At 42.9% G+C, this 72,089-nt stretch overlaps 1 protein-coding gene across 4 annotated transcripts; it reads left to right on the top strand.

Annotated features, from left to right (window-relative positions):
- The first annotated feature begins 27,377 nt into the window (after positions 1 to 27,377).
- Positions 27,378 to 63,740, top strand: itfg2 (integrin alpha FG-GAP repeat containing 2). Of its 4 annotated transcripts, none has more exons than XM_060914299.1 (12): positions 27,378 to 27,576; positions 31,192 to 31,287; positions 31,508 to 31,549; positions 33,078 to 33,258; positions 38,203 to 38,342; positions 38,736 to 38,884; positions 46,591 to 46,679; positions 48,808 to 48,861; positions 52,257 to 52,348; positions 53,879 to 53,996; positions 54,322 to 54,495; positions 63,590 to 63,740. In XM_060914299.1, exons 1-12 carry the CDS (start codon positions 27,481 to 27,483, stop codon positions 63,652 to 63,654), a joined length of 1,296 nt encoding a protein of 431 aa, XP_060770282.1. In that variant the 5' UTR covers positions 27,378 to 27,480; the 3' UTR covers positions 63,655 to 63,740. The 4 variants fall into 4 exon arrangements, with proteins under 4 accessions (XP_060770282.1, XP_060770281.1, XP_060770283.1 ...); XM_060914298.1 differs by having other exon boundaries at positions 46,591 to 46,685; XM_060914300.1 differs by lacking the exon at positions 54,322 to 54,495 and having other exon boundaries at positions 46,591 to 46,685.
- Positions 63,741 to 72,089: the final 8,349 nt, after the last annotated feature.

Below are 72,089 nucleotides of genomic sequence, written 5' to 3'. Positions count from 1 at the left end.
TTTAAGCATCATAACATCAGGGTTCAGTATAAATGCATTTACTTCAATAAATGCTACTAGTGACATACACTGAATGTTGGAATATCGCTAGTTTCAAATGATGAACAGTGTCTGTTTGAGGAGCAGGCTGGCAGCTTAAATATGACCTAAAACAGTGTTTCTTAAACCGTTCACAGCCTGGAACCACTTTAAGGTGTAAAATAAACTCCACAGACCCCTTTAAACATGTTTATTACAGCCACAGAGCTTTGCTGAAACTCTCAGCCATCAGGAGTATTTGTGAACGTCTGCAAGAAGGATTGCATAGTACCACTAAATTACTGGATCACTAAGCATCCGAAGATGTTAAACATACAGAGTTTAATTACAGGTTCATTTACAGAAGTGAATAAATGCTTTGCTATAGTGTCTACTGGCACCACTGCTGCTTTTCTAACATATTTTAAGCTAGTCACAATATACAGCATAAAAGTGTCTTATAAGTGCTAGTATTTAGGCATTTATATACATGTTTGTTTTATTCCAGGGACATACTTCAGAATTAATTATAATTGTTATTACATTATTTACCATTTAGGCACCTACAGTATGTCCTGAGGAAATATACACTCACCGGCCACTTAGGAACTCATTCTTGATTCTAAGATTCCTGTTCTTGGCTGGCAGGAGTGGAACCCAATGTGGTCTTCTGCTGTTGCATGTTGAGATGCTTTTCTGCTCACCACGGTTGTAAAGAGTGGCTATGAGTTATTATGTCCTTCCTGGCAGCTCAAACCAATCTGGTCATTTTCCTCTGACCTCTCTTATCAACAAAGACATTTCCACCCACAGAAATGTCACTCACTCAATGTTTTTTGTTTTTTGCACCATTCTGTGTAAACTCTAGAGGCTGTTGTGTGTGAAAACCCCAGGAGATCAGCAGTTTCTGAAATACTCAAACCAACACCCATGCCACAGTGAAAGTCACACTTTGAGATCACAATTTTTCCCATTCTAATGTTTGAAGTGAAAATTAACTGAAGCTCTTGATTTATATCTGCATGAATTTATGCATTGTGCTGCTGTCAAGGGATTGGCTGATTAGATAACGACGTAAAACAGCAGGTGGGTGGGTGTACTTAATAAAGTGGCCGGTGAGCGTATCCATCCATCATCTGTAGCCACTTATCCTGTCCTACAGGGTCGCAGGCAAGCTGGAGCCTATCCCAGCTGACTACGGGCGAAAGGCGGGGTACACCCTGGACAAGTCACCAGGTCATCACAGGGCTGACACATAGACACAGACAACCATTCACACTCACATTCACACCTACGCTCAATTTAGAGTCACCAGTTAACCTAACCTGCATGTCTTTGGACTGTGGGGGAAACCGGAGCACCCGGAGGAAACCCACGCGGACACGGGGAGAACATGCAAACTCCGCACAGAAAGGCCCTCGCCAGCCACGGGGCTCGAACCCAGACCTTCTTGCTGTGAGGCGACAGTGCTAACCACTACACCACCGTGCCGTCCTGGTGAGTGTATTTATTTCTAAAAATAATGAAGACAAAAAAATTAATATTCTTTTACTGAGAGCCAAATGTATTAGATAACAGTGATGAGGAAATGTGTGTGTGTGTGTGTACATGCACATCACATATGCTGAACAAGGTGCATCCCCATTGTTGTTCATACAGCTCGTACAAATACACCACCTTATGAAAGGAATAACGTAATACTGTCGACCTGAAAAGTGCGACTTGTAACCCGGTTGCGTGGGAGGACATGTAACAGAGTGAGTCATTGCAGAAAAACACACTACCTTGAGAAACTGTCTCATGTTACAAACTGCATTTGTCAACAATTTGTGAAAAAGCACAGCAGTGGTAATAGAAAGGCAGCAGAGTCGGCTGGAAATATAATAGCTGAATGAACACTGACATTGAAGAAGAGGAAATCTACGTGTGTGTGTTCTTGCTTTAGGATGAGAGTGAGTATGTGGGGGATAGAGAGAGAGAGAGAGAGAGAGAGAGAGAGAGAGAGAGAGAGACCAATGATATAACAATGAATGATGCTTCTCATTAGCTGCATGGGTTCAGCTTCATTACAGAATAATTAATCTATTTCTATGGGTGATGGGTGCTGAAGGATCATTTGCATAGAGTACTATTTCTCTCTCTCTCTCTCTCTCTCTTTCTCATACAGACACACACACATATGCACTAGGAGTAAATATCACGATTATAATTAACCCCTTTCGTGTTGACTTCTCGCTGATGCACTGCTCTCCTTCAATCTCTCTGTGTCCTTTTCCTCAGTATTACGGGCGGCATGGTGGTGTAGTGGTTAGCACAGTCGCCTCACAGTGAGAAGGTTGCAGGTTCGAACCCAGTGGCCGGCGAGAGCCTGTCTGTGTGGAGTTTGCATGTTCTCCCCGTGTATGCATGGGTTTGCTCCAGTTTCCCCCACAGTCCAAAGACATGCAGTTAGGTTAACGTGGGGTGACCTTGGGCTGAAGTGTCCTTGAGCAAAGTACCTAACCCCTGACTGCTCCCCGGGTGCTCTAGTGTGGCTGCCCACTGCTCTGGGTGTGTGTGTGTTCACTGCTTCAGATGGGTTAAATGCAGAGGATGAATTTCACTGTGCTTGAAGTGTGCATGTGATGAATAAAGGTTTCTTCTTCTACACACTGTCACAAATAAGGGTACAGTAGGGGCCTATTTCTGTCCCGCAAGCTGCAATCTACACTAATGTACCCTTCAGGGCTCATTATTGGACCTCAAGGTAACTATGTGTACCTTTTTAGGTACAGTGTGGTGTATCCCCCTTGGTGTTTGTCCTGTTTTGTCGCATTACAAGCTGGAATTAAAATGGATTTTTGGGGGTTAGCACCATTTGATTTACACAACATGCAACTTTAAAGGTGAAAATTGTTGTTTTATTGTGACACAAACAATAATCAAGATGAAAAAACAGAAATCTGGAGTGTGTATAGGTATTCACTCCCCCAAAGTCAATACAATTTAGAGCCATCTTTTGCTCCAATTACAGCTGCAAGTCTCTTGGGGTATGTCTCTATTAGCACATCTAGCCACTGGGATTTTTGCCCATTCCTCAAGACAAAACTGCTCCAACTCCTTCAAGTTAGATGAGTTGCGTTGGTGTACAGCAATCTTCAAGTTATGCCACAGATTCTCAAGTGGATTGAGGTCAGGACTTTGATTAGGCCATTCCAAGACATTTAAATGTTTCCCTTTAAACCACTCCAGTGTAGCTTTAGCAGTATGTTTAGGGTCATTGTCCTGCTGGAACGTGAACCTTCATCCCAGTCTCAAACCTCTGGCTGACTCAAACAGGTTTTCCTTCAGAATTGCCCTGTATTTAGTGCCATCCATCTTTCCTTTAGTCCTGACCAGCTTTCTTGTCCCTGCAGATGAAAAACATCCCCACAGCATGATGCTGCCACCACCATGCTTCACTGTAGGAATGGTGTTCTCAGGATGTTGGGTTTGCACCACACATGGCATTTCCCATGATGCACAAAAAGGTCAATTTTAGTCTCATTTGACAAGAGAATATTTTTCTATGTGTTTGGGGAGTCTGCCACATGCTGTTGGGCAAACTCCAAACGTGTTTTCTTAAGCAATGGCCTTTTTTTCTGGCCACTCTTCCATAAAGCCCGTCTCTGTGGAGTGTACGGCTTAAAGTGGTCCTACAGACAGATACTCCCATCTCCGCTGTGGATCTTTGCAACTCCTTCAGTGTTATCTTTGATGTCATTGTTGCATCTCTGATGAATGCCCTCCTTGCCCGGTCTGTGAGTTTTGGTGGACGGCCTTCTCTTATCAGGTTTGTAGTGGTGCCATATTCTTTCCATTTTGCTATAATGGATTTAATGGTGCTCCCTGGGATATTCAGAGTTTGGGATATTTTTTTATAACCCAACCCTGATCTATACTTCTCCACAACTTTGTCTCTGACCTGTTTGGAGGTTCCTTAGTTTTCATGTTGCTTGCTTAGTAGTGTTGCAAATTCAGGGTTTAGAGTCACCAGTTTAGAGTCACCAGTTAACCTAACCTGCATGTCTTTGGACTGTGGGGGAAACCGGAGCACCTGGAGGAAACCCACGCAGACACGGGGAGAACATGCAAACTCCACACAGAAAGGCCCTCACCGGCCACGGGGTTCAAACCCGGACCTTCTTGCTGTGAGGCGACAGTGCTAACCACTACACCACCGTGCCGCCAACATTTGTATTATATCACAAATTCTGTATACAGGTTCACTCTTGCACGTAGCATTTCCCTGATATTCTTTTGTTATTTAACACATAATTGCAGCAGACAACCAACCAAATAATCACCAGCTCAGTACAGTTTGTGAGATTCTGTCAATTCAAAGTATCTGAGTTCACCTTAAAAAATTATTTTTAATATAATGACAGCACTGAAAATGAATTACATTTGTACATGAATTACAAATGTACCAAATAAATTATGTACCCAAAGAAAAAAGGAAACGAGGACAAGCTCTCAGTATGTGTCTGTTTTCACTGGTTCTTGTGATGACTTCTTGCAGTCTGGCAACGTGAGCTTTTGTTATTCATATACAAGGGGAGATCTTGTTTGCATTGGTAATGGACAGGTTGACAGAACACACTAGACAAGCGGTCCCATGGACAATGATGTTTGCAGATGATATTATGATCTGTAGTGAGAACAGGAAGCACATGAAAGAAAACTTAGAGACATGGAGGCATGCACTCGAGAGAAGGGGAATGAAAGTCAGTAGGAGGAAGACGGGGTACCTGTGTGTGAATGAGGGTGAGGACAGTGGAATAGCACAGCTACAAGGAATCCTTGACTTGCAAGTGACGTCAAAGCAAAATAAAAACCCGGATGTCGGCCATGTTGGTGGATATACAAATGCAGGGTCAAGCGACATTCCATACAAAACATAGTCATGCGTGCACAACTCTCTTTGTTTTTCCACTGCTTTAAGCGTTTGTCAGGGTGCAGGCACTTATGGATGTATGTGCAGGGGAGAGCGGGGAAAACAAACTGGAAACAAAGCCAAAACGCGAGACTGGAATCAAGGTCGTGGGACAGGCACATGTCAATCGATCGGTAGACAGGGCAATGCGGACAGGGCTAGAGAATAATGAAAAAGATACGAGAGCAAGGGTTGAGAACACAATAAAGCTGGCAGTAGAATTAAGGCTTGGCATGCCAGGAATGAGCACTGAACAATACTTCGCATCAAATGAGAGTGGGAGAGGTGTTTATATAGCAGGGGCTGATGAACCAGGAAACAACTGACAGGTGTATTTAATAAACAGGTGATAGAGGGCGTTGTGGTTCATGGGTGTTGTAGTTCTGAGCATTATGTTTGTACAACCCCGATTCCAAAAAAGTTGGGACAAAGTACAAATTGTAAATAAAAATGGAATGCAATGATGTGGAAGTTTCAAAATTCCATATTTTATTCAGAATAGAACATAGATGACATATCAAATGTTTAAACTGAGAAAATGTATCATTTAAAGAGAAAAATTAAGTGATTTTAAATTTCATGACAACACCACATCTCAAAAAAGTTGGGACAAGGCCATGTTTCCCACTGTGAGACATCCCCTTTTCTCTTTACAACAGTCTGTAAACGTCTGGGGACTGAGGAGACAAGTTGCTCAAGTTTAGGGATAGGAATGTTAACCCATTCTTGTCTAATGTAGGATTCTAGTTGCTCAACTGTCTTAGGTCTTTTTTGTCGTATCTTCCGTTTTATGATGCGCCAAATGTTTTCTATGGGTGAAAGATCTGGACTGCAGGTTGGCCAGTTCAGTACCCAGACCCTTCTTCTACACAGCCATGATGCTGTAATTGATGCAGTATGTGGTTTGGCATTGTCATGTTGGAAAATGCAAGGTCTTCCCTGAAAGAGACGTCGTCTGGATGGGAGCATATGTTGCTCTAGAACAGGGGTGGGCAAACTTTTTAGCTCAGGGGCCACATTGACTTTTGAAATTTGCCAGGCGGGCCGGGCCAACACCAAATTCATACATATCGAACATAAACCGGAAAAGCTTTAGTGTTATTGTAAGGCCTTCACTGACAGAGACCCAAATGCAGATCAGATTGACATTTATTTTAGTTCTCAGTCAACAAAGGCAGAGCAGAAAAATGCTTGCAGTTCAATAGATTGGCACATAAAAAAATATATACACATAAAAACAAAACACCAGCACTACAGCAGCCACCCACGACAACCAAAATTACTAAGAGTTATACTTTTTATATTATGTCTGTAAACATGTGACTACCATCTTATTACAGCTCCAACATAGTTTTAAAAAGAAAAAGTGTTAATACTCACATTCACTCAGCAACCGCTGAGCTGTATTCGTCCATGCTTGCGCTGACTGGTTGTTAGCATAATTAGCATGCTTGGAGGAAAAGTGCCATTTGATGTTATATTCCTTTAAAACTGCAACGGTTTCTTTGCAAATAAGGCATACAGCCTTTGATCGGACTTCAGCAAAAAAAAATTTAGTTGTCCATTCTTTATTGAACACCCTGCACTCACTGTCCACTTTCCTTTTTTTAGGACCACTCATTCTAAAGTTTTATCCTGTGTTCTCGAGATCATCCGTGGCACGGGCGCCAGAATGCCTTCCATGGCACGCGCTGCACCACTCTGCAAATGTAATCTCGCGTGAATACGACTGACTGGAAAGACGGATCTCTAGAACACCTGTCTACGTGATAACACTGATGCTTATAGTTTATAGATCTGCTCAATCGTGTTTATATGATTGTCTTCCGCGGGCCGGATTAAAAACGCCAACGGGCCGGATGTGGCCCGTGGGCCGTAGTTTGCCCACCTCTGCTCTAGAACCCAGATATACCTTTCAGCATTGATGGTGTCTTTCCAGATGTGTAAGCTGCCCATGCCACACGCACTAATGCAACCCCATACCATCAGAGATGCAGGCTTCTGAACTGAGCGCTGATAACAACTTGGGTCGTCCTTCTCCTCTTTAGTCCGAATGACACGGCGTCCCTGATTTCCATAAAGAACTTCAAATTTTGATTTGTCTGACCACAGAACAGTTTTCCACTTTGCCACAGTCCATTTTAAATGAGCCTTGGCCCAGAGAAGACGTCTGCACTTCTGGATCATGTTTAGATACGGCTTCTTCTTTGAACTATAGAGTTTTAGCTGGCAACAGCGGATGGCACGGTGAATTGTGTTCACAGATAATGTTCTCTGGAAATATTCCTGAGCCCATTTTGTGATTTCCAATACAGAAGCATGCCTGTATGTGATGCAGTGCCGTCTAAGGGCCCGAAGATCACGGGCACCCAGTATGGTTTTCCGGCCTTGACCCTTACGCACAGAGATTCTTCCAGATTCTCTGAATCTTTTGATGATATTATGCACTGTAGATGATGATATGTTCAAACTCTTTGCAATTTTACACTGTTGAACTCCTTTCTGATATTGCTCCCCTATTTGACGGCGCAGAATTAGGGGGATTGGTGATCCTCTTCCCATCTTTACTTCTGAGAGCTGCTGCCACTCCAAGATGCTCTTTTATACCCAGTCATGTTAATGACCTATTGCCAATTGACCTAATGAGTTGCAATTTGGTCCTCCAGCTGTTCCTTTTTTGTACCTTTAACTTTTCCAGCCTCTTATTGGCCCTGTCCCAACTTTGAGATGCGTTGCTGTCATGAAATTTCAAATGAGCCAATATTTGGCATGAAATTTCAAAATGTCTCACTTTCAACATTTGATATGTTGTCTATGTTCTATTGTGAATATAATATCAGTTTTTGAGATTTGTAAATTATTGCATTCCGTTTTTATTTACAATTTGTACTTTGTCCCAACTTTTTTGGACTCGGGGTTGTAGTTGGGTTTGCACTGGCGCCCTCAACAGCATTACTGACAGCATTCTTTTAGCTATACCATATCTTTGTGCTGTATATGATTGTGATCACAACAGTACTCGTGACCGTGGCACGTTCCAATTTTTTTAGAACTGGTTCCGTGATTCGGAAAGAAGGCAAGGAAACTCTGAGGCTTAGTACGGAGAGGAGACGAGCATGACTGAACAACATCGTCAGGGCTGATCTAATAGAGGTTAAAACCAAAACAGCTCGTGTTCACAGTAATCATTTTATCTCAGGTGAGATTCAAAAGCTTTCTTGATAATATCATAGAAGAATTTTATTTCGTGTTGCTAGAATTTTGCTATAAAATGAACGTTCTTTTGTTGTGGTTCATTCGGTCGTTGTTATAATTTGAACACGTGCATTACCATTTCGCTTCTAGGAACACCAGAAAAATTATATGATAGAAACAATCCAGACTGGACACCCACTCAGAACATGGGCTATGTTTCGTCCAAGGTCAGACTTGATTCTTCGGTAGCCAAACCAGATAGAACGTGATATCTGGGTATTCGATGGTCGGTAGAAGCGTCTTATCTTCAGAAAAGTCTGACTTTTTAAAATAATATGGGTCAAAATCACACACATCTAGCTTCTCTTTGTATCAAATCTTCGCTTGAGCATTCAAATCGTGGTAATACTGAGAAAATTCAGCATTGTTTACAGAGATTAGATTAGATTAGATTAGATTAGATAAAACTTTATTGATCCCTTTGGGCGGACACGCTTTCAGCGGCTGCCGTCCTAGTTGCTTTTTGTATCTACCATCATGGCGGACGCTCATGACGTAGCACATTTTGATCACGTGGTTGCAAGTCATCTATAGAGGTGGTCAAAGCAGATGCGTTCAAATATCTGGGGTCAACTGTACAAAGTAATGGTGAGTGTGGAAGAGAAGTGAAGAAGATAGTGCAAGCAGGTTGGAATGGATGGAGGAGAGAGTCAGGAGTGACTTATGACAGAAGGTTGCCAGCAAGAGTGAAAGGGAAAGTGTACAAGACAGTAGTAAAAGAGTGATGTTATATGGTTTGGAAACAGTGGCACTGACAAAAAGACTGCAGGCTGAACTGAAATGGAGGTAGCAGAGCTGAAGATGTTGAGATTTTCATTGGGAGTGATAAAGTTGGAGAGTATTAGAAAGGAGAATACTAGAGGGATAGCACATGTAGGATGGCTTGGAGACAAAGTAAGAGAGGCGAGATTGAGATGGTTTGGACACGTACTGAAGAGAGATCCAGGGTATATTGGGAAAAGAATGCTGGAGATGGAGTTGCCAGGTAGAAGGAAAAGAGGAAGAGCAAAGATGAGATTTATGGATGCGGTGAAGGAGGACATGAGGATGATTGGTGTGACAGAAAAAGATACGGCCCCAGTCACACTATTGGTCCCACTCCAAAAAATCTTATGTCTAAGCTCCTATTAGATCATGTGAGATATTTCTCACCAAAAGCACATGCCCTAATAGTGTTCATATAGGACTAGCTTGGGTAGCATTTTTTTCTGATCTATTTCCAGGTGACGACAGTCACCCAAAGCCTCCCAGTTGGCCAGATGCCATGTTGCATGCAGATATAGGACCTGATAGGAACTGTTCATAATTTTTGCCTGTTTGGCATAGCCTCAAAATTTCTTGTTGGTTGGACTACTAATAGTCCATCCATTATCCATAACTGCTTATCCTGTGCAGGGTCATGGGCAAGCTGGAGCCTATCCCAGCTGACTATGGGTGAGAGGTGGGGTACACCCTGGACAAGTTGCCAGATCATCACAGAGCTGACACAGAGACAAACAACCATTCACACTTACGGTCAATTTAGAGCCACCAATTAGCCTAACCTGCATATCTTTGGACTGTGGGGGAAACCAGAGCACCCAGAGGAAACCTACACAGACATGGGGAGAACATGCAAACTCCACACAGAAAAGCCCCCGTTGGCCACTGGGCTCAAACCCAGAACCTTCCTGCTGTGAGGCAACAGTGCTAACCACTACACCACCGTGCCACTGACTACTAACAGTTGACAGTTTAAATGTGTTGTAAGATTCAAGCTGCATGTTGAATGTCAGTCTCACCAGATGCAATGCAAACCCATGGTTCCGTATGTCACATTTTCCATAAACACCTTTAAGTTATTTCTAGTAGGCTGCTGTGTCCAAACAGGTAAGAACTGGAGTCATTCAAAATGCTGTCTGAGAAGGCGGAGTCTAACATATAGGTCTAAAACACAGACTTCTGAAACACTGACAAGATGTTTAAGATGTGTCGTTTGGCCAAAGTTCATACAACTATTTTCCGTAAACACAAAGAAAGTGTGCTTACCTTGCTTGGATCATTGACAAGCCTAGGTAAAGTGAATTTGAGAAACATTGAGTTTACACCCTGCGATGATCTGGCAACTTGTCCAGGGTGTACCCCGCCTTTCGCCCGTAGTCAGCTGGGATAGGCTCCAGCTTGCCTGCAACCCTGTAGAACAGGATAAAGCGGCTAGAGATAATGAGATGAGATGAGATGAGATGAGATGAGATGAGATGAGATGAGATGAGATGAGATGAGATGAGATGAGATGAGATGGACGGATGGACAGATGGATGAGTTTACACCACCTTCTTATTTGAAGCAGAAGAGCCTTTTTGTCACTTCATTCAGATGCCTGGATAATGTGTACTAGGTCCCATTAAGCTCTCACTCCCTGTGATTTGTTAACTTTAGGGTATCAGGAAATCAAAAAGTATAGTACTGGGTACATACAAGGATGTTTCAGTTTTATCCCTTGTGTAACATAATTGGGACCAATACCATGACCAGGGCCATACGGAGGACAGGAGGAGATGGAGGGACATTATCCGCTGTGGCAACCCCTAACAGGAGCAGCTGAAAGAAGAAGAAGAAGAAGAAGAAGAAGAAGAAGAAGAAGAAGAAGAAGGAGAGTACATGTGGAGGGTTATGGTTATGGTTCTTTGCTTTTTTGTTTTTTGAAAGATGTGATCTCCACTCCCAGGAAACCGCAACTGCTATTGCCTTTAGACCCTTAACCCTCAACTGCTCATCTCCATGACTGGCTCAGTAAGCCACTTTGGATAGATGTGTGTGTTGAATGACGACATTTTTTGACATTTCGCATCACGTGCACACCTTGTACCTTTTCAAATCTTCCCACCTCCAAACAAAGATAAATACTGAGAAAATTTATGATTACATAAACATCACATAGTTGAATGTGAGTGAGAATGGTTGTCTGTGTCTACCGGTATGTGTCGGCCCTGTGATGACCTGGCGACTTGTCCAGGGTGTACCCCGCCTTTCGCCCGTAGTCAGCTGGGATAGGCTCCAGCTTGCCTGCGACCCTGTAGAACAGGATAAAGCGGCTAGAGATAATGAGATGAGATGAGATGAGATGAATTTATAAAATTTCTCCCTTATAAGCAAGTCAGAAGGCTACGGTGGCAAAGAAAAAAAAACCTGAAACGACATGAGGAAGAAACCCTGAGAGAAACCAGAGAGAAAGTCAGAGCTGAGCTTGACGTCAAGTGAAGATTGTGCTGTGAAGTGTGCAGCTTTGTGAAAGTGAAAATATATATGTACCGTACAAGGACATTTTCATTAATCCGAGTGCACATGCAGTTTCTCAATACTGTACTGAAGTAATTCAACTGTTTCTAAGCCTCATTTTGATGTATTTAACATGTGCCTGTTTAGTGATAATGTGGGTAATAGTCAGGGTGAGTGTATGTTTGTGTGTCTGGTGTAAAGTGTTTTAGTCATAGCCTTTGTTCTCTCTGTGAAGCTAAATCAGGCCAACACTCCTCCTCTACCAATGGGATGCCAGTCATCTGTGAGCGTCCTGAAAAATCATCCAGAAAAAAAACCCCAAACAAAAGCATGTCATCGTGAGAGCAATTTAGCCCAATGATGCTACGCTTGAAAGACTGCGACTGTGACTGCTTGCACCATCTGTGGGCTAAAGCGAATTTGTTCCATCCATCAGGGGCAGCAGCATGTAAAAAAATATAAAGTAAAGCAGCTGTAGCTGTAGCTCTCATGTCCTCCAAGGACAAAATACTTTCCTGAACTGTTTTACACTAATCTGCATAGACAGGAATTCAGGATTAATAAATAACTTAAAGCTATTTATTTACCACAAACCAGGGTTAGAAGAATGCAGGTAATGGATGCATGGGGGATTTTGAATGGTGCTTACGGTATTTTATTTCCTGTAAATGATCTATTTATGATTTCCGGTTGATTTACACACTCGGTTACTACCTAATTAAAGAGATTACACTGGTCTGTAATGACAGCAGCAAATATAAATAAATAAATAGCAAACCACTTTATACAACTCTACACATCTTTAATTTAGGTTTGGACTCGTCCTGTGGTGCAATTACACTTTCGCAGAGATATACATTTTCATTGATTTTTCCTTTGTGCCCTTGTAGGAGGTCAGAAGAGTGGAGATTTCAATTTGAGACAATGAGAGAGAGAGAGAGAGAGAGAGAGATCTGAAAACAGCTGTTGTACAGATTTTTTTTTTTTAATATAAGGTCATTACAAGAGAGTTCTCATGCACTTTTATCTCATGGGACTTGTTCAAACTTTTTTCCCATCAACCAAAATGGTTAATAATCAACTCATCATCTCATATGAGGTTTGAACCTTCACCGGAAAACAAAATCCTAGTTTTAGAGCATGCATTATAAGACATCATGTCCATGTTGTGTATGAAATATAAAATGATCAGAAAATATGAATGATCTTTGCCATCGTGATCTCAGTGCGCACTCAGAATTAGCGTGTCCATGGCGTGTCCATTTGTGTGTGTGTGCGCATGTGTAATGTGTGTTCAAGGTCTTTGTCTCTCTCTGCATGGTGATCTGTGTAATGTATTTGAACTCAGTGTCCTCACAATGTTCTGGCCAGTGGGTTTACTGCTAATTACAGGATATTCTGCTTGTACACACTTGCGCACGCACACACACACACACTTATTCAGAGTGCACACGGAAGACCATGATAGCATGGATAATTCAGTTTATTTTTCTGTTTGTTGTTATTGTAATCCTTTCCTTTTTCCGTGACTTGACCAGCCTCTGAAGGAACATTGCGGTTGTGCTTTACCTCCGGTTTTGCATTGGTTCTACGTTGCCTCTCCTGCTTTGAGAAAAATATACCTGAGATCTCATTCATCTCAACCATCACTTATGTTTTAATCACTGAAACACTAACATTAAGTAAAACTTTACTCTCTCTCTCTCTGGTTCACAATAGTGAGCTTTCCCCCCTCTAAAACTTAATCAGAAATGTGTTATTGGTTAAAAGCCTCTCAGCAGCAGCCAATAGGAGGTCAGTTGTCAGGCGGCCTGGACTGTTTTACCACACTAAAGAGAGATGTCAGAATATAATCACCTGTCACACTAATCCTCCCCTCCTGCACTATTGTTTACATGGAGCTGAAGGCCCACGCCTCTGCCTGCCTAAACATGTCCTGGCACACTTCAGCCCAAATGAACCATCTCCATCGTGGAAGGGTTTTTTTTATACACAGGAAACAGAACCATAGAATAACATTTGAACAAACAAACAAACAAACAAAAATATTACAATGTTCTAGTAATTTTCTGTATGTTTATAACCCTATGATTTAACCCTAATTTCTGATTACAAAAAAGGTGGAAATATATATATGTTATTTACCAGCTGGGAGGTCCGTATCATGAAATACCGTGACCGAGGTCTTGAAAGTACTGAGCGAGGCTTTCTGGGCCGAGGTCAGTATTCAAGGCCGAGGTCACGGTATTTCACCATACAGACCGACCTTAAGCTGGTAAATAATATATTTATTTTTTTCTTTACCAAATTCTAACAGAAAACGAGAGCGCCCGAAAGGGAAAACCGAGCCGAGCCGCCATTTTGAATCCTCATTCACGGCTGTAATGCAAATGGCTTCCTCCTTGGTATACAAGTGCACTTCCATGGCAGGAAAAAACCTACATTTTGCCGCCTATGTAGTCCCCTATTTATACAAATAGGAGTCATTCAGGATTCAGCCATGTTTTTGCTCGGCGTTAGCAAGTTACAAGTTTTTAGCTTTCTCCTGAAATGTTTTCTTTTGTCTTCCTCAGGGTAGTAAAACTCGCTTTTGCTGTGAACACTGTCGTTATCGCTATCCATGATGTAAATTTAATGCTATTTTGAATCCTCATTCATGGCTGTAATGCAAATGGCTTCCTCCTCGATATACAAGTGCACTTCCATGGCAGGAAAGAAACTACATTTTGCCGCCTATGTAGTCCCCTATTTATACAAAATTGAGTCACTCAGGATTCAGCCATGTTTTTGCTCGGCGTTAGCAACAATTACAGGTTTTTAGCTTTCTCCTGAAATGTTTTCTTTTGTTTCTTCTTCCTCAGAGTAGTAAAACTCACTTTTGCTGTGAACACTGTCGTTATCACTATCCATGATGTAAAATTAATGCTATTATGCTAAGAAATGCTCACAAAAATTTTTAAGATTTTTGATAAATATCTTATAAATAAATCTTATAAAAAAGATAAATGTTGACACAAATTGCTACTATGTTTGTTGTTGTTGTGAACGAGCGAGTTGCCAGAGGTCTGTAACTGGGGTCCGTACCATAGGATACAGACCTGCTCTCCAGCCAATCAGAGCGCAGGATTTGATGGAAACCGGACCGCGAAAAGAAAAAAAAATATATACAGTGGTGCTTGAAAGTTTGTGAACCCTTTAGAATTTTCTATATTTCTGCATAAATATGACCTAAAACATCATCGGATTTTCACACAAGTCCTAAAAGTAGAGAAAGAGAACCCAGTTAAACAAATGAGACAAAAATATTATACTTGCTCATTTATTTATTGAAGAAAATGATCCAATATTACATATCTGTGAGTGGCAAAAGTATGTGAACCTTTGCTTTCAGTATCTGGTGTGACCCCCTTGTGCAGCGATAACTGCAACTAAATGTTTGCGGTAACTGTTGATCAGTCCTGCATACCGGCTTGGAGGAATTTTAGCTCATTCCTCCATACAGAACAGCTTCAACTCTGGGATGTTGGTGGGTTTCCTCACATGAACTACTCACTTCAGGTCCTTCCACAACATTTTGATTGGATTAAAGTCAGGACTTTGACTTGGCCATTCCAAAACATTAACTTTATTCTTCTTTAACCATTCTTTGGTAGAACGACTTGTGTGCTTAGGGCCGTTGTCTTGCTGCATGGCCCACCTTCTCTTGAGATTCAGTTCATGGACAGATGTCCTGACATTTTCCTTTCGAATTCGCTGGTATAATTCAGAATTCATTGTTCCATCAATGATGGCAAGCCATCCTGGCCCAGATGCAGCAAAACAGACCCAAACCATGATACTACCACCACCATGTTTCACAGATGGGATAAGGTTCTTATGCTGGAATGCAGTGTTTTCCTTTCTCCAAACATAACGCTTCTCATTTAAACCAAAAAGTTCTATTTTGGTCTCATCCGTCCACAAAACATTTGTCCAATAGCCTTCTGGCTTGTCCACATGATCTTTAGCAGACTGTAGACAAGCAGCAATGTTCTTTTTGGAGAGCAGTGGCTTTCTCCTTGCAGCCCTGCCATGCACACCAATGTTGTTCAGTGTTTTCCTGATGGTGGACTCATGAACATTAACATTAGCCAATGTGAGAGAGGCCTTCAGTTGCTTAGAAGTTACCCTGGGGTCCTTTGCGACCTCGCCGACTATTACACGCCTTGCTCTTGGAGTGATCTTTGTTGGTCGCCCACTCCTGGGGAGGGTAACAATGGTCTTGAGTTTCCTCCATTTGTACACAGTCTGTCTGTCTGTGGATTGGTGGAGTCCAAACTCTTTAGAGATGGTTTTGTAATGTTTTCCAGCCTGATAAGCATCAACAACGCTTTTTCTGAGGTCCTCAGAATTCTCCTTTGTTCGTGTCATGATACACTTCCATAAACGTGTTGTGAAGATCAGACTTTGATAGATCCCTGTTCTTTAAATAAAACAGGGTGCCCACTCACACCTGATTACCATCCCATTGATTGAAAACACCTGACTCTAATTTCACCTTCAAATTAACTGCTAATCCTAGAGGTTCACATACTTTTGCCACTCACAGATATGTAATATTGGATCATTTTCCTCAATAAATAAATGACCAAGTATAATATTTCTGTCTCATTTGTTTAACTGGGTTCTCTTTATCTACCTTTAGGACTTGTGTGAAAATCCGATGATGTTTTAGGTCATATTTATGCAGAAATATAGAAAATTCTAAAGGGTTCACAAACTTTCAAGCACCACTGTATATCTCATCTCATTATCTCTAGCCGCTTTATCCTTCTACAGGGTCGCAGACAAGCTGGAGCCCATCCCAACTGACTACGGGCGAAAGGCGGGGTACACCCTGGACAAGTCGCCAGGTCATCACAGGGCTGACACATAGACACAGACAACCATTCACACTCACATTCACACCTACGGTCAATTTAGAGTCACCAGTTAACCTAACCTGCATGTCTTTGGACTGTGGGGGAAACCGGAGCACCCGGAGGAAACCCACGCGGACACGGGGAGAACATGCAAACTCCACACAGAAAGGCCCTCGCCGGCCACAGGGCTCGAACCCAGAACCTTCTTGCTGTGAGGCGACAGCAGTAACCACTACACCACCGTGCCGCCCTAGAACAGTTCAATAAACAAGAAATTAATATTAGGTAAGTGACATTTCAGACACAACATGGCCAATTATTTTTGCTCCACACGCAAAAAATAGATCCCAAAGAAGTCGTGCTCAATTTATAGCTTGCCAGCTAGCTGGTTTGCTCACATTGATTGATACTACATTTCTATTAAAGGTGCTTCTAGTGAAACTGGCATCCCTTCTTCTGTTTCTTCTTCATCTGATGATTTTTCATATTTTAAAGAAGTTACATTCCTGAAAAGTATTGTTTGCTATGTCTGCTAATGATGTCACTGACTCTATCAGACTGGTATCAGTATCAATATCAGTATCAATACCAGTATCAATAGCGAGAGTGGTATCAGTATTGGTACCAGTTTCAGTATTAGTATCAGTATCAGGCCATCAGTAGTGATATCAGTATTGTTATTAGTATCAGTACCAGGCCAGCATCAGTATCAGGCTGGTATTGATACAGTGTCAGTATCATTATCAGTATCAGGCTGGTATTAGCATTGGTATCAGTATCAGTACTGTTATCAGTATCAATATTGGTAAATATGTTCAAATGGTGTAACCTTAGAAAATCCTCATGGCTTGGCTTCCTGTCACTATTGAAATGATGCTAAGTGGTGGTCTAACCTGCAATGACTGGACATACTGTATATACACAACTCATAGAAACTCTGAGCTTTTATACTAGAATGAAATTTGATGCTTAAAAATGTGTTGTTTCTTGGCACATTCAATACATAATGCTAACATTTACAACATTGAGGATGAAAGCTGAGTTTCTGCCTAAACAGATGATATACACTACCGTTCAAAAGTTTGGGGTCACCCAGACAATTTTGTGTTTTCCATGAAAAGTCACACTTTTATTTCCCACCATAAGTTGTAAAATTAATAGAAAATATAGTCGAGACATTTTTCTGGCCATTTTGAGCATTTAATCGACCCCACAAATGTGATGCTCCAGAAACTCAATCTGCTCAAAGGAAGGTCAGTTTTATAGCTTCTCTAAAGAGCTCAACTGTTTTCAGCTGTGCTAACATGATTGTACAAAGGTTTTCTAATCATCCATTAGCCTTCTGAGGCAATGAGCAAACACATTGTACCATTAGAACACTGGAGTGAGAGTTGCTGGAAATGGGCCTCTATACACCTATGGAGATATTGCACCAAAAACCAGACATTTGCAGCTAGAATAGTCATTTACCACATTAGCAATGTATAGAGTGGATTTCTGATTAGTTTAAAGTGATCTTCATTGAAAAGAACAGTGCTTTTCTTTCAAAAATAAGGACATTTCAAAGTGACCCCAAACTTTTGAATGGTAGTGTACATAAACAGATGTAAATGCATTTATTAGCTTGCTAAACATGTCCATTATAGACAACTCCTTAGTAAAAATGTGAACTAGCTATGCAGCATTAAGTAGCTAGTTTCTTGATGTAGATTTTACATGAACTGTGTTGGTTTTTGAAGCAAGTTCACTAACTACCCTGCTAAGCCTGTTAAATCCTTAGTTAGTTCACTGGTACAACAATTAGCTAATTAGCGAAGATGAAATGGACGCTGCAAAGACGGAGCTCCTCGGACAAATTCTCCTTTCTAACTGCCTGTAACCACAAGCATCTTCTGTTGGCTGGGAAAGGTGTCTGATTCAGTAGGATGCAGTAAAATGAATGTGTTTATGAACACTTTCCCTATTGTGATATCTCATATGACATTTGAAAAAAAATTCTTGCTAGTTCTTAAAAATCACTGTAGACTCCTTTGCAACTGGGAAGTGTTGATGTCACAGTGACGTGTCTCACTCAGGGGTCTATAGAGGACTTTCAATCACAGTATAGATTTTTGTTTATCATGCAGTGTCTCCCATATTGCCAGGCAAACAAAAAATCAGCCGCGACAGTTATTAATGAAAATCGGGATGACTGCAGTCAGGACAGTCTCTCTGAAACAATTAAAAATTTATGTTATGCCAGCAGATCACATTGCATCCAAAAGCTGAAACATGCAGGCATCACAGATCCATATAATTTACACATAAACTTATTTATTTATTATTTATTCTGCACACTGCTCTCTCTCTCTCTCTCTCTCTCTCTCTCTTTGTGTGTGTGTGTGTGTGTGTGTGTGTGTGTGTGTGTTTGTATGCACGTGTTCACCGCTTCAGACGCTTTAAATGCAGAGGAGGAATTTCACTGTGCTTGAGTTACATGTGACAAAAATAAAGGCTTCTTTTTCTTAATTTACCCACAAATATATTTATTCTACTTGAAAAGTGTTCACCAAACCAGCTCCCGGATTTGGGACACTACGACATCCTGAACTATTTAGTATTTGGAACTTCTAAATACACCGGAGATGTTATAGGTATATGAAAGTACAGATGCCTAACAATATTTCGAGGCAGGTTTTGTGCCGGAATGTTATGGGAAATTCCTGATAAAGAAAAATTCCTTATTATGACAAAGGTAAGCTCAAACATGGACTTCTAATAGTAATAAACAAGCCAGGGCCAAGATCTAACATATTTTATGGTGTTTAGCTGAGCCTACATTATCAGTACATAACAAACATGCTGCTAGTCTCGCCAAACATTAGCTCTAATAAAATATATCACGTCCAAAGTCCATATCCTGATATACATTTTAATGTTACACAGAGCTTTCACACTAACCTGATATAAAATGTTCTCCACACACAGGAATGTTTTTATCATCCACTCTTCCAATTTAACTGCAGCTCACCATTTTTCTCATCTTTCTGGGTTTGCCGAGAAGCAGTGAAAAGTTAAACCAGGTTTATGTCCACGTCTGTTATTACATCCCAAAGCACTACAGCTCTCTGGCATTGTTCTCTGATATGTAACTTCTACAAGTTTATCTGTAGATTTACTGAATTGGGCTTACAGTCACTCACATACACTTGTGCCGGTCACTGGCAAATGCAAAGCTCATCCAGCACTATGGCTGCGTAAACAAATCTGTAGTTACGATGACGTCATGTGAAAGTCCTCCATAAGCTGCTTTCAACTTCAGCAACTGATGTGTTACATTATACTCTTGAAACAGCCAACAGAGAGAGGATTCAGGGCTAGTATCTCAGTAAAAAAAAATCAGCTGAAACATTTTCTAAAAATGTGATTTTTCATTGGGTGGGCCCTGGCCACCCACTGCCCACCCATAGCCACACTCCTGCTGCTGAATCTTGTGCGTGACAGACAGAACACTGTGTAAACTCCAACTCCAACAGATACCTCATGATTCTCAAATTAGCCAAGGTTGAAGCAATTTTTTTCCAATCCCTACTTTACATAAGCCTCTCATGATGTCTTAATGGAAGTGCATTTTGCTTGCGCTACTTGTCCTTCCTGCCCTCTTCAAGAAAATGAGTAGGAGAACTCTTCAGGCTCCTCCTCAAGCTTTTCTTTGACTCTGGTTTCTCTCTAATATTAACATCACACATAGAGTTAGAGGATGTGAGTCATATAGAGCCCATACAATACACTACAGGGACGCAGTCACAGGATCCATTTTGTGACAGTTTCTTGTTAGGGTGAAAATCAGGAAAGTGTGGCTTTGTGGTATCTAGTGTTGTCTTTTTGTGATCGATAACGCTTGTGTACATTTCGACAGGTTTTTTACTGTGCTGTTACTTCACAGATAAACCGATAACTGTCTGCGACCTCTGACCTTTGGAACCTTCAACAGACAGATGGAACAGATGGATCATGGCCTGGGGGTGGAGCAGCTTCATCTTCATGGCTTCCTGTCTCCATTTTACTTGTTCTTGTTTATGTTTGGGGAAAATTTCTGTTGTCTGTTCACAATAGTATTTTTTTGTTACGGGCAAATTCTTTGAAGAAATAAAGGGACAAAAAAAACCCACACAAAAAAAAGAAACAAAAAACTTCAGCCTGTGTGGTGTGTGTCGGTGTGTGTGGTGTGGGTGCCCTTTGCTAATTGTAGTATGCCTTTTCTCTTTCACATACCATGTAAACAACTTTTGACTTTTGTCTGCTTTTACCTCTAGGGTGTTCACCAGATGGCTTTAGGGCGTTCTCTGTAATGGCATTGTTGTCAATGGCTGAGGTTATTGATGGTAGAATGTTTACCTGGGCTACACACACACACACACACACACACACACACACACACACACACAGAGTTGACTCATGGAATACAAAGATAAGCAATCCCACACACTTACTGTGACAGCTGATTGATTTATAGTGGAGTTTTGCAATGGTTAAGCTCAAGAGAATCTGTTTATCTTCATTTACATACATATGGGGGTCACACACTCACCCAATACGTGTCTACAAGCACATACATAAAGGGGGGACTGTGAGCAACAACACATGTGCTGGCTGCTATTAAACAACTGTCAGTGCAACAGCCGGGTTATATAAAGAAGTTGTGTGTGTGTGTGTGTGTGTGTGTGACTAAAATCCGAATGACATCCTGATGCAAAACAGGAATATACACCACTCCGTATCACATTGTATGCCAGTGAGATGAAACTGCCTGGAACGTGTAAATGTAAACGTGTCACAGAAATCTCAATGCATTCCCAGATGTATTGCACAGCATGTTGAGGTCTCTGTGCAATTTGCGAGATGCCACACGTGCACACACCAACCTCCTGCTGCCTTTCAGACTGTAAACAGTATACATTTTCATCCGGGCCATGTGGCCTACTTTCTCTTCAATGACTCTTGAGTCATAAGCCCCTTTTACACAGCCTGTTCAAGGCAGGAATGTTACATTACATTAGATTATGTTACAGGCATTTAACAGACGCTCTTACCCAGAGTGATATACAACATACCCAGAGCAGCCTGGGGAGCAGTTGGGGGTTAGGTGCCTTGCTCAAGGGCACTTCAGCCATTCCTGCCGGTCCAGGGAATCAAACCGGCAACCTTTTGGTCCCAAAGCTGCTTCTCGAACCATTAGGCCATGTTGTGCCTTTATTCCGCCTCTCCATTCTGTAAAAACGTACGAACATGGAATGTAGTGGAGATAGAGTCACAGCGCAGAATCGACATGTGTGTAAAAGGGATAACTGGTGTCCTGACATTTTTTTTCTTCCTAAAACATTCTCCTACCTGTAGAGTAAATGTATAACCACAGACTATCTGTTATTTTATCCTACCTTGAGAAAATATCAAGCATATATTTATGGGTATGTATGAAATAGTGAATAACCTGTTGTGCACTTGGGTAGGACATTTTCACAGGTACGAAGAAATTTTAAGACACTGGCATGGTGGGACAGGAGGGTGACTTTTTGAAGACGTATTATGTGTGCGACCCGCCACCAGGGGATTTAAAAATCTCTGAAGAAACAGCTCAGTATCAATCTGAAGAAAAAGAACAACAACAAAAAGCAAAAGCACCTCAATACTTTTTACATCCATTATCTGTAACCGCTTATCCTGTGCAGGGTCACGGGCAAGCTGGAGCCTATCCCAGCTGACTATGGGCAAGAGGTACCGTAGGATACACCTACGCCAAATCATTGCAGGGCTGAACACAGAGACAAACAACCATTCACACCTACGGTCAATTTAGAGCCATCAATTAGCCTAACCTGCATGTCTTTGAATTGTGGGGGAAACTGGAGCACCCGGAGGAAACCCACGCAGACACGAGGAGAACATGCAAACTCCACACAGAAAGGCCCTCACTGGCCATTGGGCTCGAACCCAGAACCTTCTTGCTGTGACACAACAGTGCTAACCACTACACCACTGTGCCGCCCCTCAACACTTCTTGTTTACCTTATTTATTTTTCACTTATTATTTACCCCGGTATGCTCGGAGTATTCATATTTCTGACATGTATGTTAAACATCACACTAGATGTCGACTCTCTGTTGTGTTACATGTTACGCCTCTGGGTCCCGAACACCGGTATGCTATCAAAAAACACACACTGGGGCAGCCTTATGCCGGCTTTGTTTATTTCAGTGTAAACAAGCAAAGCTGACATAATGAGGGGTCTTCCTAACTGCAATCTAGCAATATATATATGTTTTAAAAGGGGCTATACACTGACAAATCTACATTCATTAAGGGTTCAAGGCGATTTGTTGCACAGCAGTGTGTTTTCCAATCAGTGAGGTTTTCATGTATAAGGAAGGACCATAAGAACTCTTACTATCCAAAGAACACTTGAGACCTACAGTATGTTATGATGTTTCTTCTTTTCCTTCTTAGCAGAAAATCCAGTAAACAATAAAAAAAATCCTAACTTTTTCTTACAAACAGCAAAATAGGTTACAATACATGGGGAAAAACAAGCAGCCTTACAATTAATAGTCAGGGTTAAGACTGGACTTTGACACTTGGGTAATGCAGATGAGTGTCCACAGTTCTTTGTGAATGAAAGGAAATTTGCATGCAGATATACTGACACCTGGAGCTCAGGATGCACATGTACAATGAATATAAAAAGTCTAAAAGTACAGAGTTTTGTGATGTAAAACATAACACCAGGATAAATCATGGGAGATTTTTTTCCCTACATTTAATGTGAACTAGCAACCAACAGAATTCAAGTGCAAACAAATAGAAATATTTTAGGGGTTAAAAAAAGGCTAAAACTTACAATAACCTGGCTGCATGTGTACACACCCCTTACTTTATTAAAGCACCTTTTGCTTGTATGCATATTACATTATATTAAGCCATGGCCTAAAGGTTAGAGAAGCAGCTTTGGGACCAAAAAGTTGCTGGTTTGATTCCCTGGATCAGCAGGAATGGCTGAAGTGCCCTTGAGCAAAGTACCTAACCCCCAACTGCTCCCCGGGCTTCTCTGGATAGGTTGTATGTCACTCTGGATAAGCGCGTCTGTTAAATGCCTTTTCGTCAGCTGTACATTCCTAGCGATGATGACTGCTTCATTAGGATGCACAGAAACACAGATGGGCCGCGAGGCCCGCACCAGAGCGACAGAGTCGCCCACAGCGGTGGCATGAATGGCCCGGCTGAGCCGCCAGGGAATGTCTGGCTTCATGAGCTCTTGTATACTATTCTCCTCTCCTAACAAAGCACCTTGCACAGTAAGGTAAGACAAATGATGCCGTGCCCCCATCGTGTTGTCTCTCTGGACCTCCAGACCTGATGCCAAGTGGTGCACAAAAGTGCCACAGACCTGACAGGTATGGAAGTTGCCCCACAGTGACAACTGACTTGCCGAGTGATGCCATCCATTGGCCATTTGAGTGGCTCTTACACATGCCATCTGGTGGTGCGCCATTGACCCTGTTGGGTTCATCTGCCACATTGCACCAAAAAGCGCCCTGCTGCCAGTGCCTTATTGGTGACATACTATTTAACTCATAGCTGGAACCCAGGCAGGTGCTACCATTCCGGGTCAGAGCGGACCTGGGAGCAATGGTGATTAAGGCGGAACTCCACTTTTCCCAATACTCAAGTCCTCCCAGACCTGAGACTCACCACTGGTTGCAGTTTAAAGTCCTACCCAGCACTAAATGCCTTAATGTATTTAATACAGCACTCATCATTTTTGAGTCTATCTTCTCTGAGTCGAACTGAGCATATCTTCATTTGGAAATTTTATTCCACTCTTCCTGACAAAAATGTTACAGATCTATCAGACTGTTAAGGGATCTCATGTACACAGCCCTCTCCTACATCATCTCATCTCATTATCTCTAGCCGCTTTATCCTGTTCTACAGGGTCGCAGGCAAGCTGGAGCCTATCCCAGCTGACTACGGGTGAAAGGCGGGGTACACCCTGGACAAGTCGCCAGGTCATCACAGGGCTGACACATAGACACAGACAACCATTCACACTCACATTCACACCTACGGTCAATTTAGAGTCACCAGTTAACCTAACCTGCATGTCTTTGGACTGTGGGGGAAACCAGAGCACATAAAGGTGTGTGCACACTTATGTGACCAGGTTATTGTAAGTCATTTTTCTTTTTTCCCCTAAAACATTTTATTTGTTTTTGAATTTTTTGGTTGCTATATCACTGTAAATAGGTGGGAAAAGATCTGGAATGGCTCTGACCGTGACATTCCAAAACATCAATAATCTTCTTCCGAAGCCATTCTTTTGTTGACTTGGAGTTGTGTTTTGGGTTGTTATCAAGCTAGAAGGTGAAATTCTTCATCTTTAGCTGTATAACAAAGGCCTGCAGCTTTGAGTCACCAGTTAACCTAACCAGCATGTCTTTGGACTGTGGGGGAACCGGAGCACCCGGAGGAAACCCACGCAGACAACATGCAAACTCCGCACAGAAAGTCCCTCGCCGGCCACGGGACTCAAACCCGGACCTTCTTGCTGTGAGGCGACAGCACTAACCACTACACCACCATGCCACCCCTCTCCTACTTATTCTGCAAATTTTTGATAGGATCTAGATCTGGGCTCTGACTACGACATTCCAAAACATCAATCTTCTTCTTCTGAAGCCATTCTTTTGTTGACTTGGAGTTGTGTTTTGGGTTGTTATCAAGCTAGAAGGTGAAATTCTTCATCTTTAGCTGTATAACAAAGGCCTGCAGGCTTTGAGCCAAAATAGAAAACAGAGGACCATAGCATGATGCTGCCACCACCATGCTTCACAACAGGTATGGTGTTCTTTGGGTGATAAGCTGTTTGTTTGGGTTGGGTTTTTTTTTCACCAAACATATATTTTAGAATTATGCCCGAAAGGTTCTATACACTTTGCCACGCAGTTTTAAGTGGGCTTGGATGTAGCCACCCTACTGAATAACCCACATGTGACTGGTTAATTTTAAGCATAGTCACATGTTCCATTATAAAGGAGTGTGCACACTTATGTGACCAGGTTGTTGTAAGTCTTTTTTCTTTTTTCCCCTAAAACATTTTATTTGTTTTTGAATTTTTTCGTTGCCATATCACTGTAAATAGGTGGGGAAAGATCTGGCATGATTTATCTTGGTTTCTTTAATGTGTACATCCTATACATAAACCCAGTATTCATACAGTTGCATTAGTATTAGTCACTTATTCAACATAGCTATTCAGTTGTGTATGCTCCATTTTGTTTCCCATTAGTGCATATTTTCCATCAGTCCCCTTTGTCAGTGTGGTGAGTGTTATCAGTTTGCAATTTTATTTTATTTTTTAAATTAAATGTCATTTAAAGTTGCGCTCAAAGTCACATGATTTGCTCAGCTATTATCTTTTACTTTTATGATTTAACATGGGCGGCACGGTGGTGTAGTGGTTAGCGCTGTCACCTCACAGCAAGAAGGTCCGGGTTCGAGCCCCGTGGCCGGCGAGGGCCTTTCTGTGCGGAGTTTGCATGTTCTTCCCGTGTCCGCGTGGGTTTCCTCCGGGTGCTCCGGTTTCCCCCACAGTCCAAAGACATGCAGGTTAGGTTAACTGGTGACTCTAAATTGACCGTAAGTGTGAATGTGAGTGTGAATGATTGTCTGTGTCTGTGTGTCAGCCCTGTGATGACCTGGCGACTTGTCCAGGGTGTACCCCGCCTTTCGCCCATAGTCAGCTGGGATGGGCTCCAGCTTGCCTGCGACCCTGTAGAACAGGATAAAGCGGCTACAGATAATGAGATGAGATGATTTAAAGTGCCATTCCACCATTGGATGTATTCTTTGGCATAAAATACAATATATTTTGACAACATATATAAATGGTATCACTAGATAGAGAAATGTTTTAGCTTCAAAATGATATATCAAACATAATTTTTTGACAACGACAAGTATATTAATTTTGCGACCAAAGTCACCTACCCTTTTAATTTCCGCGCGTGATGTCATCGGCAGGTTCCCCTTCTTGTGTACCACGTGACGTGTGACGTGGCACATATTATCAGCAATGGCGGATAGAACGCGCTAAAAATAATACCAATAAATCTAGCTAATACCAATAAATCTAGCTAACTTAAAGATTAACTCAAAATTTTTCGCAATTTTTTTGGCCCCCATATATGAGGAGAAATGACTCTCTCACTTTGGGGGTTTCCTGGTCTAAAAATAGACCGACACATGGTACACAAGAAGGGGAACCTGCCGATGACATCACGTTTCACTACTGCGCGGAAATTAAAAGGGTAGGTGACTTTGGTCGCAAAATTAATATACTTGTCGTTGTCAAAAAATTTTTGATATATCATTTTGAAGCTAAAAGATTTCTCTGTCTAGTCATGTTGTCATAAAATATATTGTATTTTATGCCAAAGAATACATCCAATGGTGGAATGGCACTTTAACATATATTTTTGGGGGGTGGCACGGTGGTGTAGTGGTTAGTGCTGTCGCCTCACAGCAAGAAGGTCCGGGTTCGAGCCCCGTGGCCGGCGAGGGCCTTTCTGTGCGGAGTTTGCATGTTGTCCGTGTGGGTTTCCTCCGGGTGCTCCGGTTTCCCCCACAGTCCAAAGACATGCAGGTTAGGTTAACTGGTGACTCTAAATTGACCGTAGGTGTGAATGTGAGTGTGAATGGTTGTCTGTGTCTATATGTCAGCCCTGTGATGACCTGGCGACTTGTCCAGGGTGTACCCCGCCTTTCACCCGTAGTCAGCTGGGATAGGCTCCAGCTTGCCTGCGACCCTGTAGAACAGGATAAAGCGGCTAAAGATAATGAGATGATTTGACATATATTTTTATTTTTTTAATTAACCAGGCTTTTATTTTGAAATGTAGCAGTCTGTTTAGTATACTTCCGTGTAGTCACGTGGCTTGGTCACGTGTAGTGTTTATTTTGGGAAGGAGCCGTAGCTCGCTGTGAGGATGGGAATGGTGTTGTGTGTTATGTCTTCCCTTCAGCATTATGAGGTGGTATGAAGTGTAATCGGGTTTAAAATGAGGTCGCTGAGTTTTGTCCAGCGTGTGAGTTTGGACTTCACAGGCTCGCTGTTTCCTCACGCGATCTGTCTCGGAGACGCCGATAACGACTCGGTAAGTTGACCCACCGGCTCGGGTCACGGGAAAGTGGAGAAAGCACGCTCAGAAAGTCGCGAGATGACGTCACTACATGATCTGCACATTCATAGATTAATCCTTATTCTTAGTGTTCTCTTCAAATGATGAATTAGGGCGTGTATGAACAAGGAAGATTTTCTGAAGACTCTTAGAATAGAAAGTAATAGATAATCATTCATTTCTTATAGAAAGTCGTCATTTTTGGCCGGGATACCACAAACGAACCTGTTACACATACAGTATACTCTACTTTCTATCAAGAATGCAAAAACTTATTCATTTTCTAATTGTAAGCCTATCCAAGAAAAGAGTTTAAAACAAAGTATGAAGACATGCAAGGCTGACCCAAACAATAGTGATGAGCGATTGGTCACTGGGAGTGATGGTGATGAGCAATTAGTGATTGGTCATTGGAAGTGATGGTGATGAGAGATTGGTCACTGGGAGCGATGGCGATGAGCGATCGGTCGCTGGGAGCGACGGCGATGAGCGATCGGTCGCTGGGAGCGACGGCGATGAGCGATTGGTGATTTGGTCTTTGGGAGCGATGGCGATTAGTTATTGGTCACTGGGAGTGATGGTGATGAAAGATTGGTCACAGAGCGACGGCGATGAGCGATCGGCCGCCGGGAGCAGCGGCGATGAGCGATTAGTGATTGGTCACTTGGATTGATTATGATGAGTGATTAGTACTTGCTCATTGGGATCAGTGCTAATGAATGATTAGTGATTGGACACTGGTGATGATTTTGATGAGGGGTTAGTGATTTGCCAATGTGAGTGATTTTGATTAGTGATAAGTGATGAAGGATTGGTGATTGGTCTTTTGGAGCAATAATGATGAACAATTGTTCACTGGGAGTTATGGTGATGAGTGGTTAGGCATTGTGATTGATGGTGATGAGGGATTAGTGATTGGTCATTGGGAGCGATGAGCAATTATTGATTGGTTATTGGGAGCAATGGTGATTAGTGATTGGTCACTGGGAGCGATGATGATGAGCGATTAGTGATTGGTGATGAGCAATTAGTGATTGGTCACTGGGAGTGATGGTGATGAGTAATTAGTGATTGGGAGCGATGGTGATGAGCGATTGATGACTGTGGACGATGGTGATTACTGATTGGTCATTGGGAGTGATGGTGATGAGCGATTGTCCCTGGGAGTGATGGTGATGAGTGAGCAATTGGTCACTGGGAGTGACGGTGATGAGGGATTAATGATTGGTCATTGGGAGTAATGGTGATGAAGTGTTAGTGATTGGTCATTGGGAGTGATGGTGATGAGTGAGCAATTCGTCAGTGGGAGCGATGGTGATTGGGGAGTTATGGTGTTGAGCGATTAGTGATTGGTCACTGGGGGCGACGGTGATCAGTTTGACTTTTAACACAGTGGTGATGAGCCGAGTGAAGCTCTCAGAGAGCCGTATCGAGTGCAAGACTGTCTCTAAGCTCTTTCTTTGAAATAAAGTTGCTGAAGAGATCCAGTCAGCAAATCCAGCATGGTGGCTGACTATTAAATGGCTGCCTATTGCCTACACAAGTGCACTTATTATGCATCCGACTTCCAACTTACTTAGGCTAGCTTTACTTTTAATCAATTAACATACAGACACATTCACTTGTTAAACTCTAACACTGATTATACAGCTCACTGTTTTGAGGCCACAAAGATGCATCACTCTTCACAATTAGCTGGCGAGCACAGAGGTGGAAAATGATGTAACTCTGAATTCTGATTCTGTGTAGTTGGACATTCCTTCTAATAAAGGAGTCATTTGGTATTCAGCCGGTGGGATGTACCCCAACAGTCACAACTAATTCCCTCAAATAGGATGTTTATATTTTTACACCGTGTATGTGCATTGGACCAGCGTTCCATCCAGGGTGTATTGCACACGGATAGCCTCTGGAACTATGATGACCCTGACCAGGCTGAATTGTTTAAATGTTGTACAACCCCGATTCCAAAAAAGTTGGGACAAAGTACAAATTGTAAATAAAAACGGAATGCAATAATTTACAAATCTCAAAAACTGATATTGTATTCACAATAGAACATAGACAACATATCAAATGTTGAAAGTGAGACATTTTGAAATTTCATGCCAAATATTGGCTCATTTGAAATTTCATGACGGCAACACATCTCAAATAAGTTGGGACAGGGGCAATAAGAGGCTGGAAAAGTTAAAGGTACAAAAAAGGAACAGCTGGAGGACCAAATTGCAACTCATTAGGTCAATTGGCAATAGGTCATTAACATGACTGGGTATAAAAAGAACATCTTGGAGTGGCAGCGGCTCTCAGAAGTAAAGATGGGAAGAGGATCACCAATCCCCCTAATTCTGCGCCGACAAATAGTGGAGCAATATCAGAAAGGAGTTCGACAGTGTAAAATTGCAAAGAGTTTGAACATATCATCATCTACAGTGCATAATATCATCAAAAGATTCAGAGAATCTGGAAGAATCTCTGTGCGTAAGGGTCAAGGCCGGAAAACCATACTGGGTGCCCGTGATCTTCAGGCCCTTAGACGGCACTGCATCACATACAGGCATGCTTCTGTATTGGAAATCACAAAATGGGCTCAGGAATATTTCCAGAGAACATTATCTGTGAACACAATTCACCGTGCCATCCGCCGTTGCCAGCTAAAACTCTCTAGTTCAAAGAAGAAGCCGTATCTAAACATGATCCAGAAGCGCAGATGTCTTCTCTGGGCCAAGGCTCATTTAAAATGGACTGTGGCAAAGTGGAAAACTGTTCTGTGGTCAGACGAATCAAAATTTGAAGTTCTTTATGGAAATCAGGGACGCCATGTCATTCGCATTCAGCGCTCAGTTCAGAAGCCTGCATCTCTGATGGTATGGGGTTGTTCTATTGTGAATACAATATCAATATCAGCATGTGGCATGGGCAGCTTACACATCTGGAAAGACACCATCAATGCTGAAAGGTATATCCAGGTTCTAGAGCAACATATGCTCCCATCCAGACGACGTCTCTTTCAGGGAAGACCTTGCATTTTCCAACATGACAATGCCAAACCACATACTGCATCAATTACAGCATCATGGCTGCGTAGAAGAAGGGTCCGGGTACTGAGCTGGCCAGCCTGCAGTCCAGATCTTTCACCCATACAAAACATTTGGCGCATCATAAAACGGAAGATACGACAAAAAAGACCTAAGACAGTTGAGCAACTAGAATCCTACATTAGACAAGAATGGGTTAACATTCCTATCCCTAAACTTGAGCAACTTGTCTCCTCAGTCCCCAGACGTTTACAGACTGTTGTAAAGAGAAAAGGGGATGTCTCACAGTGGTAAACATGGCCTTGTCCCAACTTTTTTGAGATGTGTTGTTGTCATGAAATTTAAAATCACCTAATTTTTCTCTTTAAATGATACATTTTCTCAGTTTAAACATTTGATATCTCATCTATGTTCTATTCTGAATAAAATATGGAATTTTGAAACTTCCACATCATTGCATTCCGTTTTTATTTACAATTTGTACTTTGTCCCAACTTTTTTGGAATCGGGGTTGTATCTGTGTAAATAAAATCACTTATATTTTCCCCTTTAGTTGAACGAACTTGTGGTCGGCGACACGAGTGGGAAGTTATACATCTATAAGAATGACAACTCCAAACCCTGGCTCACTAGAACATGTGTAGGAATGGTAAGTCAGATTATTAATCCATTCACGTTCACCATTATTATGAATGCATTTTAGTCTGAAAGATGTTTCAGCCCTGTAGTTAATGGAAGAATGGCTGTCAGTAAACAAAAACATTTGCACACTTCATGCACATTTTCGCGAAACTGTGAACCATTTCTTCAGACTCGCGTCACAGTCAAATTACTAGTGCGCAATCTTCACAACTGTGTTCTCTTGCTAGCTGACCTGTGTGGGAGTAGGAGACCTCTGTAATAAAGGCAAGGTAAGGTCATGTGTACAAATCGCTCTTTACTTTGACATAAAATGTATAAATGTGACCCCTCACCGAATCCAGGGACACATGTCGGCCGAAACGAATCCGAGATAATCACAAAAAGAAGCATTTTTTTTCGAAATTTGTGATGTTTTTTTCCATCATGTGCAAGTTGAGATCTTGAAGAATGCAATCAGTATTTCAGATAATAGATTGTTTTGTTGGAAAAGCATACATTTTTTGTTGCAAATTGTCTCATTTTTGTCAGGACTGTAGCCTGCTGGGGGGTGTGGGTAAATTACCATATGGGCCATTCACATGATGATTTAAGTCTTTTTTTTTTTTTTTTTGCGAATCAGCTGTATGATGCGAGCTGAGCGCATGGCTACTTAACCTGCATACAGGCATGTAATTTCACTATGGAATGAGCAAGCTAAACAGAGCGCAGAGGAGCTGAAACACCGCGAAGCAAACAGACACACGGTTTTTACATCGGAGATAACCATTTCTAGCAAAAAAAACGCAACCTCGTTTTCCAGATTGAATGGAATACTTGAATGATCGGATGATACACGGACCGTTCTAGGACTACTTTCCATCGGAGGCACTGATGTGTGCAAGGCGCCGTTTCTCTTTCTGATGGGGTAAGTTTATTAATCTAAGGCTGTGTGGTTATTTTTGCATGTAACGGAGAGTGTTGTGGTTTGGTTAAGCCTAGGTCACAATCGGACGTGCGATTTTTTTTTTTTTTGGCGTTTCCCAAGTCGTTGCGTTTTTTTTTTGTTCACGGAGAAAGATGCGTGTTGGCTGTAAGTTTGTCTTGCAACCTGAAAAAAACGTAAGCGCCCGTAGAGTTTGTTTGACATGACAACGAACCTCTGCGGCTGGTCTGCGGCTCGAAAATCAGCACGTCACACGCGCGCTCTCGTGCGTTTCATGCATGCTCTTGTGCGTTTTTTGCATGTAGACCGGCCGTAGGAGCGCGTACTGTACGGCCGGTTGTGACCGAGGCTTTACATGAAACTAGTGTTGTGTTAGTTGTGTCATCATCGTGCTATCTTTCTTTCTTACGGTGTGAGTAATTTTTCAACCACAAAACGTTAAAGTATACTTTAGGACTTATTTTTGTACTTTATAATTGTGTTGGGCATACTTTGCATGGAAGGAAAATTGACATGGTGATCTTTGTTTACATGAAAGTAGTATCGTGCTAGCTAGTAGGGGGTAGGGCTTTCCTTAATGTCATGCAAAAGAGCACCATTATGTGCCCGCCCTGCACCCAGAGTAGCTGAGATGGAAAACTTTGAGGGCGATTTTCTCCCTTTTCTGTTTTAAGAGGTATACACTTTCAAAAGGCCACACATTCTTCAAATATTGTCAGGTCTCCACATGGAAGGCATCATTGGAAAGCTTAGAAACTGTACTTTCTGAATCTGTCAATAACTCAAAATGCCCCCAGGCCGACATGTGTCCCTGGATTCTGTTTTCTGACACAAATGTGTTTTGCTCATCTTTACTACTGTGCTGTCTGTGGTAGAACCTTGTGGTGGCTGTAGGTGCAGAAGGCTGGTTCCACCTGTTTGATATCGCCTCTGCTGTAGCCAAAGCCAAAGCCGAATCCTCCAGCCAGCCCGAGTTGCTGTTTGGAGATGACCAGAAGCCATGTTTTACCCAGCACATCCCTGCCAACACGAAAGTCATGCTCATCAGTGACATCGGTGAGTAGAACAGCAGCAGATTCCCACTTCAACGCTTTTCAGTTTTAAAAATATTAAGCAAATTAAACAGGAACCAAACCATAAGACATGCAACATCATATGTATAAGGAATAAAACATGACAAGATGTGTTGGTCAATGTTGTTAATTGAACATTAACTATAACTTTAGCTCCAGAATTAATGGCACCCTGGAAACAGGAAAGAACTCTAACCATTAACTAAAGTTGTTCTGCATACACCATATACACTCACCAGTTACTTTAATAGGAACTTGTTCATGATTCTAAGGTCCCTGTTCTTGGCTGCAGGAGTGGAGCCCAATGTGGTCTTTTGCTGTTGCATGCTGAGATGCTTTTCTGCTCACCACGGTTGTAAAGAGTTGCTATGAGTTACTATATCCTTCCTGGCAGCTCGAACCAATCTGGCCATTTTCCTCTGAACTCTCTTATCAACAAGGCGTTTGTTTCCACCCACAGAACTCTCACTCACTCACTCACTCACTCACTCACTCAGTGTTTTTTGTTTTTCGCACCATTCTGTGTAAACTCTAGAGATCGTTGTGTGTGAAAACCCCAGGAGATCAGCAGTTTCTGAAATACACAAAACAGTCCATCTGGCTCAAACCAACACCCATACCACAGTGAAAGAAAGTCACACTCTGAGATCAGTTTTTCCCTATTCTGATGTTTGAACATTAACTGAAGCTTTTGATTTGCATCTGCATGATTTTCTGCATTGTGCTGCTGTCAAGGGATCGGCGGATTAGAGAACTGCATAAAACAGCAGGTGGATGGGTGTACCTAATAAAGTGTCCAGTGAATGTATGACTTTTTTAAAACAGAACCATATTATTTACTACTTTGTGCTCCCTCTGCCTGCCAACATAACAGCGCAGCGCCTTCTCCTATGATCCTTTAGAGATCACTGCTCAGTACAGAACCTCTCCACAGGGTTCCTGCTGGGTTCTGAAAAATATTCTCCACTTGAAAAATCAAGTCAAAGAAGTATTCTTCACTTTTACTTATTTTTTTTTCTTAGTTACCGATTTATCAAAGTGGACTTAATACAGGTTTATACTAGGGCTGTAACAATATGCGTATCGAAATCGAAATCGCGATACGCAGAGCCACGATCCGTATCGCGATACAAGAAGGCAGAATCGCGGTACACCCTTTCAAACTTCTCCTCAGCCCAAAAACAGAGGCGCTTCCAAACTTCAATTTATGAATACTTTACTTTTTATTTAAATTACATTTTAAACTTACTTAAATTACTTTTATTTTTTTATATCTATTAGTAAGTCGTTTTTTCGCCGACCTGCGACAATCTTCTGCGAGTCACGCAACGTCCACACTCGCCACTGGCAGAGCATTCATTTCTTTTAAGCGGTCGTCATTCTGGTTGCGACGCGGGGAGAGAATCTGTAAACAAGCAGCTCATTGGCTGGCTAGGTGTGCCACAAGCCAATCACAATCACTTGACCGGAAAGGCATGCAGTGTTGCCAGATTGGGCAGGTTTAGGTGCTTTTTGGCTGGTTTTGAACATATTTTGGGGTGGAAAACGTTAGCAATATCTGGCAACACTGAAGGCATGTCTGCTTGGGCGGAAGCCTTCTGCGGCAGTTACATTTTGGCACGCGAGCAATGTTTCACCATAAAAATTCCGTAATTTCCATCTGTTTTCCGCGATCACAGAAAATCATTGGCCCTATGAGAGTGAGACAGTGAGAGAGCCACCCCCCAAAAAAAAAATCTTAACGGATTTACACGATTTGGAAAAATGACTTTTTCAGAACCGAAAAAAACAGAGCTTCCAGCTCAACAGTATTATTTTGAGAAATAAAACAGTCTTTGGATATACATTTGTTCATTTTTGCATACATATTACTCATTCTCTGCAGTGGTCTGAATTATTTGTTATTAAATAGTTAATGTAAGTAAGTAAATGTTAATAAGTCAAATTTACTACTTTTAAAAAAACATTTTTAAAAAAATCGTGGGCGTATCGAATCGTGGGTCAAAAATCGCGATACGAATCGAATCGTGAGTTGGGTGTATCGTTACAGCCCTAGTTTATACCAACCACACTGGCACAATTCAGATATTTGTACAGATACAGCTAGGCCTCTCCATTACGTATAAAATTTGGGCTCCACTCCAGCCTGTAATAAGAAAGACTTGATTTTGGTCACCCTGTGCACCATCAAGCTCAAATTTGCGATGTATAATTGTAAAACGCTGTCAGTCACATAACATTCAAAAGAGATTTGAGAGTTCCTCCAGTCATCATACAGAAGCCCAGTGTCCAGTCCCGCCTTGCTGTCACCGACTGGCCGTAGACCCCCAGTGAAGCCAGGCGTCCGAAAATTACGTTCTAAAAGCATACTGTCCAGTAAATGTCTCGCTTTGCTGCACTAAGATCAAAGCACATCCCGTAGTGGCATTAAACTACAGAGATGCTGAGCACCAATGGGTTTTTGATGGGTCGTGCTTCCACAGGCTTCTGTGGGGAAAAAAAATCACGTTATCAGATTATGACGACCAACGAGAAATAACTGCTGAATGAACTAGCCGTAAAGCTGAGCACTTTCTAGCACGAAACATCGATTTGGAATAAGAGAGTTAAGTCGTGTAAATACATATTTAACAAACTTTTTTCGTGAGTTTACAGGAAGCTGGGCTTCTCTTGTAGTCTTGAAGCAGAGTCGCCTTTGGTGGAGCCTGGTTATTACAAGTGTTTGTTTTTTTTTTTCCCCTAAAACATTTCTGTTTGTTTTTCACTTGAATGTTGGTTGCTCAATCACATTAAAGTGCATATCACGGGTAAATTCAGGAGCAAGATCAATGTAATTCCCCTATTTTATATTAAACTTTGGTCAAATATCTGTAACATTCTGCATTCTCTGCAATTTTTTTTTACCTTGCGCAATACCAGAAAAATTCAGTTGAAATCGAGCCATTTGAGGCGAATTGGTCCGCCTCTGAAAAAACTTGGCATTTGGATTTCCCGGCAAACATTGATTTTCGTGACGTCGCGTGCGGGATGCCTCCTTCTGAATCCTACGCCAGCGCTGGTTTGTTTATGAGAAAACGACCTGGTGGTTTTCTGCAAATTTCTTCAACGTTATCGCGTAATTATTAAAATGGTGAACAGATGTATTGTAGGAGGGTGTAGCAACACCAATCTTGATGGGATTAGTACTCATCGTTTTCCAAAAGACCGGACAATGAGAGAGAAATGGGAGCGCTTGGTCTACACAGGCTGTGCACTGAAACCGTGCAAAGCTCGCGCAGCCTGCTGGCGCTTCCGCAGGTGACGTCACGAATCTGGCTCCAGACTCCCTTGGGATTTTTCCAGACGCGTTTTATTTTATTTTTTTCTGCTGTAGACAGATGGCCTTGTGCAAAATTACCCTTCTGGATGAGTGTGTAAAGGGACATCCTTTCATATAAAAAAAATTAAATTGGTCCAGAATATGCACTTTAAAGGTGGGAAGTGATGTGACATGATTTATCCTGGTTTCATTTTCATCACAAAATGACATTACATTACAGTATATTAAAGGAGAACTGAAGGCAAATTTTTATTATCAAAATTCTATTTATCTAATTTTATAAAATGTAGGAATGCATTTTTGATCGCTATTTTGTCGCTGCTATAACAAGTTATGAGTGTTTGAAATATGCTCTGTAATATATCAGTCCATATGTCAAAGCGATGGCCGTAAACGAGATTCGCTGAGACCTGTGCGAGACATCGTAGGACGGAAGTAAAACGTACAGCGGAAATCAAAGTGACCAACATCTGCCAACATTGTCAAAAGACGCGCGCGCCCTCTTTCGAATGCTGACGTGATCAAGCCGGAAGTTTTGTTTGTTTTGATAGCAATCAGGAAAGTTTGAAAAAAGTAGGCAGTAATCATCATTTAAACTCGTTTTTGTGCAATACTTCGTTTGGAAAACAGTTTTCAAAATGGCGGCACTGACACCTGGCTGACACTTCACGTTTCGACGTCTCGCACAAGTCTCGTGAAGATCGCGCGGATAAGCAACGCCTGCCGTGGACCAAGCGAACTAAATTCAACATGGCTAAAAACTGAATAGGCTGATAAGTCTCATCTCATTATCTGTAGCCGCTTTATCCTGTTCTACAGGGTCGCAGGCAAGCTGGAGCCTATCCCAGCTGACTACGGGCGAAAGGCGGGGTACACCCTGGACAAGTCGCCAGGTCATCACAGGGCTGACACATAGACACAGACAACCATTCACACTCACATTCACACCTACGCTCAATTTAGAGTCACCAGTTAACCTAACCTGCATGTCTTTGGACTGTGGGGGAAACCGGAGCACCCGGAGGAAACCCACGTGGACACGGGGAGAACATGCAAACTCCGCACAGAAAGGCCCTCGCCGGCCACGGGGCTCGAACCCGGACCTTCTTGCTGTGAGGCGACAGCGCTAACCACTACACCACCGTGCCGCCCCAGGCTGATAAGTAGAATATTTAATTGCAGTTAGTTGCCAATACGAGTCACGATATAAGGTTACTAAAACCGGAAACGTAATTGAAAAACACGTTAATTAAGAAATAAAGCAAGTTTTAAAACGACTTCAATTCTCCTTTAATGGCATTTAGCAGACGCTTTTATCCAGAGCGACGTACAACATACCCAGAGCAGCTTTGGAGAGCACTTGGGTGCCTTAAGGCACTTCAGCCATTGAACCAGTGACATTTTGGTCCCAAAGCTGCTTCTCTAACCATTAGGCCAGGTCTTCCCTTTGTTTCCCCTTTGTTAAACTCCTGCAGTTTTAACAGGTGTGTGTAAATTTTTATATCCACTGTAACCTTTCTAAATGTGAATGAGTGGCATAATGTCGTCTAGTTACTTTCTAGAGTGAGATGTTTGGACTGTGTGTGTGTGTGTGTGTGTGTAAATTAGATGGCGATGGCCGCAGCGAGCTTGTCGTGGGCTACACCGACCGTGTGGTGCGAGCTTTCCGTTGGGAGGAGCCGTCTGATGCTACAGACCTGACTGCCGGTCAGCTGATTTTGTTGAAGAAATGGCTCCTGGAAGGGCAGGTACATATTCACAGATTTTGCTGCTTTTTTCAGATTTCAGCAATTGATAGATAAAGTAAAGTAGAACCAAGTATAAAGGAACTGACCGTGTTTCTACTAGAATCAAGTGCGAGATAGTTGTGGGAAAAACAGAGAGGGCTGTAACGGTCAATGCCGACACAGTTAAACACAAGGGATGTAATAAATACTAGCTCTGACGTGTACGCCAACATATTTATTCGTAGCTTGATTTATTACTTCATTCATCCACAGTATCGTGTCCTGATCCAAAAATGGAATCTATAATTAATGCATATCCCTTTATAATATACGACATGCTATATATTCTAGAATAAAAGCTGGCGTAGGGCTGCACTCGCCACAGTGACAGCTTTGAGCAATTTTCTCCTCCAGGTGGACAGTTTATCAGTGAACCCAGCCCCAGATGGCAGGCCTGAGCTCATGGTCTCTCAGCCAGGCTGTGGTTATGCCATCCTACTCTGTTCCTGGACACAAGATGGCGCCGCAGTGCCTGGAGAGAGCCGTTTAACCGCTTCTGCAAGGTGAGCGGTCCTGAATCTCATTTCAGAGTTGAGTAAGGTTTCTCTGTGGATGAGATCCTATATTAATAACTAATAGTAATAAGCTCATCCATCCAAACATGCTCAATGATTAAAAAAATTATGTATAATGTAAGACCGGATCTTAGATGCCTCATCTGAGGCATGAGGAGAAATGTCTTTTCTTAGCCATGCTGCATTCGACGTACCTCGGAAGTGGGAGTTAAAAGATAAAAGACTAAACGATAATCAAATGATGCTTTGGAGCTCCCATGGTTCACAGCGTGCCTGTCATTCAGCAATGAGGCCAGTTTTAATGAATAATTAATTAAGAAGGAGTAATGAATTCAGTGCGGAGTGCAGAAAACAATCAAATGTAGGATTTGTATGAATGGATGTCATTGAGACCTGTTAAATTTTGGTTAAAGGCCCGGTCCCACAATACCAATAACTATAGCTACAACTATAGCACTAACTATAAATCAATCAGTCCCCTGCAGTTTATATGGTCGGTGCTCACACCAGACTGATAACGATACCTATAGCCCAGGCCTGGGTTTATCCGTATCGGTGAGATTGCTTCTGGAGTGATTTTTTTTTTCCAGGCCTGGACCTGATCCGATAAAACATCTGACCAATCAGGTAATTGTTTTTACATGTGATGTTATCTGAGCATGTGCTGTTTTCCCCCGGCATCTTTGTACATCCTTGTTGCATCATGGATTCACGGGGAAATAAGTATATACAGTGCTCAGCGTAAATGAGTGCACCCTCTTTGAAAAGTAACATTTTAAACAATCTCTCAATGAACACAAACAATTTCCAAAATGTTGACAAGACAAAGTTTAATATAACATCTGTTTAACTTATAACGGGAAAGTAAAGTTAATAATATAACTTAGATTACACATTTTTCAGTTTTACTCAAATTAGGGTGGTGCAAAAATGAGTACGCCCCACAACAAAAACTACTACATCTAGTACTTTGTATGGCCTCCATGATTTTTAATGACGGCACCAAGTCTTCTAGGCATGGAATGAACAAGTTGGCGACATTTTGCAACATCAATCTTTTTCCATTCTTCAACAATGACCTCTTTTAGTGACTGGATGCTGGATGCAGGGATGTGATTGGCCAAGGACAAAAAAGCAGGAAAATATATAGACCCATAATCATGCATGAAAATCCCTCACCTTTCGGCGAAATTCGCCGTTTTGAAACCAAAATGGGTGACCTACGTGAATCGTGTAGATCCGTTGAGAAAAAAAATGGGGGGGGTTGATATTGACCCAAAGGGCAAGGAGGTCGCTTTGCACCCATAGATAGTTCGTGCCGGTTTGCGCCTCCTCCTCCTGCTTTGATATTGACGCCATAGCGACGAGTACATCTCGCTACGAAGGGCAAGCAGCATCATTTCGCGCCTCTTCTCCTGCTGGCCAGAGCGTGCACACATCAGTCAGAGTGCAGACCAGACCGCTGGAAGCTGGATTGAGTCATCGGACTGAATTTCCTACTTTTTTCAAACTTTCCTGATTTGCCATCAAAACAAACAAAACTTCCGGCTTGATTACGTCAGCATTCGAAAGAGGGCGCGCGCGTCTTTTGACAATCCCTGTGTCCGAAATTGCTCGCTACTCACTATAGAGGGATTTCACTGACGTCACCCGAAACCGGAAGTAAACAGACCCTGAGCCATTTTGGAAGACCAACAAACTCGTGATTAGGGGGAAATAACGGCAGCGGTATGTGAACCCACGAGAATAAAATGCAGTGGCAGACGACTTAAACAAACAAATCTGAGCTGTTTTATTTATGATTTATTGGCCCAACAGTAGACTTGAAAGAAACCTGTGTGAGACTTGGCAAAAAACTGTGGATATAATGGATAAGTCTGTGCATGATCTGCGGACACTTTGAGGTAAGCAAACGCAAGAAATTCAGATTTAAAACATGCTAAATTGGCCCCAAGTTGATAACTGTATGAGGAGCAAGCCTCCCAGACTTCTACAATTTAATAATAATAATAATAATAATACCCCTCCTAGAACTGCCACCTTATTGTGGTGGAGGGGTTTGTGTGCTTGAATGATCCTAGGAGCTATGTTGTCGGGGGCATTATGCCCCTGTCAGGGTTTCCCAAGGCAGACAGGTCCTAGGTGACAGGCCAGACCAAGAGCAATTCACCAAAAACCCCTATGGAGAAAAAAGCAAGGACCGTGATGTCGCCCGGTATGACGCAGCCGGGGCCCCACCCTGGAGCCAGGCCCAGGGTTGGGGCTCGTATGCGAGCGCTTGGTGGCCGGGCCTTTGCCCATGGGGCCTGGCCGGGCTCAGCCTGAAGAGGTGATGTGGGCCCGACCTCCTGTGGGTTCACCACCCACAGAGGTAGCAGTAGGGGCTTGGTGCAGTGTGGATTGGGTGGCAGTCGAAGGCAGGGGCCTCGACGACCTGATCCCCGGACACAGCGGCTGGCTGTTGGGACATGGAATGTCACTTCGCTGGGGGGGAAAGAGCCTGAGCTTGTGCGGGAGGTTGAGAGGTACCGGCTAGAGATAGTCGGGCTCACCTCCACGCACAGCTTGGGCTCTGGAACCCAGCTCCTCGAGAGGGGCTGGACTTTCCACTTCTCTGGAGTCACCCGTGGTGAGCGGCGGCGGGCTGGTGTGGGCTTGCTTATAGCTCCCCAGCTCAGCCGCCATGTGTTGGAGTTTACCCCAGTGAACGAGAGGGTCGCCTCTCTGCGCCTTCGGATTGGGGAGAGGGCTCTTGCTGTTGTTTGTGCCTACAGGCCAAATAGCAGTATAGAGTATCCGGCCTTCTTGGAGTCCCTGGGAGAGGTACTGAGGGGTGCTCAGACTGGGGACTCCATTGTGCTACTGGGGGACTTCAATGCTCACGTGGGCGACGACAGTGACACCTGGAGGGGCGTGGTTGGGAGGAACGGCCTCCCCGATCTGAACCCGAGTGGTGTTTTGTTATTGGACTTCTGTGATAGTTACAGTTTGTCCATAACGAACACCATGTTCGAGCATAGGGGTGTCCATAAGTGCACGTGGCACCAGGACACCTTAGGTCGGAGGTCGATGATCGACTTTGTAGTCGTTTCATCTGATCTCCGGCCCTATGTCTTGGACACTCGGGTGAAGAGAGGGGCTGAGCTGTCAACTGATGTGGTGAGTTGGATCCGCTGGCGGAGGAGGAAGCTGGACAGACCTGGCAGGCCCAAACGTATGGTGAGGGTCTGCTGGGAACGTCTGGCCGAGCACTCTGTTGGGGAGGTCTTTAACTCCCACCTCCGGGAGAGCTTTTCCCAGCTTCCGAGGGAGGCGGGGGACATTGAGTCTGAGTGGACCATGTTCTCTACCTCCATTGTGGACGCGGCTGTTCGGAGCTGTGGCCGCAAGGTCTCCGGTGCCTGTCGTGGCGGCAATCCCCGAACCCGGTGGTGGACACCGGAAGTAAGGGATGCCGTCAAGCTGAAGAAGGAGTCCTATCGGGCCATGTTGACCTCCGGGACTCCTGAGGCAGCTGACGGGTATCGGCAGGCCAGGCGTGCTGCAGCTCGGGCAGTTGCGGAGGCAAAAACTCGGAACTGGGAGGAGTTCGGGGAGGCCATGGAGAAGGACTATCGGTCGGCCTCGAAGAAATTCTGGCAAACCGTCCGGCGCCTCAGGAGGGGGAAGCAGTACTCTGCCAACACTGTTTACAGTGCGGGTGGGGAGCTGTTGACCTTGACTGGGGACATTGTCGGGCGGTGGAAGGAATACTTTGAGGATCTCCTCAGTCCCACCGTCATGTCTTCCACTGAGGAGACTGAGGCTGATGACTCGGAGGTGGACTCGTCCATTACCCAAGCCGAAGTCACTGAGGTGGTTTGCAAGCTCCTCGGTGGCAAGGCACCGGGGGTGGATGAGATCCGCCCTGAGTATCTCAAGTCTCTGGATGTTGTGGGGCTGTCTTGGTTGACACGCCTCTGCAACATCACGTGGCAGTCGGGGACCGTGCCTCTGGAGTGGCAGACTGGGGTGGTGGTCCCTCTTTTTAAGAAAGGGGACCGGAGAGTGTGCTCCAATTATAGGGGAATCACACTTCTCAGCCTCCCAGGGAAAGTTTACTCCAGGGTACTGGAGAGGAGAATTCGACCAATAGTCGAACCTCGGATCCAGGAGGAACAATGTGATTTTCGTCCTGGTCGCGGAACACTGGACCAGCTCTATACCGTTCATAGGGTGCTCGAGGGTTCATGGGAGTTTGCCCAACCAGTCCACATGTGCTTTGTGGATCTGGAGAAGGCATTCGACCGTGTCCCCCGTGGTATTCTGTGGGGGGTGCTTCAGGAGTATGGGGTTCGGGGCTCTTTGCTAAGGGCTGTCCGGTCCCTGTACGAACGGAGCAGGAGTCTGGTTCGCATTGCCAGCAGTAAGTCAGACCTGTTCCCAGTGCATGTTGGACTCCGGCAGGGCTGCCCTTTGTCACCGGTTCTGTTCATAATTTTTATGGACAGAATTTCTAGGCGCAGCCAGGGGCCGGAAGGAATCCTGTTTGGGAACCACAGGATTTCATCTCTGCTTTTTGCAGATGATGTTGTCCTGTTGGCTTCTTCAAACCAGGACCTTCAGCATGCACTGGGGCGGTTTGCAGTCGAGTGTGAAGCAGCTGGGATGAGAATCAGCACCTCCAAGGCCATGGTTCTCGACCGGAAAAGGGTGGCTTGCCCTCTCCAGGTTGGTGGAGAAGTCCTGCCTCAAGTGGAGGAGTTTAAGTATCTCGGGATCTTGTTCACAAGTGAGGGAAGGATGGAGCGTGAGATCGACAGGCGGATCGGTGCAGCCTCCGCAGTGATGCGGTCGCTTTACCGGTCCGTCGTGGTGAAGAAGGAGCTGAGCCAAAAGGCGAAGCTCTCAATTTACCGGTCGATCTATGTTCCAACTCTCACCTATGGTCATGAGCTTTGGGTAATGACCGAAAGAACAGGATACAAGCGGCCGAAATGAGTTTCCTTCACAGGGTAGCTGGGCGCTCCCTTAGGGTGAGAAGCACAGTCACTCGGGAGGAGCTCGGAGTAGAGCCGCTGCTCCTCCACATCGAGAGGAATCAGCTGAGGTGGCTCAGGCATCTTTTTCGGATGCCTCCTGGACACCTCCCTGGGGAGGTGTTCCAGGCATGTCCCCCCGGGAGGAGGCCCCGGGGAAGACCCAGGACATGCTGGAGGGACTATGTCTCTCGGCTGGCCTGGGAACGCCTCGGTGTTCTTCCTGAGGAGCTGGCCGAGGTGTCTGGGGAAAGGGAAGTTTGGGCTTCCATGCTTAGACTGCTGCCTCCGCGACCCGGTCCCGGATAAGCGGAAGAAGACGATATATATATATATATATATATATATATATATATATATATATATATATATATATATATATATATATAAGTGTGTGTGTGTGTGTGTATATATATGTATATATATATATATATATATATATATATATATATATATATAAATAAAATTTTTTGACTTAAAGAAGTTTTTTCTTGATTGGAAATGACACCGGCGTCTCCCAGAAGATAAGACGATGTCCAAGAGGCATCATTGTGGGGGAAAAAATATTTCTCAGCTTTTATTTACATTTGAACAAAAAGTGGCATGTCCAAAATTATTCATACCCTTCTCAATAATCAATAGAAAAGCCTTTATTGGCTATTACAGCAATCAAACGCTTCCTATAATTGCTGACCAGCTTTTTGCATGTCTCCACTGGTATTTTTGCCCATTCATCTTTAGCGATGAGCTCCAACTCTTTCAGGTTGGAGGGTCTCCTTGCCATCGCCCTGATCTTTAGCTCCCTCCACAGATTCTCAATTGGATTTAAGTCACGACTCTGGCTGGGCCACTGCAAAACGTTCATGTTTTTGTCCGCTAACCATTTCTTCACCATTTTTGCTGTGTTTTGGGTCGTTGTCATGCCGAAATGTCCACTGGTGCCCAAGGCCAAGTTTCTCTGCAGACCACCTGTTGTTGTTGAGTATCCCGATGTTCTGCTCTTTTCTCATGGTGCCGTTTACTGTGATTAGGTTCCCTGGTCCAGTGGCTGAAAAACACCCCACAAAGCATTCGGTTCCCACCACCATGTTTGACAGTGGGGATGGTGTTCTTAGGGTTGAAGGCTTCTCCTTTTTTACGCCAAATGAAGGACACATCATTGTGGCCAAACAACTCAATTTTTGTTTCATCTGACCATAAAACAGAAGACCAGAAGTCGTCGTCTTTGTCCAGATGAGCATTTGCAAAGGCCAAGCAGGCTTTTGTGTGCCTTATCTGGAGAAGTGGCGTCCTCCTTGGTCTGCGTCCGTGGAACCCAGCAGTGTGCAGTTTCCATTGGACTGTCTGCCTTGAGATCTTGCCACCAGCAGAGCCCAGATTCACCAGGATGGCCTTGGTGGTGATCCTTGGCTTCTTTTTCACCTCTCTCCCTATCCTCCTGGCCAGCACAGGTGTCCCTTTTGGCTTCCGACCACGTCCTCTGAGATTTTCCACAGTGCGGAACGTCTTGTATTTTTTAATAATACTTTGTGCTGTAGCCACTGGAACTTGAAAACCTTTAGATACATCCTTGTAGCCCTTTCCTGACTGGTGAGCAGCCACAATGCGCGGCCGCAGGTCCTCGGTGAGCTCCTTTGTCTTCGCCATGACTGTCCACAAACCAACTGCAGAGAGCTGCTGTTTTTAACCTGTTGAGTTGATTAAAACAGCTGTTCCCAATTAATCAGGGTAATTAGGATGCTTTAGAACAGATTGGACTATTTGGAATGGTATAGAACTTTTGGATTTTCCCATAGACTGTGACGGTTTGCAAAGGGTATGAATAATTTTGGACATGCCACTTTTTGTTCAAATGTAAATAAAAGCGAAGAAATAATTTTTCCACAATGATGCCTCTTGTACATCGTCTTATTTTGGGAGACGCCTGTGTCGTTTCCAGTCAAAAAAAAACTTGCTGGTTAAATAAAAGTAACTTTAAGGCAAAATTTGCCAGGGGTGTGAATAATTTCGGGCTTGACTATCTGTGCGCGTATGTGTGTAAAATATATAAGCACGGATCTTTTATTCATGGTTATGTGAGATTTTCCGTGAAATATCAATAGTAAATTAATAAACATATAAACACAGGTAAGGTATTTTAATTATGAACAAAAGCAGTCCAAACATTTAATTGTTTTATAATTTATTTATTTTTTTATCCGTGATGCACCATGATCCGTATGAAATCGGTAACCAATCTGTAATATACCGAAACATCCGTGACCAATCTGTAAATCATTAGCATCCTTATTAAAATCCGTAACCATGGCGTATTTTGTATCCTTATTTATTATATTTCCGTAGTCTGTGACCTATGCGTATTTTGGAGGATGTGCATGGGTTGTTTTGAAGTCCAAGCTGTACAGTATGACCCGGAATAATGTGCTACTACTTCAGGGGAAAAAACTTCCATGACTATTCCTAAGTTGCATGCATTTATTTACCTGAGTGGCAGGACCAAGTGATATTGTATTCGGGATTATAGTTGTGGTGTGACTGCTCCAGACTGGAACTAAATTCAAGTGTAGGTATGGTCATAGTTATTGATGTTGCTGGTTGGTACATGACATGATGTTCCTAAGAAAGTAGAAAAGAGATGAGATGACTGTGTTCATGTTTTTGTTACTCCTGCTACAGAGAAAGGCCTTCCAGAGACATTGGTCAGATGAAGAACAGCGGCCGCATTCATAACAAGAACGTGTCAACCCATCTGATCGGCAGCATCAGTAGGGGTATTGCATGGACGTACACACACACACTCGGATAAATTTATACATGTGTATCAACAAACAGTAATACACACATGCATATAGGCTACAACTGTATGCTGCTCACAGGCAATTATCCAATCAGCCAATCACAGCGTAGCAGAATAATACAATCAATCAGGCAGGATCAAGTACGTAAAGAGCTTCAGTTAATTTAAATATCAACCATTACAATGTGGAATAAAATGTGATCTCAGGGACTTTGACCATGTTCTGGTTGCTGGGTTGACTATTTCAGAAACGACTGACCCTCCTGGGAATTTTACGGATAGGCTCAAGAGGGCTCAGGCTCACCAGAAGTGGAGATTAGTTTAAAAAAACAAACAAACACCAGATGACATTTTTCTCTGAGCCTGTCCCTACTGTCACCTCAGAATCCTGTTCTTGGTTTGTTGTTGTTGGCTCCTTCCATCTCGAAAGATCATGGTGATCTGCACCAGGGGTCATCCATCAGTTATCGAGTTGCAGCGCCTAGTATGACTGTATAGGCCGATGCGTGAGCCGCACGGTCTGCTACAGTTGCTGGAGGTGAAGTTGCTTGGTCGGGTGTCTGTTGGTGCTGACTGCAGTCTCTGCTGTCGTCGGAGCCTCCTCTCCCCCCACTGGGTCCCTCTCCTTTCCTCGGCTTCCCCAACGACGGCCTTGGTGGTGGACCGCCAGCCGTCGCGGTCTGAGGCCGCCGTCTCCAGGTCTGTAGGGTTGAAGCCGCCTGCCCGCAGGTCGCGCTTGCCCATGTCCTTGTAGCGTAGTGCGGGTCGTCCTGTGGGTCTGTAGCCTGTAGCCAGCTCACCATACACCACGTCCTTTGGGATGCGGCCGTCGTCCATGCGGCTGACGTGGCCTAGCCAGTGCAGGCGTCTCTGGGTTAGCATGGCAAACATGCTGGGCATCCCTGCCTTGGCCAGGACCGCCAGCCGTCGCGGTCTGAGGCCGCCGTCTCCAGGTCTGTAGGGTTGAAGCCGCCTGCCCTCAGGTTGCGCTTGCACACGTCCTTGTAGCGTAGTGCGGGTCGTCCTGTGGGTCTGGAGCCTGTAGCCAGCTCACCATACAGCACGTCCTTTGGGATGCGGCCGTCGTCCATGCGGCTGACGTGGCCTAGCCAGTGCAGGCGTCTCTGGGTTAGCATGGCAAACATGCTGGGCATCCCTGCCTTGGCCAGGACCGCCAGCCGTCGCGGTCTGAGGCCGCCGTCTCCAGGTCTGTAGGGTTGAAGCCGCCTGCCCTCAGGTTGCGCTTGCACACGTCCTTGTAGCGTAGTGCGGGTCGTCCTGTGGGTCTGGAGCCTGTAGCCAGCTCACCATACAGCACGTCCTTTGGGATGCGGCCATCGTCCATGCGGCTGACGTGGCCTAGCCAGTGCAGGCGTCTCTGGGTCAGCATGGCAAACATGCTGGGCATCCCTGCCTTGGCCAGGACATTGGTGTTGGTGACACAGTCCTGCCAGGTGATGCCCAGAAGTCTTCTGAGACGGCACATGTGGAAGTCTGCGTTCTGTTCTTGGTTTACAGGTGTGGAATCCGATGCATTTGTAGCTTGTTCACATTTAGACGTGTTGCTTTTCTGCTCACCATGGCTGTAAAGAGTGATTATTTGAGTTGGCCTTTCTGTCAACTCGAACCAATCTGGGGTTTTCTTCAGACCTTTCATCAACAGCGTGTTACCTCTTGCTATCACTGGATGTTTTTTTTTGTATATCATTCTGTGTAAATTCTAGAGATTGTTGTAGGTGTGAAAATCCCAGGAGCAGAACAGTTTCTGAAATATTCAAACTGGTACCAACACCCATGCCATGTTCAGAGTCACTGAGATTATTGTGATGTTTGATGTGAACACAAACCAAAGCTCCTGATCTGCATCTGTATGATTTTATGCAGTGCGCTGCTGCCACATGATTGGCTAATTGCATGAATGTTCAAGTGTACAGGCATTCCTAATAAAGAGGACCAATAAATGTGTCCAAATGCTTTACGTAATGTGAACCGGAGGCAGCGTAGTCAAAAGATCAAGATCATTTAACAGTATAACAAATAAAAAGTTTAACACAAGATGCGATCGGAGGTGAAACATGCTCTATTGTTTTATGTAGGGTCAAAGGAGGACGACTCGAAAGGAGGATTATTTGCTCTTTGCACTTTAGATGGTAAGCAACTTGGACATTATGTACAGATGATATAAAAATATTTTTTGACAGTTTGGTGGTAACTCGGTATCTAAACTGACCTACAGTGTCTTGCAAAAGTATTCATCCCCCTTGGTGTTTGTCCTGTTTTGTCGCATTACAAGCTGGAATTAAAATGGATTTTTGGAGGGTTAGCACCATTTGATTTACACAACATGCTGACCAATTTAAAGGTGCAAATTGTTTTTGTTTTGTGACATGAACAATAATTAAGATGAAAAAGCTGCAGTTACAGCTGCAAGTCTCTTGGCGTATGTCTCTATTAGCTTAGCACATCTAGCCACTGGGAGTTTTGCCCATTCCTCAAGGCAAAACTGCTCCAACTCCTTCAAGTTAGATGGGTTGTGTTGGTGTACAGCAATCTTCAAGTTATGCCACAGATTCTCAATTGGATTGAGGTCTGGGCTTTGACTAGGCATCCGGCCCTTTGGTTCATTCTGACCGGCCCGCGTAAGGTTAATTAAAAATTACAAAATAAACGTATTTTCTAATTTTACCTCATGCATGGACTGAATGTGCATTGCTTTTATTTTGAAGTTGTGTTCAACAAAAACGCAATGCACGCGACATGAAATCCCACGAAACCTAATCCCGCGATAACTACTTCTGTAATTTGTCCAGACCAACCACAAACTTGTACGTCATCCTTCAAACGATCCAGCCAATCACATAGTGTGACATCACCAGCAGGCGCCAGAGCCCGAGCCGATCTGTAGATCTGATACCTACACTGAATCGACGTTGTTGCGAGCAGGTCACAAGAAGACTTTAGCCCCCAAAATGTCCGCAGAAAGAAGAAAGGTAGATGCCGAATGCAGGGCTTTCAACAAAACATCTCATCTCATCTCATTATCTCTAGCCGCTTTATCCTTCTACAGGGTCGCAGGCAAGCTGGAGCCTATCCCAGCTGACTACGGGCGAAAGGCGGGGTACACCCTGGACAAGTCGCCAGGTCATCACAGGGCTGACACATAGACACAGACAACCATTCACACTCTCATTCACACCTACGCTCAATTTAGAGTCACCAGTTAACCTAACCTGCATGTCTTTGGACTGTGGGGGAAACCGGAGCACCCGGAGGAAACCCACGCGGACACGGGGAGAACATGCAAACTCCGCACAGAAAGGCCCTCGCCGGCCCCGGGGCTCGAACCCAGGACCTTCTTGCTGTGAGGCGACAGCGCTAACCACTACACCACCGTGCCGCCTCAACAAAACAAAACATGGACTGCTAAGTATTTATTTACTGAAGTCAAAGATAAAGCCGTGTGTTTAGTTTGCGGAGAGCAGATCGCCGTGTTCAAACACCAAATGAGGTGATTAGACTACAAATGTGGGCATCATTATTATAATATGATGTATCTTGCTTGATATTTGGAGTAGAAAGACAATATTGTGATGTCTTTATTGTGTTTTGGGGTGAATGTGACTGAAAAAAAATGGTACAAAGTTCACATTTTGTTAATGATTGTTTTGGGAAATTTGATTGAATAAATGACATTTTTTGTAAGGCAACCTTGTTTTTTCCATACTCTTACCAGTCTTAGCAGCTTGTAAAAACAATGTTATTTACTGCTTTATATAAAGAAATACAATTAATATCATGCAGAATTTAGTTCAGCCTTTTGGTCTGGCCCTCCACAAAATTTTCTGTTTCTCATGTGGCCCCATGGAAAAAAATAATTGCCCACCCCTGGACTAGGCCATTCCAAGACATTTTAATGTTTCCCTTTAAACCACTCCAGTGTAGCTTTAGCAGTATGTTTAGGGTCATTGTCCTGCTGCAAAGCGAACCTTCGTCCCAGTCTCAAACCTCTGGCTGACTCAAACAGGTTTTCCTCCAGAATTGCCCTGTATTTAGTGCCCTCCCTCTTTCCTTCAGTCCTGACCAGCTTTCCTGTCCCTGCAGATGAAAAACATCCCCACAGCATGATGCTGCCACCACCATGCTTCACTGTAGGAATGGTGTTCTCAGGGTGTTGGGTTTGCGCCACACATGGCGTTTCCCACGATGGGCAAAAAGTTCAATTTTAGTCTCATCTGACCAGAGAATCATCTTCCATGTGTTTGGAGAGTCTGCCACATGCTGTTGGGCAAACTCCAAACGTGTTTTCTTAAGCAATGGCTTTTTTCTCGCCACTTTTCCATGAAGTCCTGCTCTGTGGAGTGTACGGCTTAAAGTGGTCCTATGGACAGATACTCTCATCTCCATTGTGGATCTTTGCAGCTCCTTCAGTGTTATCTTTGGTGTCTTTGTTGCATCTCTGATTAATCCCCTCCTTGCCCGGTCTGAGAGTTTTGGTGGGCGGCTTTCTCTTGTCAGGTTTGTAGTGGTGCCATATTCTTTCCATTTTGCTATAATGGATTTAATGGTGCTCCCTGGGACATTCAGAGTTTGGGATATTTTTTTATAACCCAACCCTGATCTATACTTCTCCACAACTTTGTCTCGGACCTGTTTGGAGGCTCCTTGGTTTTTATGTTGCTTGCTTAGTAGTGTAGCAGAGTCAGGGTCCTTCCAGAACAGGTTGATTTATCCAGACATCATGTGACACTTTGATTGCACACAGGTGGATTGTAATCAACTAATTATGTGACTTATGAAGTGAATTGGGGGCGGCACGGTGGTGTAGTGGTTAGCGCTGTCGCCTCACAGCAAGAAGGTCCTGGGTTCGAGCCCCGGGGCCGGCGAGGGCCTTTCTGTGTGGAGTTTGCATGTTCTCCCCGTGTCCGCGTGGGTTTCCTCCGGGTGCTCCGGTTTCCCCCACAGTCCAAAGACATGCAGGTTAGGTTAACTGGTGACTCTAAATTGAGCGTAGGTGTGAATGTGAGTGTGAATGGTTGTCTGTGTCTATGTGTCAGCCCTGTGATGACCTGGCGACTTGTCCAGGGTGTACCCCGCCTTTCACTCGTAGTCAGCTGGGATAGGCTCCAGCTTGCCCGCGACCCTGTAGAACAGGATAAAGCGGCTAGAGGTAATGAGATGAGTTGAAGTGAATTGGTTGGAGCAGCTCTTATTTAGGGGTCTCATACGAAAGGGGATGAATACTTATGCACACTCCAGATTTCTGTTTTTTCATCTTAATTATTGTTTGTGTCACAAAAAAAAAACAGTTTGCACCTTTAAAGTGGTAAGCATGTTGTGTAAATCAAATGGTGCTAACCCTCCAAAAATCCATTTTAATTCCAGCTTGTAATGTGACAAAACAAGACACTCAGTCTGTGGCTTATTTCTAACCTAAAATGTGTTTTTGTATTCATTTGGAAAAATATATTAAACATATATATATTGAGAGTCCTTTATGGGTTTAGAACTGAGGATGACTGATGTAATGTTTGTGTTATTGGTGCAGGTACCCTGAAGCTTATGGACAGCTCTGAGCAGCTCCTGTGGTCGGTGCAGGTGGATCATCAGCTCTTCGCACTGCAGAAACTGGATGTCACGGTCAGTAGGCTGGTGTAATACAGGCTATTAAAGTGAATAATGTTAGTTTGTGCTAAAAGTGACAGTTAAGTGCCTGAACTGTGTGAGAATTTATGAATGTGGATGTGTAGGGGAGAGCGGGGTAAGATGAGCCAGGGGGTAAGATGAGCCACCCCCTGTTTCTAAGAAACAGTAAACAAATGTGACCACATTCAAAGGGGGGCGGGACCATTTACTTACACTTGTGGAGAGGAGCACCACATGTCAAACTAGGTGAGGGAGATATTTATAAAAATGTGTTTTTGTGCTTTCTAAGTCAATTCCATGTTTGTCCACAGTGAAGATGATTTAGAGAAGACAAAAGTAGAATAATATTTAGACACATTAGGGTTAAGTTAGTGGCTTTCTAAGCTATGATATGAATGCTAATAAAAATAATTTTGATTAGCCTAATCCCCTTTATTAGCATTTTTCTACAAAATGGTGGCCACGGGGTAAGATGAGCCATTAGATGTGGGGCAAGTTGAGCCACTGGCTCAACTTACCCCATTGGTGGCTGAGCTTACCCAATATGGATGACACTTAAGTTTTCACATTTACTGGTCATATATGACAACAACATATATATATGACATCAGATGAGGAAGACCAGTTGTTAGATGTGGGGGATTATGTTGTGGCAAAATTCACGGGGAAGAAGAAAGTGCATTTCTTCATTGGCCAGATAATCAAATTGGATGTCTTCGAAATAGAGGCAAGATTTCTCAAAAGAAGCCGGTCATGCCATGGCTCTGCAAGAAAGCCAACCTTTGTCTTCAAAGAGAAAGATGAGGCTGTCCTGTCAAGACAGGATATTGTGAAAAAATTGCCCCGCCCCTTTACTGTTGGGGAGACAGCACGGAGGGAGAGGCAAATGGTGTTCCCTTGCAATTTGAACGCTTGGAACATTGAATAATGATGAAATGAATGATGGAATGATTGCTGCATGTTTTAGCAATGTTTCAACCTACTGAAAGAAATAAGATTTTTTGGCACTGTTCTACTGTTTTAGTAATTTCTATAATATAGTATATCTCTCATTCCCTCTCTAACCATCCCTCTTTCTATCTATCTACGCATATCTCTCTCTCTATCCATCTATCTATCCCTCCCTATCCCATCTCGTTCTATCACCTCTCTCTTCATCTCCCCTTCTCTATGCAACGGCCCTATCCCCCACTTGATTGACTTGACTTGATTCACTGATTGCATTTCTAATAATAAAAGTTGTTTACTTTGTTAACCTAACATGTTTTGTGTTGGCTCAATTTACCCCACACAGTGGCTCATCTTACCCCGTGCATGGGGTAAGTTGAGCCACTTGACATTTTTTTTTCAAGAGGTAATATCACTCTAACCATAAGAGCTTATCAATTATGTTTTGCTCAGATAGTAACAGTACACTTTGAAATTTGGTATGATGTGTAGACTGGAAGCAAAAATGGCTTTAACATGTAGTTATGATGAAAAATGTAAAAAGTGGCTCATCTTACCCCGCTCTCCCCTACTTAGGGTGATGGCAGAGAGGAGGTGGTGGCGTGCGCCTGGGATGGCCAGACTTACATCATCGACCATAATCGCATGGTGGTTCGATTCCAGTTCGATGAGAACGTGAATGCTTTCTGCGCTGGTATGGTGCTGTTTATCTTCGTGTGCGTTAATTGGAATGGAGCATAGCAGGCCGTTATTGTAATCCATATGGGTCACCACTAGGTGTCAGTATAAGAGCTTTAGAAAAACCTCATAGCCACCTTTCCTTTATTATTACTGTCACCTTGTCTGTCTTTCTAAGCCCTTTATTCTGTCATCTGGAGTACGTTCTTAGGCAAAGATGAGTGCGTCTTGTAGTGAGGTTACATAATTGTTTTGCACATCAAATGACAAGTACTGTAGTGGAACAGTAAAGCACACAAGATTCATTTATACACAGTGGCTGTGGATGTGTACTGTTACAGGACTGTATGCGTGCAAGCAGGGCAGGAACATTCCATGTCTTGTGTACGTGAGCTTCAGTCACAAGATCTATGTGTACTGGAGGGTGGAGCTGGAGTGCATGGAGCCCACCAGCCTCGGGAGAGTGCTAGAGGAGAGGCCAGAATACACAGAGCTGCTGCGCAAGCTGGGAGTGGGTGAGGAAGTGTGTGTATGTGTGTGTGTCTACATCACATGGCCCATGTTAATTTCAGTAAATAATTATCTCCCTGATTAACTATTAACCAGGCTGTTTATTAAGTGTGTGCTGTTTTATAAGTAAGGAGGTCAGAGTCAGGTTTTCAGAGCAAAAACGATACACCGTTGATGACAAAGCTGGTCATTGTCATTCTCAAATCGAATCTTGTATTTTATCACTACGCTCGTTAACCATATGTGTACATTTGTTAAATTTCTTAAAATAATTCACAAACCTCCCTTTGTGTCAGTTTGCACCAGATAGGTTTTTATGTGTGTGTGTGTGAGAGAGAGAAAAGCTTCTGTTCTAGACCACATAATTTATGCAGAAATTACATCATGCAAAAATGGACTAAAAGGATGAACTATTAACGCTCGTGTTTTCTTTGCCTGAAGAAATAGCTGAAGTACAGGAGGTTCTGAACTTCATTCATGATAATAATAATTACATTTTGGAGCCTGCTGTGACACCTCTGTGTAATCATCTCAGCTTGCTTAGAGATAAATGGAGGGAAGGGCAAAAAAATTCTGGTGTTTGGTGTATTTCTGTCATTGATTGTTTTGGTGCTAATAAAAGGAGGAAAGGTGGCTAAAACTAAAGGAGCTCGGTCAAAATCGGGTGATTAGGTGAAGTCTTTTGACGTGTATTTTGTAGGGAAAGTGCCATTAACTTGTTAGAGCTTATTAGTGGGGCGGCACGGTGGTGTAGTGGTTAGCGCTGTCGCCTCACAGCAAGAAGGTCCGGGTTCGAGCCCCGTGGCCGGCGAGGGCCTTTCTGTGTGGAGTTTGCATGTTCTCCCCGTGTCCGCGTGGGTTTCCTCCGGGTGCTCCGGTTTCCCCCACAGTCCAAAGACATGCAGGTTAGGTTAACTGGTGACTCTAAATTGAGCGTAGGTGTGAATGTGAGTGTGAATGGTTGTCTGTGTCTATGTGTCAGCCCTGTGATGACCTGGCGACTTGTCCAGGGTGTACCCCGCCTTTCGCCCGTAGTCAGCTGGGATAGGCTCCAGCTTGCCTGCAACCCTGTAGAACAGGATAAAGCAGCTACAGATAATGAGATGAGATAAGCGAATTAACCCAAGATATTTCGTATTTTTTCTCTGGTCAACTTCAGTTCATTTGTTAATATACAGTACATCCATTCCTCAATTTCAGACCTGCAATACATTCCAAAAATTTATTTTTTGTAAAATCTACAATTGTTCCATCAAATGCGTATGTATAATAATAATAATATTGGCTGGCTTTTTTCATGGTATATCATCAGATATATTCCATTCAGCTATTCGTCTTCGACTCGGTCAGTATCACGCTAGCTGAGTGGATTATATCTGATATACCTCTCGACGTCAGCCAATATTATTTAATTATTCCATGGCTCATTTGAATACCTGATTCTGATTGGTCGATTACAACAAACCGTTGCTATGGATCACACAACTATGGAAGCAATAAAATCATGTTTAAATCACTATTTTGTGTCAAACAATTGATTTCTTTAGTAAGTATCCATATCTATAATATTCCTAAGTGTGATAACATGTAGTCCGTCATTTTCGTGAAAATAAACTCTTTACAGGTGATTCGAGATTCATCTGCTTCACTTCAGGGTCCTGCATCATGCTGTCAGGGTTTATTTCATGATAACATCCAGCTCTGTGTACGTTATCCATTGCATGACACGTTCCTCCATGTTGAGTCTTGCAGAAAAAGCTCTTGATTTCTGTTGGCCTGCACTTCCAAAAGCAGATCCCATTTTCGTATACCGGATCTCCTCCATTCAAATGAATGGTCTATTTTGCAAGTGTGGTGGCGTTTCGTTTTCAGGCAGCCATTATAAATTAAAGACGAACAAACCTTTCAGAGCTCTCAGCTTTAAATGTGAAGGGTCTCGAAGCTTTATTTAAGAATACAGAATCCACCTTAGCCGTCTGAGAAAACAGTCTTAATGTCATACTTGTGACATTACTGTTTTAAGGCACTTTAACGCAGAGCCACATTTTGAGGTTTATACAGTACAATACTGTAAAGAGGAAAGCTTCCGGTGATATTAATGATGTAACTTTTATAAACTATTAAGACTTATGGTTTCTTACATTAGGTACTGGGTTTAGAGTTCACTCCAACACATATACACTGTACACACCCACACGGAGTACTGGAAAAGTCTGTCGTTTGCTTGTTTGTTTTCATCTCATCTCATTATCTTTAGCTGCTTTATCCTGTTCTACAGGGTCGCAGGCAAGCTGGAGCCTATCCCAGCTGACTACGGGCGAAAGGCGGGGTACACCCTGGACAAGTCGCCAGGTCATCACAGGGCTGACACATAGACACAGACAACCATTCACACTCACATTCACACCTACGCTCAATTTAGAGTCACCAGTTAACCTAACCTGCATGTCTTTGGACTGTGGGGGAAACCGGAGCACCCGGAGGAAACCCACGCGGACACGGGGAGAACATGCAAACTCTGCACAGAAAGGCCCTCACCGGCAACAGGGCTCGAACCCGGACCTTCTTCCTGTGAGGCGACAGCGCTAACCACTACACCACCGTGCTGCCCTTGTTTGTTTTCATGCTGTTGGGTAAAAGTTAAAGAACAGCATCCTGACATGTTTGACAGTTTGAGACTTTTCTGTCATGGAGCACAGATACTGCTTCAAAAGCACAATTCTATGAGCCAGTGGTTCTCAAAATAGCGTCTATGAAGGATAACCAGTGAGCTTTTGACTTTTTTTTTTTTTGAGGAAAACAAAGTGGTAAAAGATGACATGGGGAAGCCGTAGCCTAAAAGTTAGAGAAGCAGCTTTGGGACCAAAACGTTGCTAGTTCAATTCCCTGGACCAGCAGGAATAGCTGAAGTGCCCTTGAAGAGCAAGGCACCTAACCCCCAACTGCTCCCCAGGCTGCTCTGGGTATGTTGTACGTCGCTCTGGATAAGAGTGTTTGCTAAATGCCTGTAATGTAATGTAAGGCATCCATTTGTTATCAGTGTTATTATATTTACAGGATTATTCAGTACTTCTAGTTCTTAGTCTGTTTGATTGCTCACTTGAATTCAGTGCGTTTAATCCAAACATCAATAACTTTAAATAAATAAATAAACTAGATCTGTTAATAAAGTCGATTTGGACCTAAAGCTGGGGGTCGGACTTAGTTTAAGTCACTGTTTCTCAACCACTGGGCTGTGGGCCACGAAGCACCATCTAGTGGGCTGCAAAATTTATTCAAGTTTGAAGCCAAATACTAAATAGTTTAGGATGTTGTAGTGTCCCAAATCCAGTAGCTGGTTTGATGTACACCTTTCAAGTGGAATAAATACATCTCATCTCATCATCTGTAGCTGCTTTATCCTGTTCTACAGGGTCGCAGGCAAGCTGGAGCCTATCCCAGCTGACTACGGGCGAAAGGCGGGGTACACCCTGGACAAGTCGCCAGGTCATCACAGGGCTGACACATAGACACAGACAACCATTCACACTCACATTCACACCGACGGTCAATTTATGGCCCTTTTCCACTACCCTTTTTCAGCTTGCTTCAGCTCACTTCACCCCGACACGGCTCGCGTTTCGACTACCTCAAAACAGCACGACTCAGCTCGCTTCAGCCCTGCTTAGCCCCCAAAACTCGCACGGTTTTGGAGTGGGGCTGAAGCGAGCCAAACCGAGCTGAGTGAGGCTGGTGGCGTGAGCAGACACTCCCCTGTGCACTGATTGGTGAGGAGGCGTGTCCTCACATGCCCACACACGCCCCGCGAGCACGCTGGGATCTGTAAACACCGTAAACCCGGAAGAAGAAGAATTACGAGAATTTCTGAAGCCTTATGCGCCTCGCCTCATCTATACGCTCTTGCCAGTATCTGTTGGTGTTGTCGGTGACAACAAGCCACAGAACCAAGACCAGCAACACTAACGACTCCATGTCCTCCATGTTTATTGTTTACTCTCCAGGTTGTGAGACTACCACTTAAAAGATCACTGATGTCACTGTTTGCGCCGCCTAACGACATCACGTGACGTCCACCCACTTTCGGTAACTCCACCCAATGTGTCCACCCACTTCCAGCCAGCACGCTTCAGCGCGGTTGTAGTCGAAATGCAACTCCAACAGCCCCACTCAGCTCGACTCAGCACGGCACGGCTCAGCCCGACTCAGCCGCGTTTGTAGTGGAAAAGTGGCATTAGAGTCACCAGTTAACCCTGCATGTCTTTGGACTGTGGGGGAAACCGGAGCATCCGGAGGAAACCCACGTGGACACGGGGAGAACATGCAAACTCCACACAGAAAGGCCCTCGCCGGCCACGGGGCTCGAACCCGGACCTTCTTGCTGTGAGGCAACAGCGCTAACCACTACACCACCGTGCCGCCTGGAATAAATACATTTGTGAGTAAATTAAGAACAAGCCTTTATTATTGTCACGTTCCTCCTTTGCATTTAACCCTCACGCGTGCACACACACACACACACACACACAGAGAGCATGCACGTGCAGTGGACAGAATAAATAAATCTGTTTGTGGGTAAATTCTATGGCTCTGTGATGCCTGCTGGAAGAGAAGAACAGGGAGGATTGAGAATCGAACAGCTGTGGTTTGTTTACACCCGATACTAAAACTTCTAGCATCCTAGCAACCATTGCAAAGACGCGTACAAAAAGCCCAGAAACTCCTCCTTATCCGGGCAAAAACACACATCACATCACATTATCTGTAGCCGCTTTATCCTTCTACAGGGTCGCAGGCAAGCTGGAGCCTATCCCAGCTGACTACGGGCGAAAGGCGGGGTACACCCTGGACAAGTCGCCAGGTCATCACAGGGCTGACACATAGACACAGACAACCATTCACACTCACATTCACACCTACGCTCAATTTAGAGTCACCAGTTAACCTAACCTGCATGTCTTTGGACTGTGGGGGAAACCGGAGCACCTGGAGGAAACCCACACGGACACGGGGAGAACATGCAAACTCTACACAGAAAGGCCCTCGCCGGCCACGGGGCTCGAACCCAGGACCTTCTTGCTGTGAGGCGACAGCGCTAACCACTACACCACCGTGCCGCCCCCGGGCAAAAACAATACAGGATTTATCTTGTAGTGTCCTGATCCTCAGATCTTTAACCCAGCCACATATAAAAAGTTGTGCTCCTCTGTGCTCTTCCAGGTTTTCGTCTGTGTAGAACGATGTCCGCAGCACCAGGTAATTCGAGATGTCGGGGAACTCAACGGATGGATAATTTCCCAACTCATAACGAATGAGTGAAATAACTTTATTTAAACACGATAAGTCGATCAGCAGAGCTGGTGGGGTCGTGCGTGTACAGATACAAATAATTATGAATACAAAAATACACAATCTAAAAAAAAAAACACCTTAAATGCATTGATTATCTGTTAATTATCTTCACATTAAGTTAATTAATAGTAGGGGAGAGCGGGGTAAGATGAGCCACTTTTTACATTTTTCATCATAACTACATGTTAAAGCCATTTTTGCTTCCAGTCTACACATCATACCAAATTTCAAAGTGTACTGTTACTATCTGAGCAAAAAATAATTGATAAGCTCTTATGGTTAGAGTGATATTACCTCTTGAAAAAAAAAATGTCAAGTGGCTCAACTTACCCCATGCACGGGGTAAGATGAGCCACTGTGTGGGGTAAATTGAGCCAACACAAAACATGTTAGGTTAACAAAGTAAACAACTTTTATTATTAGAAATGCAATCAGTGAATCAAGTCAAGTCAATCAAGTGGGGGATAGGGCCGTTGCATAGAGAAGGGGAGATGAAGAGAGGTGATAGAGCGAGATGGGATAGGGAGGGATAGATAGATGGATAGAGAGAGAGATATGCATAGATAGATAGAAAGAGGGATGGTTAGAGAGGGAATGAGAGATGTACTATATTATAGAAATTACTAAAACAGTAGAACAGTGCCAAAAAATCTTATTTCTTTCAGTAGGTTAAAACATTGCTAAAACATGCAGCAATCATTCCATCCATAATAATTTCATCATTATTCAATGTTCCAAGCGTTCAAATTGCAAGGGAACACCATTTGCCTCTCCCTCCGTGCTGTCCCCCCAACAGTAAAGGGGCGGGGCAATTTTTTCACAATATCCTGTCTTGACAGGACAGCCTTATCTTTCTCTTTGAAGACAAAGGTTGGCTTTCTTGCAGAGCCATGGCATGACCAGCTTCTTTTGAGAAATCTTGCCTCTATTTCGAAGACATCCAATTTGATTATCTGGCCAATGAAGAAATGCACTTTCTTCTTCCCTGTGAATTTTGCCACAACATAATCCCCCACATCTAACAACTGGTCTTCCTCATCTGATGTCATATGTTGTTGTCATATATGACCAGTAAATGTGAAAACTTAAGTGTCATCCATATTGGGTAAGCTCAGCCACCAATGGGGTAAGTTGAGCCAGTGGCTCAACTTGCCCCACATCTAATGGCTCATCTTACCCCGTGGCCACCATTTTGTAGAAAAATGCTAATAAAGGGGATTAGGCTAATCAAAATTATTTTTATTAGCATTCATATCATAGCTTAGAAAGCCACTAACTTAACCCTAATGTGTCTAAATATTATTCTACTTTTGTCTTCTCTAAATTATCTTCACTGTGGACAAACATGGAATTGACTTAGAAAGCACAAAAACACATTTTTATAAATATCTCCCTCACCTAGTTTGACATGTGGTGCTCCTCTCCACAAGTGTAAGTAAATGGTCCCGCCCCCCTTTGAATGTGGTCACATGGTCACATTTGTGTACTGTTTCTTAGAAACAGGGGGTGGCTCATCTTACCCCCTGGCTCATCTTACCCCGCTCTCCCCTATGCATAACTATTGTCTTTGTATTTAGTTACAGTTACAATAGGATAAAAATTTATTCTACTAATGTCAAATTTAGCTCGGAAATTTTTCTTTCATCGGAAAAATCCTTCTTTGTTAGCGTATAAGGATCTAATCCCATTGAGTGGTTTCTATATCCATTTCTTTTGAGTGAACATCTTGGTTTTAATAACTTGCTTGTTTGCTGAACACAAACATGGCAATAAGTTCTTGTGTTAATGGACCAGACTCCACTTTTGGATCATTAATCCTTTTTGAGTGAGAATGCCCTGCATGCAGGGTTTTATGTTGGCTTCTGGTACAGCCGTACAGTTTTAAATACAACACCTACAATTAAAAACAGTTTGTTTTTATTGCATTTATTTAATTCCTGGACTCCCATCTGTAACAGGGAGTGATGTCGCGTCCCATTAATACACTTTACTAATAGAATAGATGAGCCAAAATAATTGGGGATCTTTTTTAATGGGCCCCGACTTGTTACAAGTATGAATGAAAGTAGAAAAAGGTTGAGAACCCCTGGTTCAAGCGATGACTCATGTTACACTCGGTCCAATGTCAAGTGGTTTGAACTAAAAAAAAAAATTTTTTTTAAATCAGTTTAGTGACTAATAACGTATCGATTCCTGTTAAATGTGTTAATTTTATCAGCATTTGCATAGACGACTAAAGATCAAAACAGATGAACAGACTGTAGTTCAAGCAAAAACAGTTTTTTGTAGTTTTACCGTATACTACATACAGGGGTGTGCATAAGTTTTCACCCCTCTTTTTGTAGTATTACGACTGGGTTTATTCGTCATGAGTCTACACAAAACTGCATAATATCGAAGCTGGATGAAAATCTGTTCTTTTTTTTTATGGTTTACAAAATGGGAAAAGATATGACATAATACCAGTTGCATAAGTATTCACCCTCATTCCTATGAAAGCCCTAAATTGGTTCTTTTGAAAAGCATCAAATGTTTAGTTTGCTAATAAAGACCAACTTATCAGATCTTTAAATCCAGTTATAGTCCACAAGATGATTATAATTCACAGATAACAGGGATTGTAAATTAATTTATTGGCCAGATTTCAACCTTTTTATCAGGTTCTGTAGACTGAACGTTTGATTTAAAGCTAGACGGCCTTTCGATTTCATAAAATGGGTGAAATTTAGTTCCCTCTGAAATTTGATCATTGTGATGCATGTTTATTTCTGTAATATCTCACAAAATATCAGGCCATTCTGTGGCTGGGAAGTTATTTAATTTGAGAAGATTCCCGAGCAAATAATGTGCATGAAATCGCTCGCTTCAGGCAGTCAAGCAGACAGAGGAAGTCCATGTGCGCATGCACAGGTTGACCTTGACCGTGCACTGACAGTTCCATAATTCTGTCGCTAAACGAACAGCTGATCACACCGAGGTGCTCGCTGAGCGCTGATATTTATTAGTTTGGTCCTGCGTTTCCTTTCCTTCTCAACATAATGTATTTTCTTCTCGCTTTCCATTACTGTAGTCGGTCTTTCACGTTTCATTCGCACAACCACGTCCTCCATTTTTCTCTCCTGTTTCAAATTTGTATCCCATAATGCCTTGTACGAACGGGGAAAGCCCACCACGTCATGCATGATGTAGTATCTTGAACTAGGTCAAAAATAGTGAAGAATTTAGGGCCACATGGCTCTAAATTCATTAATTGTCCTATTTTAAAAAAAACTAATAAAATTAGAAGTCTGTGATTTCGAATTCAGTAGCTTTCGGTCCACTAAACAAAAATAACTGCGTGTCGGGAGAATTATTTTTATGACCTACACTTGAAAAATCTGAAAGGCAGTCTAGCTTTAACAAAGCTCTAGGACTCTGATCAATCCCTATTTGAATAATGAGCCTAATATTTAAATACTTTTGGTTTTGTTCATGAACTGGATGTATTTTTATTTGACAGTTCAAGGGGTCCTTTAAGAGCTTGAACGTATTCATTTACATGTAACACACATGGGCAACATGACCATGTATAAGATTTTATGATTAACAATCTGTAAGATCTTAAAGACTTTGATTTATAAAACGTTTTCTCAACACGGTTTCTCCAAACGAGCATCGTTAAAAAAATCTCTGCACACAATAGTTAGTGCACACACTGTTCTGTATATCCGTATTTGCATGACGTATGCGTTTTGTTTTTGTATCTAACAGACACAAGTGATGCAGAAGGCATTCGGAAACTCGTCGGAGACGTGCTGTACAGAGATCCAGAGTAATGAGAGATTTAAAGACAAAAGTCAGATGTTTTTGTTTGTTTGTTTTAATGTTTAATTGAACTATGAATAAATGTCTTCAAATCCTGCCTTAGTCTTTGTGTTCATTTGTTTAAGTGCTGTTTCATTTAGAACAAAAAAAATCATCATGGCAGGGTTTTTTATATATATAAGTTATTGTCTTGAGTTGTGTTTTAAAATGCAATTTGAAATGCAAACAAATTATTTGCTTCCAAAGAAAATATTGGATAAAGAAAATGTGAATGGGTGTACAGTGGAGCAGTGTTATAATCCGGATCGCTATTACACGAAACCCGTTGTAACACGGTCAACTCATCTCATCTCATTATCTCTAGCCGCTTTATCCTTCTCCAGGGTCGCAGGCAAGCTGGAGCCTATCCCAGCTGACTACGGGCGAGAGGCGGGGTACACCCTGGACAAATCGCCAGGTCATCACAGGGCTGACACATAGACACAGACAACCATTCACATTCACACCTACGGTCAATTTAGAGTCACCAGTTAACCTAACCTGCATGTCTTTGGACTGTGGGGGAAACCGGAGCACCCAGAGGAAACCCACGCGGACACGGGGAGAACATGCAAACTCCGCACAGAAAGGCCCTCGCCGGCCACGGGGCTCGAACCCGGACCTTCTTGCTGTGAGGCGACAGCGCTAACCACTACACCACCGTGCCGCCCCACGGTCAACTCATGGCTCCCAAAATTTAAATGTAACTTTATGCAGCTGCATTTGAGAACTCTACAGTCTCAGACGCGGAAGAATAGTTACCTGAAAATGTGTCAAGATGGTCTGAATCCAATGATACTTCTGCGGCGAACGTGACACATCTACAAAACATGCTTCATTTTGTCCAACTACAGGCCCGCACGAGATTTCAACAAACAAAAGTTACATGCTATGTCCAAAATCACTCTCATTCACTACTCCCTATTCACTATATAGGGAATTACTATATAGAGGACTATATAGTGAGCTCATTGGTAAAATGAAAAAACACTTTTGGACACTTCGCTGCGCCGTTATTTACGTCATTACTGTCGCACAATTAAAACGTGCCAAATCAGTCGGCTGGTTGGTTTTCAAAATAATAACTACATGCGTGTACAGTATTTTTCTGATAAATCCATATTATACTGACTGTATTTCCCACATGAATAAATACAAAGTACTTTGTGTCTGCTGCACCTTTCAGTTCTTTTAAATCCAGGCCGAATCCTTACTTTCTTTCTTTGCCGCTGCCTTTTATTAAATCAAATTTGAGGCTTTTGATTAATTCCTCGCTCTGCACTGTCACTTTTTTTTTATTCTTGTATTTTATGTCTTATTCTATTTTAGATTATTTTCTATTCTCTTACTATTTTTAATTGTACTTGAATGTCCGTTTATAATGTAGTTCTCCCTCCATCCATTCACCCCAAGACACTTTTTTTTTCTTTCAGTGTGACCGCAATGCATCATGGGTATCCTTGACTTGCAAGTGACGTCAAAGCAAAACAACTCTGTTGTACTAATTTCAACCTGCCGTCACTCCCAAAGTACTGAACAGATCTTAACGAGAAATTTATTTGGAAAGCAGAGATTATAAGCTTTTTAATGATAGTTAGGTCCATAAATATTTGGACAGAGACAACATTTTTCTAATTTTGGTTCTGTACATTACCACAATGAATTGTGAACAAAACAATTCAGATGCAGTTGAAGTTCAGACTTTCAGCTTTAATTCAGTGGGTTGAACAAAATGATTGCATAAAAATGTGAGGAACTAAAGCATTTTTTAAACACAATCCCTTCATTTCAGGGGCTCAAAAGTAATTGGACAAATTAAATAATTGTAAATAAAATGTTCATTTCTAATACTTGGTTGAAAACCCTTTGTTGGCAATGACTGCCTGAAGTCTTGAACTCATGGACATCACCAGACGCTGTGTTTCCTCCTTTTTAATGCTCTGCCAGGCCTTTACTGCAGCGGTTTTCAGTTGCTGTTTGTTTGTGGGCCTTTCTGTCTGAAGTTTAGTCTTTAACAAGTGAAATGCATGCTCAATTGGGTTGAGATCAGGTGACTGACTTGGCCATTCAAGAATATTCCACTTCTTTGCTTTAATAAACTCCTGGGTTGCTTTGGCTTTATGTTTTGGGTCATTGTCCATCTGTATTATAAAATGCCGGCCAATCAGTTTGGCTGGATTTGAGCACACAGTATGTCTCTGAATACCTCAGAATTCATCCGGCTGCTTCTGTCCTGTGTCACATCATCAATAAACACTAGTGACCCAGTGCCACTGGCAGCCATGCATGCCCAAGCCATCACACTGCCTCCGCCGTGTTTTACAGATGATGTGGTATGCTTTGGATCATGAGCTGTACCACGCCTTCGCCATACTTTTTTCTTTCCATCATTCTGGTAGAGGTTGATCTTGGTTTCATCTGTCCAAAGAATGTTCTTCCAGAACTGTGCTGGCTTTTTTAGATGTTTTTTTTAGCAAAGTCCAATCTAGCCTTTTTATTCTTGAGGCTTATGAGTGGCTTGCACCATGCAGTGAACCCTCTGTATTTACTTTCATGCAGTCTTCTCTTTATGGTAGATTTGGATATTGATACGCCTACCTCCTGGAGAGTGTTGTTCACTTGGTTGGCTGTTGTGAAGGGGTTTCTCTTCACCATGGAAATTATTCTGCGATCATCCACCACTGTTGTCTTCTGTGGGCGTCCAGGTCTTTTTGCATTGATGAGTTCACCAGTGCTTTCTTTCTTTCTCAGGATGTACCAAACTGTAGATTTTGCCACTCCTAATATCAATTTCTCAGATGGGTTTTTTTCTGTTTTCGCAGCTTAAGGATGGCTTGTTTCACCTGCATGGAGAGCTCCTTTGACCGCATGTTTTCTTCACAGCAAAATCTTCCAAATGCAAGCACCACACCTCAAATCAACTCCAGGCCTTTTATCTGCTTAATTGAGAACGACATAACGAAGGAATTGCCCACACCAGCCCATGAAATAGCCTTTGAGTCAATTGTCCAATTACTTTTGGTCCCTTTAAAAACAGGGTGGCACATGTTAAGGAGCTGAAACTCCTAAACCCTTCATCCAATTTTAATGTGGATACCCTCAAATGAAAGCTGAAAGTCTGGACTTTATGTCCATGTCCATTATATAACTATAACTTGAATATGTTTCAGTAAACAGGTAAATAACAAAATTTGTGTCAGTGTCCAAATATATATGGACCTAACTGAAATAGCTAAACATTACACCTGACATAAATATTAAATAACTAAACATTCATGATAGAAAATATTCAAGAGCAATTCAGCAATGACAGATTTGGAAACTTAGATGAGCGTCTGCAGGCACAATTTTCACAGCACGGCCAGCGAGCGTCTGATATGCCTAATATCCGCATGGTAAAAACGAATGTAGTTCTTGCAGTTTCTTTTTCGGATATCTTCATGGGACTGGTTTATCGAAAAAAATAAAGCTCATAGAATGATTTATACTCGAGCCATGCCAGATTTTCCATACCTGCATTATAACACAGATTCACTCATAACACAGTTGGATTCTTTGGATCCCAACTACTGTATTATAATGGCGCTCCACTATATTTCCTTCAGATGCTGTGAGAATTTACTGAAAAGATTTATACAACCTTTTATTGAGAAAGCCTTCGTTATTTATCACATTTATTTCTTTTTTTTCTTCTGCTTGAGGTGGAGAAAAAAAACATACTACTAGAGCGGCGGCTACAATTATTGACAGTCCATAATTGACACTTTTTCAGATTTACCAATAAAAAACAATTTTACAAAGGTGAGTTTCAGTTCCAACAGTTATTATCGGTTAATTAACCAACCGGAAGACCCGCCTCACCCTTTGATCTTGTCTGCTCATTACTTGAGATGGAAGTTTTTTTAAACACAATCAGCAATTTGAGGAAAATCCGGATGATATCATCGCAGGTAAGCATGGTGGAAAGATCATGGACATGTTTTTACTTCTCAAATTCACCGATATTTCATGATCTCCTTGTCGAAACCTGCTTTGTTTCTTACTCTTTCATTTGACAGTTGCTGTTTTATATCTAAACGCATGTTTGAGAAGTCATGTGAGGTGTCGATAATAGTGATCACTTTCACCGGTGTCCACCATTATCGACACCCTGTGGAATTAAGGGACATTTACAACTGTTATGGATCGATCTTTGTGTAACGTTGTTGAAGTAGATGAAGTACTTTTTAAAAAATTAAATAAAATTGCTGTGATTTACAATAATTTTTTTTTCTGATCCAGAACAGAATGGAATGTTTATAGAGTATTTGGAATCTGATTGCAATAAATAGAATTAGAGCAGAATTAAATTCTAACATGTAAAAAAATTACATGCTTGAAATATTCAGATTTTTCTATTCCATTCAGAAAATATTTTTTGCAATTTGTTGTAAATATCGACCACATATTGTAATATCAGTAGACATTTTATATTTTGGTTCGAGGAATGACGTGCGACCTTTGACCTGGATGTTCATGTGGTTACAATGTCAACTGCCTGTTGACATTTATTGGTAAACTACAAAACTAGAAATTAATACAAATAACAACGAATGATTAACAAAATGTGATCTACGCAAACAGAGAGTGGAACAAAAAGATTTTCTGACAGGTTAAACATTATCAGTTCATTTATTTACAAACATTAGAATTACTTCCTCGTTTACATAAACACTGACATCGATATATTTATATAAAAGATATTTTGCACTAAATATGTCTATGTAAAACAAATTTTAAATTAAAATTATGTTTTGTGGGCGGCACGGTGGTGTAGTGGTTAGCGCTGTCGCCTCACAGCAAGAAGGTCCGGGTTCGAGCCCCGTGGCCGGCGAGGGCCTTTCTGTGCGGAGTTTGCATGTTCTCCCCGTGTCCGCGTGGGTTTCCTCCGGGTGCTCCGGTTTCGTTCACAGTCCAAAGACATGCAGGTTAGGTTAACTGGTGACTCTAAATTGACCGTAGGTGTGAATGTGAGTGTGAATGGTTGTCTGTGTCTATGTGTCAGCCCTGTGATGACCTGGCGACTTGTCCAGGGTGTTCCCCGCCTCTCGCCCGTAGTCAGCTGGGATAGGCTCCAGCTTGCCTGCGACCCTGTAGAACAGCATAAAGCGGCTAGAGATAATGAGATGAGAACTATGTTTTGTTAACTTAATACCACATTCCGATTTTTTTTTTAAATAAATAATTATCTGGGTGTCCATAACTGTGGACAAAGGTGTCGATAATTGTGGAACGGTGTCACGTGATCTGATACGCTAAGTAATCGGGAATCAACTCATTTTTTTTTCCAGTGGAATTTTGAATAATTATTCATGCACAATCTACGTACTGGAAGTCTTTTCTACTTTTGCAACGGCAAAAAGATTGTCAAGGTGTCGATAATTGTAGCCGCCGCTCTACTATACTTTAACCGGATTTTTGGTGTTCTACAGGGTGTCTGAAGAACCACTGAGAAAACGTTGAGCAAAATCCACAAAAACATGATACAGCGGCTGAGAAAACATGTAAAGGTGAACAAAGAAGAGTATCACATCTCATTATCCCTAGCCGCTTTATCCTGTGCAGGGTCGCAGGCAAGCTGGAGCCTATCCCAGCTGACTACGGGCGAAAGGCGGGGTACACCCTGGACAAGTCGCCAGGTCATCACAGGGCTGACACATAGACACAGACAACCATTCACACTCACATTCACACCTACGGTCAATTTAGAGTCACCAGTTAACCTAACCTGCATGTCTTTGGACTGTGGGGGAAACCGGAGCACCCGGAGGAAACCCACGCGGACACGGGGAGAACATGCAAACTCCGCACAGAAAGGCCCTCGCCGGCCACGGGGCTCGAACCCGGACCTTCTTGCTGTGAGGCGACAGCGCTAACCACTACACCACCGTCCCGCCCCAAAGAAGAGTATGTGATGTGAATAATAAATACAAACTGATGTTTTTACTCTCATTGCTTCCTGACTTTTCAGACTAGTACTTCCTCACCACTTCCTTGAATTGTGTCCTTTAATTCATATCCCAAGTCTTATAAGGAATCGTTTCGTATTCCAGCTACTCTGAGAGTAAACCCATTGGGATAGCTACTCCGTATGTACACCCAGCCCATTTTATCAGTCTCTGTGCCACATAATGGACCAGATGAAGTTAGATGAGGCTTGCTGTGATATGAAGCTTATGAAGTTTGAAGTATTTAATCTGAAAGTTTTTTTCCATGACAGAAAAAAGAAAGTCATTGAGCCATATATGTGCAGTAAGTGCATGGCTGGATCAGCAACAGGAACACAGTGTTCCTCTTCAACCCACTTCCTGTTTGACCATGAATGGTCAGATGGGCCACATGCCACAGCTGGCTCTCAGTATATACAGTCATTTGAAAAAATAAGTACGTCCCATGGAAATTGTAGACTTTTCTCACAAGCAAACATTTCACCCTTTTGATATAGTGTGTACAGATAAAGGCAATAAACAAAACAACAAGGAAAAGTAGCTCTTTAGATCAAAAATATAAAGAGATGTAATATTCTTCTGTGGAGAAAGTAAGTACACCCTTGGCTTCAGAAGCTACTATTGCCCCCTTTAACAGAAATAACTTCTTGTGGGTTTTTTTCTCATAATTGTCCACCAGTCTCTGACGTCAGCTTGCTTAAATTTTGACCACACTTCCATGCAAAATTCCTTCAGTTGCAAGATGTTTGAGAGTTTTCTTGCATGTACTGCCCTTTTCAAATCTCCCCACAACATTTCAATGGGGTTCAAATCTGAGCTTTGACTCGGCCATTCCATAACCCTCCATTTCTTCTTTTTGAGCCAGTCCTTAGTGGATGACTTAGGATCATGTGCTTAGGATCATTATCTTACTGAAAGGTCCACCTTCAGTTCAACTTCAATTTTTGAACAGATGCCCTCACATTATCCTCAAACACTCTTTGATATGATTCAGAATTCATAGTTGAATCAATGAATGGAACTTCCCAGTCCCTGAGGCAGCAAAACAACCCCAAACCATAACATTTCCACCACCATGCTTCACAGTTGGTATGAGGTTCTTCCCCTGAAAAGCCATCTTTGGTCTCCACCACACGTGTATGCTTACTGTGGCCAAATAACTCTACCTTTGAGTCATCTGTCCAGAGCACATTATTCCAAAAGGCCTGGTCTTTGCTGACATGTTCATTGGCACACTGTAGTCTTGCTTTAACGTTCCTTTTGGACAGCAAAGGCTTTTTCCTGCCATGCCTTCCACACAGGTCAAATTTGTCCAATCTCTTTCTGACTGCAGATGTTTGCACTTTCACACCAACAGCTGCAAGACTTACCTGCAGATCCCGTGATGAAACTTTCGGGTTCTTGGTGACTTCTTTTAGGGTGGCATGGTGGTGTAGTGGTTAGCATTGTTGCCTCACAGCAAGAAGGTTCTGGGTTCGAGCACAGTGGCCAACAGGGGCCTTTCTGTGTAGAGTTTGCATGTTCTCCTCGTGTTTGTGTGGGTTTCCTCCAGGTGCTCTGGTTTCCCCCACAGTCCAAAGACATGCAGGTTAGGTTAACTGGTGGCTCTAAATTGACCGTAGGTGTCACATCTACAATGAGTGTGAATGGTTGCTTGTCACCCATAGTCAGCTGGGATAGGCTCCAGCTTGCCCAAGACCCTACACAGGATAAGCGGTTATGGATAATAGATGGCTGGATGGAGACTTCTTTTAGTATCATATGGTCTGCTCTTGGGCTGAATTTGCTGGGGTGGCCAGTCCTGGACAAACTGGCAGCTGTTTGAAATCTGCACCACTTGAAGATGATTTTCCTGACAGTGGAATGATTCATTTCTAATAATTTAGATATCTTTTTAAATCTCTCACCAGATTCATAGGCATCCACAACCTTTTTTCTGAGGTCCTTAGAGAGCTCTTTAGATCTTGGCCTGATAGCACCACACACTTCAATAGCAAAGAGAACACCAGACCAGGCCTGGAATTTCGTCATTTTAGGGGCAAGGCCACTTGGCCTTTTGTACTGTCAATTTTTTGAGGGCACAAAGGCCATAAAATAAAACAATGATTTTAAGTTCACGTCTATACTGAATTTAATTTAAGGACTAATGACTCTTCTGAGGAAGATTGGAGTCTCAGTCGAAACTATCAAGCAGGTAAAGAAACATCTCCTACACTATTATGTCTGAAGATAAGAAAATATTCAACACATCTAAACTTATTAATCCATCACTCACTTCAAAAACTGTAAAACTTATTAAACCTACCGGTATATCCTCCCATAATTTTTGTTCAATTGACACCGAATGTGCAAGAGCATCTTCAGCCTGTACTACTATGCAGATTTTTGATTAATCAAAATTGAGCCTGGAGTCCATCAAA

Source organism: Neoarius graeffei, chromosome 2, assembly GCF_027579695.1.
Source record: "Neoarius graeffei isolate fNeoGra1 chromosome 2, fNeoGra1.pri, whole genome shotgun sequence".
In the NCBI taxonomy this organism is placed as follows: Eukaryota; Metazoa; Chordata; class Actinopteri; order Siluriformes; family Ariidae; genus Neoarius; species Neoarius graeffei.
Note: the sequence above shows the minus strand (reverse complement) of the source record. Positions and strands in the feature narration are given on the sequence as shown.

Bases quoted from the DNA above. Each gene is read 5' to 3' on its own strand.
- itfg2 (XM_060914298.1), top strand. From the start codon at position 27,481: ATGAGGTCGCTGAGTTTTGTCCAGCGTGTGAGTTTGGACTTCACAGGC. The intron at 31,288-31,507 runs GTAAGTCAGATT...TTCTCTTGCTAG, and splicing joins CTAGAACATGTGTAGGAATG to CTGACCTGTGTGGGAGTAGG. The intron at 33,259-38,202 runs GTGAGTAGAACA...TGTGTAAATTAG, and splicing joins CATGCTCATCAGTGACATCG to ATGGCGATGGCCGCAGCGAG.